This window comes from Lactuca saligna, chromosome 4, assembly GCF_052625555.1.
Source record: "Lactuca saligna cultivar CGN05327 chromosome 4, ASM5262555v1, whole genome shotgun sequence".
Classification (NCBI taxonomy): Eukaryota; Viridiplantae; Streptophyta; class Magnoliopsida; order Asterales; family Asteraceae; genus Lactuca; species Lactuca saligna.
In genome coordinates this window covers 230,364,871-230,436,959 of record NC_136420.1, presented here as the reverse complement: position 1 = coordinate 230,436,959, position 72,089 = coordinate 230,364,871, and the positions used below count along the sequence as shown (strand labels likewise).

Sequence of the window (72,089 nt, the reverse complement as noted above, 5' to 3'; positions counted from 1 at the left end):
GCCCAGTCAGATCCGCAACACTTTCCATGTCTCTCAGTTATGGAATTGTGTGTTGGACAATGAGACAGTGGTTCCTTTAGATGATATTCAGGTCGATGAGAACCTAAATTATATTGAGATACCAGTGAATATTTTGGAAAGAAAGATGAAGGTCCTATGCAACAAGGAGATATCTTTGGTAAAGTTTCAGTGAAAGCATCTGAGAGGCTCCGAGGGGACCTCCAAGCCAGAGATTGAGATATAGGAGCATTACTCTGAGTTATTCTCTACAACTAAACTCAAGTTAGGGAGAATTGTAACATCCCGATGATGAGATACTTCTAATTTTGACCCTTATATTAAGATTTATCACATATTAGTCCCTAAGTAAAAGAAAGAGTTCAAAAAGGAACCATAGTGGTATTTCGGTAATTTAAGGATTTTGGGAGTAAGCTGACCGTACGTGTGTATGCTAAGAATACTAGGGAGCGCCTTAGTACGTTGGGCATACACCTCATACTCAAGGCATACGTAAAGATCATGCACACCTTAATTTTTAGGGTTTTGGTCCTATATAATCGTCATTATAACCTCATGTCCCTTTCCTTCTTCAGCCACCCTCTATGAGAATGATCCCAAAGCAACCCTAAGTGAAAGAGTGCCTTTTTAGAGACATTAGAGTGTTTTTGAGGAGTCTTTGAAGGTGAAGAGTGATGTATGAAGAGCTTGGAGTTGGAAGCAGCTTGGATTTGTGATTTCTACCTTGATTGCAACCCCCATAAGGTATAGAGCTTGCAACATTACCACTCCATCTTGTATATCTAGTTTTTTGCTCTTTTAAGTCACTTTTTTGTCCCAAAATGATGATTCTTGAGAATGGCCTATTCTTGACCCATTATGTCGTCCTTTTAGACCTTAGGAAGGGTCTTGATTCATAAAATGGGGTCTTAATGGTTGGTTTTGCTTCATACATTGTTTAGAGTGTCTTAATGTATTAAGATGTTCAGTTAAGTAGTTTATGGACATGCAAACTCATAAAGTTGGAAACTTTATAACTCTTGATGATGATTCAGCCTTGGATCTGAAAGTTAGATGTAAGAGCTTAAGGCATTAAGTTGTTCATGAGTGTTTGGGAAGATTGAGCGGACGCCCTGCGTAACCTGAGTACGCAACGCATATGTGGTCAACCTCCCCGATGGTGCTCAATGATCAAGTACACCCTGTGTACATTTGGAATACGTCCTGTATATGCGTTCTGTGTCGACTTGGCTGCTTTGACTCAGCTGGGTTGACTCGGCAGGGTTGACTTAATTGAGTTGTTGATTTTGACCAGTTTAACTTTGACTTTGACCAAGGGCTATTCTGGGTATTATGAATAGTGTTTCAGAATTGGTCATTTGGATGAATAAGTGACAATTAGAGCTGAGATTCAGAGTCGGGACCTCATTAGCTATTTTTCAGACTGTGGGGTGAGTTTTTCTCACTGTACTTAAAGGTCAAAGGTACCAAGGCCGGCCCATTGGATTGATATCCTGCTATACGTTGATATGTTGACTATGGGATAGACCTGCATGATTATATGATAGTTACTGATATGTTTAGACTCGTAGATCTGTAGGACTACTTGTGATTTCTGTCTACATGATTATATGTCTATTGTTTGTGTATGTTATCAGTTATATATGGACATATTATGTTGGTTTGAGGTTGTAATTCTTTGTGTTGTATCTAATAAAGTCGGGAGCATTCCAGATATGAGCTAACGGCCGACTGGCATGCCAAACTTGTACTGAGGGCTCAGGAGCATTCCAAATACGAGTTGAGGGTCGGTTGGTATGTCAGACTCATATTGAGGGCTTGAGGGTATTCCAATCTGATGAATGAGTGAACAAGTTATATATTGGCATTCCAACCTAGGGTATTCCATCCTAAGGATGACTGGACTCGGAGGCTGACAGGGCCTAGGGTATTCCAACCCGATGGTTGATTGGACCCAACATTTTGTGGTATATGTTAATATGTTTTTGTGTTGGTACTTCGGGGGAAACTCACTAAGCGTTGACTTATAGTTTTTAGTTGTTGTTTTAGGTACTTCTAATGATCGCGGTAAGTCGAAGGCGTGACCGTACATATCCTCTATTTATGGCTTTATGGTTTTAGGATACTCTGATATGGATAAACAAATTGGAAAAAATGATTGTGTAAAAAATTTATGACTATTGGTTGTTTTTAAAAGGTTTAATTTGTTATTATTTTTGAGTCGATACCACTTGGTAGAGTTTGGATTCCTTATTCCTATAAATCCAAGTTTTTGTTTCATCTAACAATGAAAAAGGTGTACATGGATTTGATGCATGATAGACTTTCATGAAGCGAGAAACGTTTTGGCTTGTTAAGAGATGTTTGACCTATAGGGAGGTCAATATTGGGCATCAGAGACTCATGACAAGTTACAGCCTTTGGATATCCAACTATGGGAGTGGGACCATAATACAATTGAATTTATTACCAAGCTAACCAAGATTGCTTGTGGTTCGGATGTTGGTTGGGTCATTGTTGATTAACTGAACAAGAGTGCTCATCATCCTCAGTATTGTACATCATCCTTAGATTGATGGACAGAGTGAGAGGACGATTCAGACTCTAGAGGATATGTTTAGAGCTTCTGTTATTGATTTTGGTGGGAGTTGGGATTCTTGTCTTCCATTAGCAGAACTTTCCTACAACAATAGTTTCGACTCGATTATTGGAATTCCTCCCTTCGATTTTCTTTATGGGAGGAAGTGTCAAACCTTGATTTATTGGGGATAGGTTAGTCAAAGCATTATGGGGAGCAATGATGTTATGATTAAGACTACTGAGCTTATTCAACGAGCTCACAAGAGATTGCAGACATCACAGAGCCCATAGAAGAGCTATATGGATAGGTGACACTCCGAGTTAGAGTTTCAGGTGAGAGATATGGTCATGCTAAATGTGTTGCCTTAGAAGGGCGTCACTCCATTTTGAATGTGGGGTATGTTTGGCCCTAGGTTTAGTGGATCATTCAGGATTATTTTCCTTTGTGGGCAAGGTTACTTACCGTTTAGATCTTCCTAAGGGCCTTAGCTAGATTAATAGCTCCTTCTATGTCTCCCAATTGAGGTAGTGTATTACGGATGTGACATCAGTGGTACCTTTAAAGGACATTTAGATCGATAACGACTAAACTACATTGAGAAACTAGTTTTTGTTTTGGTAAAATGATGATGTCCTTATGCAACTAGGTTATTGGGTTGGTAAATGTGAAATGGTAGCACCATAAGGGTTCTAAGTGGACGTGGGAGCCTGAGGAGGAGATACACCAACAGTTTCTAGAGTTGTTTGGTTAGGAATATTTGAAGGATGAATCTAGTCCAAGTATGGGAGTGTTGTAGCACCGATGCCTAGTTATATGATACTTTGGTGTGGAATTAATTGAAGATTGAAGTCTTAGGGTTTTGGAAAACCATAATGCGAACAATAGTATGTACTGATGTAGTTAGGTGTGGACTAAAATGCGATGACGAATAGTTGAGTGTTGCGACATGGTTCATGACGACCAATCGCGACTGTTTTCAAATCTAGTGACCGCGGAGTGGTTTAGAAGTTGACCACGACGCGAACATCTTTGACCAATGATCATTAACTTTTTAACCAATTTGAATTTTGGTCAAATAGGAGGCTTTTAGCTGTAGATTGGGGTTTACCCTTTGATTGGTTTCGATTGTCCGTGTAGTTGATTCTAGTGGACTTTGAGTAGTTGGGTTTCAACTCTTTGATTCATGTGAATTTTCTCACTATACTATATAGGACACTAGGTGTCGATGTATGATAGATTATCTTTGGGGCTTTTACATTAGCGACTATGTTGGTACTATAACACATGTATGAAATAATATGGTGGTACAATAGCCCTTATAAAAAAGACTACGGTAGTACCATATCACATGTATGAAAGACTATGATGATATTATAGTGTTGCATGAAAGAGTATGGTGAGATCATAGTAGGAAAGATTGAAATGGCACAATAGCAACGAAAGTGAGTATAAGAAAATAATATTATCATAGCATTCATATGGGTATGTATTATTGTGGGGAAATCACTTAGATTTATGCTTACTAGTTTAAGTTAAAAATGTTTTAGGTTGTTCCAGTAGCAAATGAAAAGGTGCGACTTTGTAACACCCAAAGTTTTGAAAGCCAAGAAAAGAAAGAAAACCCCAATTTTAAGGGGAGACTCGGCGAGCCCAAGGAGGGACTCGGAAAATCCGAGCGGGATCCGGGTCGAGGTGTAAGCGACCGACTCGGCGAGTCGGCTAAGGTAACTTGGCAAGTCTGGTCTGAGAAAGGAAAACCCTAAATTCGGGACTTGGAGCTTATTTAAACGTCTCATTCTCTCCCCTAGGGTTCCTTTACTACCTCTCTAACACAGAACACTAAACCCTAGCTGCCATAATCATTTTGGAGTAAGATCTACCCTTGGTGAAGCTTTTTGGAGCTTGAGAGAGAAGATAGTCATTGTGGAGCAAGAAGGGGGCCTTGGATCCAGAGTGGGTGGAACATTTCTGAGCATTTAAAGGTAATAAATCGTTACCTTCCCTATTTTGTTTAATAGATCAACCTTGGCTATGAGAATTGGGGCTTTTATGCCATGCTTAAGAACTATTTCGAGTTAGAAGCCTAGACCTGAAGTTGCTACTTCAGATCTGAGTGTATCTTGGCCTAGAAAGTTATAAAGCATCTGTTTTTAGGTTGATAGTGAAGCCTCTTTGTCTTAAACCCTAGTTTGGATTGTTTTAAGCCTAGATCTCTTGATCTACATGTAAAGTTTGCCACTTTACGTGAGGGATAGGCCTTAGAAGTATGGATCTATGAGTTGGAAGCCCTGTTTGGCTCGAAAAGCCACTGCATTGATTAAGGACTGAATAGACTTGCCGAGTCCTTTGAGTGGACTCAGCGAGTAGTATGAAGAAGGGGGCAAACTTGACGAGTTAGATGAACAACTTGGCGAGTCTGTTGAAGATTGCCTTGGACTCGGCGAGTCTGTTCTTGGACTCGACAAGTCAAGTCGCGAAACCCCAAACCCTTCGAGTCAAGGCTCAAATTAGTGAGTTGTGTGGGGACTCAGTGAGTTGGACAGGACAGAACTCGGAAATCAGTGAACTCGGCGAGTCAGTAGACTGACTCAGCGAGTAGGGTCAACATGGAAGGTTGACTTTGGCCAGGACTTTGACTTTGATCGGAGTTGATTTAGTTGACTTTTAGAGGACTGTCAGGCTAAGTGTCGCTTTGTTATTGGTAGCTCGGAGAGTTAGAGGAGCAGCGTTTCAGACGGTGGTTGGTTAGCAGTCCGAGGGTTATTAGCAGAATTCAGCAGTTTAGGTGAGTTTCCTTCCAGTAGGAACGAGTCTAAGGCCACAATGTCGTCCCGTTCAGTTAGCAGTAGTTTCCGAACTTCGGTCCGGTGCAGTAGTTTCCGAACTTCGGTCCAGTGCAGTAGTTAGTATGTTTGATGCCTTTGTGGCTCAGATACGATTTATGTGTTATGAGTTATGTGTTATGTGTTCCGGGCTACGGCCCGATGCAGTATGCAGTATATGTGTTCATGCTAGTTGATATGTTATGATATGCTATGTTCAGTCAGTTTCCGGACTTCGGTCCGATGCAGGGGGCAAGGCCCCAGTTAGTCCAAACTTCAGTCTGATGCAGGGGACAAGGTCCCAGTCAGTTTCAAGACTTCGGTCCAATGCAGGGGGCAAGGCCCCAGTTAGTCCGGACTTCGGTCCGATGTAGGGGACAAGGTCCCAGTCAGTTTCCGGACTTCGGTCCAATGCAGGGGGCAAGGCCCCAGTTAGTCCGGACCTCGGTCCGATGCAGTGGGCAAGGCCCAGTATGTGCTTTATATGTTATTGTATGGTATGTGGTAGTTTGGGGGAGCTCACTAAGCTTTGTGCTTACAGTTTCAGTTTTTGGTTTCAGGTACTCATTTTTCAAAAGAGGAGCTCGGAAAGATTGCAGTGCACACACCATAGTCAGCTAGCCTGGGATGTTTTACTCTGATAATAAGTTTGTATTTCGAATTATTGCTACGAAATTATGTTATGATTTATGATACGGTTTTTATGAATATGGTATTAGTAATGTTTTAAAAACAAAATTTTAGTCGTGATTTTTGGGATTTTTCAAGTTGGTATCAGAGCCTTGGTTTGAGGGATTCAGATACACTTCAAGTGTGTCTGAACTCAAACTAAGGAAATGGTAAAAGGCTTTCAAAAGAAAGACATTTTCGAAAGAAATTTTGGAGGAAAGAAAGAGTTTTTGAAAAAGCGAAAAGAAATTTTAGAAAGGAAAGAACTTTAAAAAGAGAAAAGGGTGTGGTGCATGCAATCAGCCGAGCTCAAGTAAGTACTCCCAAATTACCCATGCAAGTTTATGTGATGATTATCAGTTTCAGTTTCAGTTTCAGTAGAACAGCATGCTAGATTAGGACTAAGGATCTAGGGAGGATGCCTTATGTGCCTGTTATATGTGCTTTTGATCTGCATGATAGTGTTGAATAGATAGTAGTAGGATAGCCTATTTAGGTTATACCTAAGTTTATGAGTTGTGTTGCATGCTAGTTCAGATTCTTGATATGTGAATATGATTGCTTGAGTATGTTATGGTTAGATTTTTCCCTTGTCTGAATGCTGCTTGCTTTGTGCATTGTGGGATTCTGAGTGATGGGAGTTAGCCATTAGGTGGATACGACATGTCACATGTGATTAGGGTTGAATAATCTCAAAGTGTTGGATTTGGTCCTATTTCGCAGCTCTCGTTTGAGTCTAACCGTTGTAGGAACGAGTCCTTTACTTCAAGGATTATCTGAGCCTCATTACATGTGATGGTATCCAGGTGATGGCTTATTGGCATCACAATGAGACCTTCAGCAGCTGAGGGCTGGTTTGAGTAGAGTCAGAGGTTTCCCTAGGGTAAGCCTAGGATGAGGTAGTGCTGGGAGCAGTAGTAGTAGAAAAGGGACCTGGTGGAGTCGAAGTAGTTCTTGAGGAAAGTACGGATAGATGTGGAAGGTAGTATAGGCCCGTACTACTGAAAGCAGAGGATCTGTACTCGATTCGGGAAAGGCCGAGACAAGACCGGGAACCTGGTAGTGAGTATGTTTGGTCTCGCAGCAGTGAGGAGTATTCGGATAGTGGTTATGTCATATGTTTCAGTATGGTGACATTGCGAGAGGGACCAGTGGGCGGATCAGGCGCCGGAGTGGGGATCAGGCTCGGGTTCAGGGGCCGAGCAGCTCGAGGAGCGGATGAGAGAGTTGATATCAACTGAGGTTACACGCAGTACTCTAGCTCAGACTCCTGTGATTTTTGGCATGGTCAAGGAGGGTATATTGGAGATTTTAGATGAGAGGATGGAAGCCTTCCGTACTGAGATGATGGCTTTGTTGGGAGCGCATACCTTGACATTTTGGAAGTTCAGGGCTTGCGGGGCACCAGATTATCATAGGGCTAGGGACCCCATCGCTAGCAGCAGATGGTTGGCTGATGTTGCCAACACATTCCGTACGATCCGGTGTCCTGAGGAGGACAAGGTCGGACTCGCTTCCTGTCTTCTGAAGGACAGAGTGAGGGATTGGTGGGAAGAGATTGGTCATGCCTTGGGTGATGATTCCGCGTTGGATGCGATGACTTAGAGTGATTTCTCAGCTAGGTTCAGGGCGGAGTTTTCGCCGATTATTGAGGTGTAGCAGTTGGCCCGGGAGCTTTAGGATTTGACGCAGACCGATGAGGCCGTGGCGGAGATCACCGCCAAATTCAGGGAGAGGGCTCTTCTTGTTTCTCAGTATGCAGCCAGTGAGGAAATGAAGAAGGCCTAATATCATGAGGTGCTAAGGGATGACATCAGGGAGTCCGTGAGCAGGTCCGGCTGTAAGACGCTGGAAGATATGATTTCTCGGGCCAGGGAAAGGGAAATTGATTTGGAGCGGATCCGGAAGAGGAAGCCGGATGAGGTTCAGGTAGCTGCGAGTTCGGGCAAAAGGCCCAAGGGATCGGATTCAAGATCGAGGGATTATCAGGACCGCAGTCGGTGCGGGAAGTGCGGCAGGGCGCACGGGGCGCATGCAGGAGTGGTAGCGGTGGTGAGTTTGGCTGTTTCAAGTGCGGTCGGACTGGTCATTTCAGCAGGGATTGCACTGTTACCACCGCGCAGGGATCAGACTTGATATTTTTTCACTGCAATCAGCGGGGCCACAAGAAGGCCCAGTGCCCCAGTTTGTTTTCAGCAAGACGGGTGATGACACCTGCCCCTGTAACCTTGAGGATCACGGACGGCCATCAGGGCCGTGCCGAGGCGCCTGCAGTAGGAGGAAGGGCTTTCCAGATGGCTACTTTGGAGACGAGAGCAGCGCCGGATGTTGCAGTTATGCGATTTCCGTCTTCAGTTCTTGTGGTTGTGCATGATGTTATATTGTTATGGTTCTGCATCATTATCGGTATGAGCATTACATTTTGAGCGATTTGATTGTGATCGAGTTATATGCCATCTGCATACCTTGGATTTTTGGTTAGTAGTCAAGGGATGGGTTTTATCGAAAAAGGTTACTTAGGGTGCAATAAGTGTAGCATGCCTTGGAGGGACTCGGTATGTCTCGCTAGTTCGGAGCCGTATAAGTTTTAGAAAAGGAATGGTTAGATCCCTCGCCATGGTAAGCGTGGGATTCCTCAGCAGATTAATTATGGAATGGTAGCAAGGATTGGGATTTCTATTCATTGATCAGCGAGGTGTGAGCAGGATCGAAGTGGGGGAGAATCCTCCAAGTATGCGAGGGCAAGAGCACGACCCAGAATGAGTATGCAATCCTTGAAAAGAAAGGATAGTAGCATAGCAATGGGTGGATCAAGGAGTTCAGAATTGGAAGTTTGAGGAACTTCAACAGTTAGTTCATGTAATCGATATGGTTAGTAGCTGATTAGGAATCCAGGTTGGAGGACCGCCGATAGGACTCTATTGAGTTGGAAGAACGATCTTGAGAAAGGCTAGCAAGAGATGTTCCCGTGTTAGTAGTCAGTGGTAGAGACAGCATGTAGGGTTGTGTGGATTCAGGAGTTGGAAGTTTGGAAACTTCCCAATGTTAGTTTCATGTTCTGGATTAGTAGACGGTTGTTTTGGGGATCAAGTCGAAGAATTCCTCGACGGAACGCTAATTTCATCAAGGGTGTAAGATGTCGAGGTAAATGTAGCATCCGATGATTGAGGACTGATGTTGAGAAGTCAGGATGAGGAATTGCTAGCAGAACTAGGGATAGTCAGGAAGTCCTCGGAATAATGATTGGTAAGCAGTAAGATAGTAGTAGTAGTGTTGTAAGTCTACGGGGGTAGCCGTAGCATTCACTAGCAGCCAGATAGTAGTAGTAGTGTTGTAAGTCTGCGGGGGTAGCCGTAGCATTCACTAGCAGCCAAATAGTAGTAGTAGTGTTGTAAGTTTGCGGGGGTAGCCATAGCATATACTAGCAGTCAGATAGTAGTAAAGTGATGTAAGCCTGCGGAGGTAGACGTAGCATTCACTAGCAGCTAGATAGTATTAGGGAGTTGTAGGTCTACGGGTGTAGCAATAGCATTCGCCAGGTTAGTAGACAGTATGAGCGCGTTATCTGGATGCAATGGGGGGGGGAAGCAGTAGTACCCACCAGTTCGTGTGCAGCAGCGAGCATATAGAAATCCACGGGTTGGGTTTCGAATTCTCCAGAGTTTAGTCATGGTTGAGCCAGCAATGCGACAGATGGATCGTTAACACAGTCATGAGATCAGGGAAGCAGTGAACCACTAGGATTCATGTATGTTAAGGGCTACCATTAGCCTGGGAGCCATCATTATAGTCTTGGATTTGTTGACGTTTGGACCCGGTCAGTTGGATCGGGAGGTCGTTAGGACCCCAGTAACAGGACGATTAGTGGAAACTAGTTCCAAAGAAAGGTTTCGTTCAGGCAGTTCAGTGTTTCAGGCAGTTCAGTGTTGCAGGCAGTCTAGTGTTTCAGGCAGTTCAGTGTTGCAGGCAGTCCAGTGTTTCAGGCAGTTCAGTGTTTCAGGCAGTTCAGTGTTGCAGGCAGTCCAGTGTTTCAGGCAGTTCAGTGTTTCAGGTAGTTCAGTGTTTCAGGCAGTTCAGTGTTGCAGGCAGTCTAGTGTTTCAGGCAGTTCAGTGTTTCAGGCAGTTCAGTGTTTCAGGCAGTTCAGTGTTCCAGGCAGTTCAGTGTTTCAGATAGTTGCAGTATTTTTGGGCAGTACTAATTTTATGTCAGACTGCAAGTTCAGCCTTATTAGTTGGACCTGGGTGGTCTCAGTTCATCCGGAAGCCAGATTTGGAATAGCAGAATTTTCAGTCAGTAGTTGTGCGAGTATGCAGCGTATGGTAGGATTCAGTCAGTTGTTCGTGGGGTGCGCGACACCAAATGGTAGTAGAAAGAATGCCCAGTGGATACTGGCGACGATGACCCGTACTGGGAGTAGCGAGAGTAATAGATTTGGTGGAGACAGGGTCTTCACAATGACGGAAGAGGTAGGTAGTTATGGAGCATCTCCTTGGGAAGGCAATGAAATCGTGCAAGGAAAGAAGGGGTGAACCCCTACGGGGTCAGTGTAGTATTTGGAGAGTATCAGAAAGATTGTCGGTTGAGTGTGTTGCGTTTCCAGAATGTTCATGGTCAGGATGGACCCGAGATTATTATCTGTAAGGATTGACATTGGTCTGAATGACTGAGCGGAAGGCTAGCAAAGGTAGGCGGTTGGTGTAGAATTAGCGGTGGGGTATTGGAAATAGATCTCAGTCGGTGGATCGTAGCAAACTTTGAGGATGAAGTTTACTTTAAGTGGGGGAGAGTTGTAACACCCAAAGTTTGGAAAGCCAAGAAAAGAAAGAAAACCCTAATTTTAAGGGGAGACTCGGCGAGCCCAAGGAGGGACTCGGAGAGTCCGAGCGAGATCCGGGTCGAGGTGTAAGCGACCGACTCGGTGAGTCGGCCAAGGTGACTCGGCGAGTCTGGTCTAAGCAAGGAAAACCCTAAATCCAGGACTTGGAGCTTATATAAACATCTCATTCTCTCCCCTAGGGTTCCTTTACTTCCTCTCTAACACAGAACACTAAACCCTAGCCGCCATAATCGTTTTGGAGCAAGATCTAACCTTGGTGAAGCTTTTTGGAGCTTGAGAGAGAAGATAGTCATTGTGGAGCAAGAAGGGGGCCTTGGATCCAGAGTGGGTGGAACATTTCTGAGAATTTAAAGGTAATAAATCGTTACCTTCCCTCTTTTGTTTAATAGATCAACCTTGGCTATGAGAATTGGGGATTTTATGCCATGCTTAAGAACTATTTCGAGTTAAAAGCCCAAATCTGAAGTTGCTACTTCAGATCTGAGTGTATCTTGGCCTAGAAAGTTATAAAGCATCTGTTTTTGGGTTGATAGTGAAGCCTCTTTGTCTTAAACCCTAGTTTGGATTGTTTTAAGCCTAGATCTCTTGATCTACACGTAAAGTTTTCCACTTTACGTGAGGGATAGGCCTTAGAAGTATGGATCTATGAGTTGGAAGCCCTGTTTGGCTCGAAAAGCCACTGCATGGATTAAGGACTGAATATAGTCGGCGAGTCCTTTGAGTGGACTCGGCGAGTAGTATGAAGATGGAGGCGAACTCGACGAGTTGGATGAACAACTCAGCGAGTCTGTTAAAGATTGCCTTGGACTCGGCGAGTCTGTTCTTGGACTCGGCGAGTCAAGTCGCGAAACCCCAAACCCTTCGAGTCAAGGCTCAGATTAGTGAGTTGTGTGGGGACACAGTGAGTTGGACAGGACAGAACTCAGAAATCAGTGAACTCAGCGAGTCAGTAGACTGACTCGGCGAGTAGGGTCAACATGGAAGGTTGACTTTAGCCAGGACTTTAACTTTGATTGGAGTTTAGTTAGTTGACTTTTAGAGGACTGTCAGGCTAAGTGTTGCTTTGTTATTGGTAGCTCGGAGAGTTAGAGGAGCAGCGTTTCAGACGGTGGTTGGTTAGCAGTCTGAGGTTTACCAGCAGAATTCAGCAGTTCAGGTGAGTTTCCTTCCAGTAGGAACGGGTCTAAGGCCACAATGCCAACCCGTTCAGTTAGCAGTAGTTTCCGGACTTCGGTCCGATGCAGTAGTTAGTATGTTTGATGCCTTCGTGGCTCAGACATGATTTATGTGTTATGTGTTTCGGGCTACGGCCCGATGCGGTATGCATTATATGTGTTCATGCTAGTTGATATGTTATGCTATGCTATGTTCAGTCAGTTTCCGGACTTCGATCCGATGCAGGGGGCAAGGCCCCAGTTAGTGCGGACTTCGGTCCGATGCAGGGGACAAGGTCCCAGTTAGTTTCCGTACTTCGGTCCGATGCAGGGGCAAGGCCCAGTTAGTCCAGACTTTGGTCCGATGTAGGGGACAAGGTCCCAGTCAGTTTCCGGACTTCGGTCCGATGCAGGGGCAAGGCCCCAGTTAGTCCGGACATCGGTCCGATGCATAGGACAAGGCCCAGTATGTGCTTTATATGTTATTGTATGGTATGTGGTAGTTTGAGGGATCTCACTAAGCTTCGTGCTTACAGTTTCAGTTTTTGGTTTCAAGTACTCAGTTTTCAAAATAGGAGCTCGTGAAGATTGCAGTGCACACACTGAAACATCCCAAAAATCACGACTAAAATTTTCTTTTAAAAAACATTACTAAAACCATATTCATAAAAACCGTATCATAAATCATAACATAATTTCGTAGCATTAATTCGAAATACAAACTTATTATCAGAGTAAAACATCCCACGCTAGCTGACTATGGTGTGTGCACTGCAATCTTCCCGAGCTCCTCCTTTGAAAACTGAGTACCTGAAACCAAAAACTGAAACCATAAGCACAAAGCTTAGTGAGCTCCCCCAAACTACCACATACCATACAATAACATATAAAGCACATACTAGGCCTTGCCCACTGCATCGGACCGACGTCCGGACTAACTAGGGCCTTGCCCCTGCATCGGACCAAAGTCCGGAAACTGACTGGGACCTTGTCCCCTACATCGGACCGAAGTCCGGACTGACTGGGACCTTGTCCCTTGCATCGGACTGAAGTCCGAACTAACTGGGGCCTTTCCCCCTGCATCGGACCTATGTCCGGAAACTGACCGGGACCATGTCCCCTGCATCGGACCGAAGTCCGGACTAACTGGGGCCTTGCCCCCTGCATCGGACCGAAGTCCGGAAACTGACTGGGACCTTGTCCCCTGCATCGGACCGAAGTCCGGACTAACTGGGGCCTTGCCCCCTGCATCAGACCGAAGTCCGGAAACTGACCGAACATAGCATGGCATAACATATCAACTAGCATGAACACATATACTGCATATTGCATCGGGGCGTAGCCCGGAACACATAACACATAACACATAACACATAATCTTGTCTGAGCCACGGAGGCATCAAACATACTAACTCCTACATCGGATCGAAGTCCGGAAACTACTGCTAACTGAACGGGCCGGCATTGTGGCCTTAGACCCGTTCTTACTGGAAGGAAACTCACCTCGTAAACTGGCTGCTGATTGCATGGATCTGGAAGCTACCTGCTGCTGCTCCGGTATCTCCTTGGCTACAATTCCACAAACACACTCAATCAAATACTAATAACTGCATTGGGGTAAAATGACTCTTTTACCCCTGGCTAAAGTCAACTCTCTCGGTCAAAGTCAACTTACAGTTGACCTGACTCGCCAAGTTGGGCCGCCAACTCGCCGAATCCCTACTCTCACTTCTCAACCCTGCTCGCTGCTACTCGTCGACTATGGCATCAACTCAACGAGTTCCCTTTGGATTCCAAAACTCAGGCCATCTACATCTGACTCGCCGAGTTATATGAACAACTCGACGAGTTGTTATTGAATCTATGAAGATTGCCTTAGACTCGCCGAGTTGTATGAACAACTCGTCGAGTCCCTCCATTACTGAGTCTAACCTCCGGCTCACTGAGTCCATTCTACTACTCACTGGTCCCCACTCGGAATCACTCAAAGGGGAAAAATCGGGGACTCGCGGCTCGACTCGCCGAGTCCGAAGAACGACTCGCCGAGTCGTAAGCATGCAAATACTAAAAACTTGATTCTGCTTGAATCCAGTGCATATAACTTGTAGATCTGGGCTTCTTATGCTCGATTAACACGTAAAGATTCTATCTTTACGTGTCCATAAACATCCTATGAGATTAAAAGGCTCAAAACACATAATAAAGGCTAGATCTAAGGTTCTCATGTAAGGCAACTTCGAAAAAGAGATAGATCAGGGCTATACATCTCTTAAATGAACAGATCTAGGGATATCTCGACCCAATAAGGCATCCAATCAACTATAAAGCTTGGAAAATACATTAAACTAGCCTTAGAGGTGTTCTAATGGAGATTTTGGGCACAAACAGGATAATTCCGGGACATACCTCAATGAACTCTGACTTTGGCCTTGGATCTTTGCTCTACACTTCCTCTTTTAGGTCCTTTCTTCTTCTTATTATTTAATCCTTCAAAAATCCACACCAAAACACTTTAATCATACAAGGAATGGTTTAGGGCTTCTCACAAGCTCTCTGAGGGTGAGGGAGGCGAGTTGGGGCACATATAATTGCTTAAACAGTGAGCAACCCGGGGATTTAGGGTTCTCTTTGCTCAGACCAGACTCATCGAGTCACCTTGGCCGACTCGCCGAGTCGGTCGCTTATACCTCGACCCGGATCCTGCTCGGACTCGCTGAGTCCCTCCTTGGAGTCGCCGAGTTTCCCCTAAAAATTGGGGTTTTCTTTCTTTTCTTGACTTTCCAAACTTTTGGTGTTACAACTCTCCCCCACTTAAACTAAACTTTGTCCTCCAAGTTTGCTACGATCCACCGACTGCGATCTGCCTACAATACCCCACCACTCATTCTAACAGCAGCTGCCTACCTTCGTTGGCCTTCCGCTTAGTCATTCAGACTAATGACAATCCTTACCGATAATAATCTCGGGTCCATCCTAACCCTGAACATTCTGGAACGCAACACACTCAACCGGCAATCTTTCTGATACTCTCCAAATACTGCACTGACCCCGTAGGGGTTCACCCCTTCTTTCCTTGCACGATTTCCTTACCTTCCCAAGGCGATGCTCCATAATTACCTACCTATCCGTCACTATGATGACCCTGTCTCCACCAAATCTATTACTCCCGCTACTCCCAGTACGGGTCATCGACGCCAGTATCCACTAGGCATTCTTTCTACTAGCATTTGGTGTCGCGCACCCCACGAACAACTGACTGAATCCTACCATACGCTGCATACTCGCACTGCTACTGACTGAAAATTATGCTATTCTAAATCTGGCTTCCGGATGAACTGAGACCACCCAGGTCCAACTAATAAGGCTGAACTTGCAGTCTGACATAAAATTAGTACTGCCCAAAAATACTGCAACTATCTGAAACACTGAACTGCCTGGAACACTGAACTGCCTGAAACACTGAACTGCCTGAAACACTGAACTGCCTGAAACACTGGACTGCCTGCAACACTGAACTGCATGAAACACTGAACTACCTGAAACACTGAACTACCTGCAACACTGAACTGTCTAAAACACTAAACTGCCCGCAACACTGAACTGCCTGAAACACTGGACTGCTTGAAACATTGAACTGCCTGAAACACTGAATTGCCCGCAACACTGAACTGCCTGAACGAAACCTTTCTTTAGAACTAGCTTCCACTAATCATCTTGTTACTGTGGTCCTAACGACCTCCCGATCCAACCGACCGGTTCCAATCGTCAACAAATCCAAGACTATAATAATGGCTCCCAGGCTAATGGTAGCCCTTAACATACATGAATCCCAATGGTTCACTGCTTCCCTGATCTCATGACTGTGTTGACGATCCATCTGTCACATGGCTGGCTCAACCATGACTAAACTCTGGAAAATTCGAAATCCAACCCATGGACTTCTATATGCTCGCTGCTGCACACGAACTGGTGGGTACTACTGCTTTCCCCCCCTTGCGTCCAGATAACGCGCTCATGCTGTCTACTAACCTGGCGAATGCTGCGACTACACCCGTAGACCTACAACTCCCTAATACTGTATTGCTGCTAGTGAACGCTACGACTACCTCCGCAGGCTTACATCACTCTACTACTATCTGACTGCTAGTGAATGCTACGGCTACCCCCGCAGGCTTACAACACTACTACTACTATCTGGCTGCTAAGGAATGCTACGGCTACCTCCGCAGGCTTACATCACTCTACTACTATCTGACTGCTAGTGAATGCTACGGCTACCCCCGCAGGCTTACAACACTACTACTACTATCTGGCTACTAGTGAATGCTACGGCTACCTCCGCAGGCTTACATCACTCTACTACTACTATCTTACTGCTTACTAGTCACTATTCCGAGGACTTCCTAACTATCCCTAGCTCTGCTAGCAAATCCTCATCCTGACTTCTCAACATCAGTCCTCAATCATCGGATTCTACATTTACCTCGACATCTTATATCCTTGGTGAAATTAGCGCTCCATCGAGGAATTCTTCGACTTGGTCCCCAAACCAACCGTCTACTAATCCAGAACATGAAACTAACATTGGGAAGTTTCCAAACTTCCAACTCCTGAATCCACACAACCCTATAGGCTGTCTCTACCACTGACTACTAACACGGGAACATCTCTTGCTAACCTTTCTCCAGATCCTTCTTCCGACTCGATAGAATCCTATCAGCGGTCCTCCAACCTGGATTCCTAATTAGCTACTAACCATATCAATTACATGAACTAACTGCTGGGAAGTTCCCCAAACTCCCAATTCTGAACTCCTTGATCCACCCATTGCTATGCTACTATCCTTTCTTTTCAAGGATTGCGTATTCATTCCGGGTTAGCGTGCTCTTGCCCTCGCATACTCGGAGGGTTCTCCCCCACTTTGATCCTGCCCACACCTTGCTGCTCAATGAATAGAAATCCAAATCCTTGCTACCATTCCATAATTAATCTGCTGAGGAATCCCACGCTTACCATAGCAAGGGATCTAACCATTCCATTTCTAAAACTTATACAACTCCAAACTAGCGAGACATACCGAGTCCCTCCAAGGCATGCTACACTTACTGCACCCTAAGTCACCTTCTACAATATAACCCATCCCCTAACTACTATGCAGATATCCAAGGTATGCAGATAGCATATAACTCGATCACAATCAAACCGTTGAAAATGAAATGCTCATACCGATAATGATGCAGAACCATAACAATATAATCATAACATAAGCTGATAGAAAGAGGAAGATTCATACCCACATCCTACTCTAAAGAACCCCCAAATCCTCCTTCCTTCCGAGGCCTCCGATGATACTGAAGCTGCTCCTCCCGCTGAGCGGGGCAGTTTTCCATGACATGACCAGGCTGATGACAACGATGGCATAACTCTACTCCTATTGTGCATTCTTAGCGTCTATGACCCTTCCATCCGCATCTGCCACACTTAGACTTGTTGCGCACGCCAGCCCATGCTCCTTTCTTCCTCGTGCAACCATCTCGACCCTGCGGGCCCCTGACACCAACTACGATAGTGTCCGACTGCCCATCCTGCCAAACTAGACCGGAAGACCGCATCCTCTTCCTTAGCTGACTATCCGAGTCAATCTCCCATTCACGGGTCATAGTGACCATTTCACCCACTGCCTGGATAGTTGAGGTCCGCCTTTCAATCCCGACGACCACTCTATCGGTGATACGCCCAGTGGTGTTTGGTAACTCTTCCTGGAGAGCCCGCAAAACCTCTTCAGCGATCCAATCCTGTAAATGACCCTCCTAAAAACATGATGCACCATTCACTTTTGATCCCAATCTACAAAACTAGTGGTAGGATCCTCCTTCCAGAAGGATCCCAGAGACCCACAAGCTTCGGGCTTCGGATGAGCCCCCACCTGCTCTGCTACAATCTCGGCCCGGAGGGCCCCGAGGCGGCTATCCAAAAGCTCCACAATAGCCTCCTTAACCGAATCAAAAATCACAGGAGTCTGATCAATGATGTTGCGCAGAATTTCTGTTGAAATAAACCTTCTCGTCCAATCATCAATCTGTCCGACTCCAGAGTCAGAGCTAGATCCCTTTCCGGCACTTGAACTGCCCACTGGTATCTCTCGCAACGTCACCATGCTGAAAAATTTAACACAAACACTATCAGAATACTTATCACTACTACGAGACCAAACACACGCACTACCAGGTTCCCAGTCTTGTCTCGGCCTTTCCCGAATCGAGTACGAATCCTCTGCTTTCAGTAGTACGGGCCCATACTACCTTCCACATCTATCCGTACTTTCCTAGAGAACCGCCTTGACTCCACCAGGTCCCTTTCTACTACTTCTGCTCCAACACTACCTCATCCTAGGCTGACCCTAGGGAAATATCTGACTCAACTCAAACCAGTCCTCAGCTACTGAAGGCCTCCTCTCGATGCCAATTAGCCATCACTAGGATACCAACACATGTGACGAGGGTCAGATAATCCTTCGAGTAACAGACTCGTCCCAACAACGGTTAGACTCAAACGAGAGCTGAGCAATAGGGCCAAATCCAGCACTCTGAGATTATTCAACCCTAATCGCATGTGACGTAACGTATCCACTTAATGGCTAACTCCCATCACTTAAAATCCCACAATGCACAAAGCAAGCAGCATTCGGATACAGGAAACTACTCAAGCAAATCTATTCTCATAATGAGATATTGTACTAGCATACAATGCTAAGCTCATATTATCAGGCATAACCCTAACAGGCCATCCTATTATTGTCTACTCAATACTAGCATGCAAATCTTGTAAAACTAAAGCACATATAGCAGGCACATAAGGCATCATCCTAGATCCTTAGTCCTATACTAGCATGCTGTTCTACTGAAACTGAAACTGAAACTGAAACTGATAATCACATAAACTTGCATGGGTAATTTGGGAGTACTTACTTGAGCTCGGCAGATTGCATGCACCACTGCTTTTTCTCTTTTTAAAGTTCTTTTCTTTCTAAAATTTCTTTTCGCTTTTTCCAAAAACTCTTTCCCTCCTAAAAATTTCTTTCGAAAATGTCTTTCTTTTGAAAACCTTTTACCATTTCCTTAGTTTGAGTTCAGACACATTCGAAGTGTATCCAAATCCCTCAAACCAAGGCTTTGATACCAACTTGAAACATCCCAAAAATCACGACTAAAATTTTTTTTTTAAAAAACATTACTAAAACGATATTCATAAAAACTGTATCATAAATCATAACATAATTTCGTAGCATTAATTCGAAATACAAACTTATTATCAGAGTAAAACATCCCAGGCTAACTGACTATGGTGTGTGCACTGCAATCTTCCCGAGCTCCTCCTTTGAAAACTGAGTACCTGAAACCAAAGAATGAAATTGTAAGCACGAAGCTTAGTGAGCTCCCCCAAACTACCACATACCATACAATAACATATAAAGCACATACTGGGCCTTGCCTACTGCATCGGACCGAGGTCCGGACTAACTGGGGCCTTGCCCCCTGCATCGGACCGAAGTCCGGAAACTGACTGGGACCTTGTCCCCTACATCAGACCGAAGTCCGGACTGAATGGGACCTTGTCCCCTGCATCGGACCAAAGTCCGGACTAACTGGGGCCCTTCCCCCTGCATCAGACCGAAGTCCGGAAACTGAGTGGGACCTTGTCCCCTGCATCGGACCGAAGTCCGGACTAACTGGGGCCTTGCCCCCTGCATCGAACCGAAGTCCGGAAACTGACTGAACATAGCATGGCATAACATATCAACTAGCATGAACACATATATACTGCATACTGCATCGGGCCGTAGCCCGGAACACATAACACATAATCCTGTCTGAGCCACGGAGGCATCAAACATACTAACTACTGCATCGGACCGAAGTTCGGAAACTACTGCTAACTGAACGGGCCGGCATTGTGGCCTTAGACCCGTTCCTACTGGAAGGAAACTCACCTCGTAAACTGCCTACTGAGTGTATGGATCTGGAAGCTACCTGTTGCTGCTCCGGTATCTCCTCGGCTACAATTCCACAAACACACTCAATCAAATACTAATAACTGCATTGGGGTAAAATGACTCTTTTACCCCTGGCTAAAGTCAACTTTCCCAGTCAAAGTCAACTTACAGTTGACCTGAGTCGCCGAGTTGGGCCGCCAACTCGCGGAGTCCCTACTCTCACTTCTCAACCCTGCTCGCTGCTACTCATCGAGTATGGCATCAACTCGACGAGTTCCCTTTCGATTCCAAAACTCAGGCTATCTGCATCTGACTCGCCGAGTTATATGAACAACTCGACGAGTTGTTCTTGAATCTATGAAGATTGCCTTAGACTCGCCGAGTTGTATGAACAACTCGTCGAGTCCATCCATTACTGAGTCTAACCTCCGACTCACTGAGTCCATTCTACTACTCACTGGTCCCCACTCGTAATCACTCAAAGGGGAAAAATCGGGGACTCGCAGCTCGACTCGCCGAGTCGCAAGCATGCAAATACTAAAAACTTGATTCTGCTTGAATCCAGTGCATATAACTTGTAGATCTGGGCTTCTTATGCTCGATTAACACGTAAAGATTCTATCTTTACGTGTCCATAAACATCCCGTGAGATTAAAAGGTTCAAAAGACATAATAAAGGCTAGATCTAAGGTTCTCATGTAAGGCAACTTCGAAAAAGAGATAGATCATGGCTCTACAACTCTTAAATGAACAGATCTAGGGATATCTCGACCCAATAAGGAATCCAATCAACTATAAAGCTTGGAAAATACATTAAACTAGCCTTAGAGGTGTTCTAATGGAGGTTTTAGGCACAAACAGGATAATTCCGGGACATACCTCAATGAACTCTGACTTTGGCCTTGGATCTTTGCTCTACACTTCCTCTTTTAGGTCCTTTCTTCTTCTTCTTCTTTAATCCTTCAAAAATCCACACCAAAACACTTTAATCATACAAGGAATGGTTTAGGGCTTCTCACAAGCTCTCTGAGGGTGAAGGAGGCGAGTTGGGGCACATATTATTGCTTAAATAGTGAGCAACCCGGGGATTTAGGGTTCTCTTTGCTCAGACCAGACTCATCGAGTCACCTTGGCCGACTCGCCGAGTCGGTCGCTTACACCTCGACCCGGATCCTGCTCGGACTCGCCGAGTCCCTTCTTGGACTCGCCGAGTTTCCCCTAAAAATTGGGGTTTTCTTTCTTTTCTTGACTTTCAAAACTTTGGGTGTTACACACACCATAGTCAGCTAGCCTGGGATGTTTTACTCTGATAATAAGTTTGTATTTCGAATTATTGCTACGAAATTATGTTATGATTTATGATACGGTTTTTATGAATATGGTTTTAGTAATGTTTTAAAAAGAAAATTTTAGTCATGATTTTTGAGATGTTTCAGACTTAATTAGAGACTTCCACACATTTGATATTAGTATATGAATTTGTTTTTTATATTATGGTTGTCAAACTTGAACAAGTGCTTATCTATATATTTTGAGAATGAAGTTGGATGATTACTCTTAAATTAAAAACGGTGTTGCAGAAATCGACCTTGGCGGCCTTAAACCGCTTACGATTAGGGTGCTTGATGAAAATTGGTCAAAATCGATCAAAATCATCCTTGGCGGCTCTTGGCGGTCATAGGCGGGAATTCTTAAAAAAATTCAAAAAAAAAAATTAATTTTCAAATATTAAACCAAAATTTTAAAATTTCAAAATTTTAAGCTTTCAAATTTAAAAATATTAAACTAAAATTTTCAAAATTTTAAATTTTCAAATACTTAGTTTTTTCGGGAATATTAATTTTTTAAATAATTTTATTAACAATTAAGGGTTCCCGATTAATCTCCGATTAATCCCCTCCTAGTCCGGTTAATCACTTATCGTTAGTCGATCGCCGAGCTACAACCGAACGATTTTTACACTCTTGATTAAAAATGAAAATTTGGTTTGAAATTTAGAACGTTACGAAAAACATACGACTATAATTTTGCACACATCCAAACACCATTGCTTATATATCAATGTATTGTTTTTATGCATATTCTTAATGTATTCAACAATTATTTTGATTTCAGTTGATGCAAAATTTGTAAATATAAATGTTTGTATCTTTTTGGACTATCATAACTTAATTTTTGAAATCACACAACTAATAGAGTTGAAAGTCTGCATTCCAAGTTAAAGAAATACTTGGATACATCAAAGAAATTTATAGATGTGTGTAACTTTTATTCATAATGTTATCGAGTCACAATTTACGACAATAAAAGCAAGCTTTCCAAAAAGCAAAACCCGCATCAAACATAGATTCTACATACCGCACTTCAAATAGTTATGGAGATTTGTTCGGTACATGCTTTGGAAAATTTTGATAATGAACTCCAGCGAAGCAATGTTAATGGCTTAAATTATGGTTGTCAACTGCATACAAATTATGAATGACCCTATGTGCATAGACAAATGAATTATATATATATATATATATATATATATATATATATATATATATATATATATATATATATATATATATATATATATATATATATATATATATATATATATATATAGCTCTACCACTTTAATCGACTCATAGGTTTCGAAGAAAGTTTGATTACCGGCGTCTGAATCTGATGGCAATCTTAGTTGTGATGGTGAACTGTAAATGTTCACTCAAAACTTCAAGGATATATTCATAACGTCAATAACTTTGCTTCGTGATCCTGTCGTTCAAATAAACTTCAAGGATATGTTCACTCAATACCCCTATATATCTTATATGGTGTCTAATATTTATGTAGTACTTGATATGATATAATTATTATTTTTACATGTGAATTGTTAGCATTTGAAAATTATATTTTGGATACGAATTACAAGGGTTTACTATTGTAATGTACGGATGATTTCTACTATATATGATTTCTACTATATAGTTTTGTTAATATTTATCAACATCATCATCATTTATGAACAAAGATGCAAAATGCATTAATTTTCTTGTTTTCCCCCAAATTTTATAAACCCAAACTCAATTTCGGTTGAAATGAGGTTATAGTTTATGAAATGGTAAACGTTTACCAAAGGCCGATAGGAAGGGAGGATTTAGCAGAAATTGGTCAAAACTCAAAATTGACCTATAGAGATTTTAATATAAACATAAATGTTGTATCGATTTATATATATATATATATATATATATATATATATATATATATATATATATATATATATATATATATATATATATATATATATATATATATAGAGAGAGAGAGAGAGAGTAATATAAGAATAGCACGTGCCTATTGATAATTTTTAGTGGACGATGAATCATTCCAAAGGCTTGGTTTCATTTTTCAAATATTTGTCGGTGCTTTTTCTTGCCATAATGCTTCTTCGCGATAAAGTGATTATGATTCGTCATCTTTAAGTAAAGCCATAAACATAAAATAGAGAATATATATATATATATATATATATATATATATATATATATATATATATATATATATATATATATATATATATATATATATACTACTTATAAAAGAAATCTAACTATTTCTATAAATAGATTGAATATAATAATATTATTTTTTTAAGACGTACAAACGATTAAGCTAATATTACAAACAACCATTAATAAAATAATATTAAATTTGAAATCGTCTAAATTTTTAAACTTAGTGTACAATCACCTATGCATGAATTTTGACTAAGCTATTTAATCCCCAAGTTAAAATCCTTATTTATCTCAAGGAAGCCGATCTGGCCTTCTTTCAGCCAGTTTAATCGGTCAACAACCATAACCGGCTTTTCAATCTCTTTATACATTATCTCCTTCATTCAATGGAAAAACCCTAGCTGTTGGTTTTCTTTAATAGTTTCCGATTTTAGTTTTCATTTAGAACTGATTCTTAATTAAACCCAAAAAATTGCAGATGGGTTAATCTGAATCTGTGTTTGAAGGTAAGATATTGTTTGTTTTTTCTTGGGGATTGGGTTTGGGGTTTTTACTCCATCATTTGAATATCGGATATTGGTGTGGGATTTGCAGGTCAGATGTTAGTTTTGTAGATTTTGATCTCATTGTAGCTGATCATGAAATGTTGGTTTCAAGTTCTCTCATTTAAGTCCTTCCGGTAGATGAAATTGCATTAGAACTAGAAAATTAACACAAATGTCAGATAGTTGTTACTCTCTTTATGACTATATCATCGTTTTTTTATATTGTATTCTTTGCAATTGATAATAGAGGTTCTTATTATATTTGAAAATTTCATAGTTAGTTTGATGTTCTTAAAGAAATAAGCAACTAGAGAGCTTGTTAATTTGTTTAGTTCAAGGTATTACTTTCTTTCCTTATCGTTTCTCAATTTGGTTGTGTGTGTTTGTATGAGTCTATGTTTATCTTGCAAATCACCAAGAGTCAATTAGTTGTTTATAAAAATTCCTAGATCATTGTTGTTGCGAGACACTACCTTTTTTCTCCTTCCATGGCTATCTTTGCTTGCTAAACCCACCACCTTTGTTATCGTTCTTTGCACTTCCCCTTTCTGTCTCTCTATCAAAAAGCTACCTCATAGCTTCCACATATTAGTTTCCTCTATGCATCCTTCTAAAATTCCGGTGCTGCTGACCATCGTCCTGTATCTATGCGTATGTCTAACTTTGTGTTTATGTGTGTTTTACAGGACTTGAAAATGGATTGATATAAACCAACATCTCAAAGAAATCGTGGGTAAGCTTCTTAAGATCTGAATATGATCTTCTTGTTGGGTTTTTAGAGCTCTTGTAGTTGAATGTTTAGTTTTTTCTTTAAAGTTGCAATATGTAAGTTTTTGTTATTGTTTGGGGTAAACCCATTTGTAAGTTTTGTTTTTGAAAATTGCAATGCATAAGTTTTTGGTTTCATTTATTGTCAGACAACAAAAAAAATTTAACTGACAAAATTTTGTGAATTTGGATTGATTTGTTTCAAATTTTATCATATACATATTTGACTATTGTATCATTCTTATATTTGAAGGTACCATATGAATAATAGTTTCTTCTTTGTTTTGTATGTATCATGTACAAGAACATGGGAGTGTTTTGTTCTTAATATTTTCTGTGTAAATGAAAAAAATAAGCTTTATTTATGCATTATACCATTTGTGAATGAAAGTTTTTTTTTTTTTTTTTTTGTTAATTCTCATGTGTCTTTCTTTGACATTTGTAATTGGTTTGGTGGGTTCACGTTATGTGGTTATATTTTGGTTTTCGATTTTGTTTTCGGGTTAAGTATTTTGTTAATTAATTTATTAGGAAACTATGATTTCATTTAAGATTAAAAACTTTCTTCCGTCTTTGAGTTCATTCGCATTTATACATTAAAAACTTCGCATTTTCATTCAAATTCTTCGCATCTTGCATCCATCCGTCTTTGAGTTCATTCGCATTTCATCGCATTAACTGAGAAATTAATCAGTTGTCTCATATTCGCATTTCAGTTGTTTGAGAAACCCAGATACGAACCCAAATGCGAAACCCATTGATTTCAAATGCGAACCAACCAAAAATCATCAACCACGTACTTGTGTCACCAAATGCGAACTGAATATCACCATTAAATTCTCCTCGCATTCTATAGATGCGAACACAATCCAGATCTCCGACTCCAAGCTTGCGAAATCAAAATCAATTAACCTCAAACAAATCGTGAACTTCTTATGCGAACTGTTTTGACCCACAAAACCAAATGCGAACTCAATTGATGTCATATGTGAACTGATTTCATATATGCGAACACAATTGATTTCATATGCGAATCCACATCCATCGATATGAAACCAATACCAGTTACAAGCAATTAGTAGCAACCATCGATCCTCTAATTTTCAATTACTCAGCCTTCGCTTTTCATACAACCCATCGACCCTGAAAAATCGATAAACACCAAATGTCTCATTTTTAGATCGATTTTCTGATTAAATGTCATATTTGAAGAATGATCGATTTTCTGATTAAATGTCATATGTGTGACATTTAATCAGATTACAAAACATGTTTGTTATTAATGGATGAGATAGATTTAATGTATATCATCATTTTTTTTTTAAATGACAATTTAAAAAATCCTAATCAGTTTGGATAGAATTTGAAGTGCTTATCTAATAAGCACTATGATAATTTCGAAGTTAGTGTTATCTTTTTCTAATTAATAATGATATAAACTGTAAAGATAATTTCGAAATTAATATGTTGACTAACATTGATCCTTAAAATTTGGGATATGAATGGTTTTGAGCGGGAAAATATTGACACCTGGGTAACCCTCTACAATAAATACCTATGGATTATGTGACATTGGTTGCCTTTTAAAAGACATAAAAACAAGGCATGCATTTATACCCCAGAAAATAATAATGTAATAGCAAAGGAAAAACAACACCATAAAAACATGTTACTTATTTGAAACAATCCAAAAAAAAGACAACCATAAAAATTCCAACATCAAATAAATCTACTAAAAAAACTTAGGTGTTAACAACTGCATCTTCATCATCCTGAGATGGCTGGTTTTCAGCTGCAACAGTAATCAAACCACTCCTGACAAAAAAATAAAATTTAAGGCATTCATAAGTTTCTTGATCCTTGAAATATATAAAAAAAACAGTTTTTCATGATCGTTTGTAAAACAAAGTACAAATGATCTTACCCGACATCAACAGGAAATTCACCATCTTCTTCATCACGAAGCCTATAACATCTGTTTCGGCTTTGAACTTTGACACGGGGTCTCTTCAGTGGTGGTGACAAAGTTTTTGGTTTTGTTGAATCTAATGTGTCAGACTTTTCCACAGCTTCATCATCCAGCTTTTCATCTTCAGAACTTAGAATATCAATAACCTCATCCCAATTCCAATTTAGCAATGCCCATTCCCTTTTCTTTTCTTTCTCATGTTTCTCATGCATACAAAGTTGAAGGATGATTTGATCACATTCCTGCTTATTTACAATGCTACTTGAGTTCGACATTATGGCCGTTTTTCTATGTCAAAAGTAGTATTAGTTACAACGTAACAATTAAATCAAAAGAGAAAACAAAAAATATGTGAACATACCTTCTTCCCAGGTGGAAGAATCAAGTCATTATCGAATTTCAGAGAAGCAAACATAGGTATTTATTGTAGAGGGTTACCCAGGTGTCAATATTTTCCCGCTCAAAACCATTCATATCCCAAATTTTAAGGATCAATGTTAGTCAACATATTAATTTCGAAATTATCTTTACAGTTTATATCATTATTAATTAGAAAAAGATAACACTAACTTCGAAATTATCATAGTGCTTATCAGATAAGCACTTCAAATTCTATCCAAACTGATTAGGATTTTTTAAATTGTCATTTAAAAAAAAAACTGATGATATACATTAAATCTATCTCATCCATTAATAACAAACATGTTTTGTAATCTGTACATATATACGTATTTAAGATTACGAATCTTGCTTCCATACTTTACCATCAAACCATTTGTTCCATTGATTTCATAAAACCATCTGTTCTATATGCTATATCAGAATCAAACAGGTATTGAACTTTTACTTTATTTCATAGTACAAGCAATATGTATTAGAAAAACCATCAAGTATAGCAATTATTAACTGAAGTGTTTTTCAGTTGAAATGGATATTTATCATACTACTGTTAATGAATTTTCTGCTTTGGGGCAAATATATGAATGGTGGAACATTACAAGTGTTAGAGTATTGTATGTTTGGGAGGACTTGGAAAACAACAGGATGCTCTTGTGGATGATAGATCGCCAGGTAAGGTTTTTTTCCAATTAAAATATTCAACTTCTATTAAAAGTTTAATTTTGTAAATAATACCATTACCATTTTGTTACTTACACCAGAGAGAAAAAATATTAGCAATCATACCTCGCCATTTAGTGCCTGGATATCGAAACATGAATCTGAAAGGAAATGTATTCTCTGTGCAACATTTCCAAGTTGATGAATACCATTTGGACAATCCAATGTACCAACAGTACAAAATCTGCACCAGTGATAAGGCGATAATGATAAACCATGCCACAACTTTTACTCGGTTAGCAAGCGATTTTGCCAGTGGATATCCACTTTATCCAATTGTGTCTACTGTCACAACTGTTGCACAAGATCATACAAATAAAAGAAGGCTTGTTGGTATATTTATATCTTTTCTTTAATCATTTTTATATCATCTACTATAAATTTAACAAGAAAATATGTTTTTTAGATGTGGTTGGAAGAATAGTATGGGGAAATCGAATCAGACAGCTGCGATCATTTGAGTTAATTCTCCAAGATGAGACGTAAGTATATATGTATTCAAAAAACACTTAAAACAACATAGTTTTTTATTAAATTTATTATCATTCATTATAAGAGTTTAAACAGCATTACCTTTTAATAGGGGGAACGTAACAAAGTTATTGTTGTATAACGTACCAGCAAACCTTATGATTAAGGTTATTGTTGCAACATACAACAAATCCATACTCTATGTTTCTTGCATGAAGCTGGTCCACAACAATTTGGGTCAGTTAAAAAATATGATCAGTATATAATTTATATTAATATCAACATATTCCAAATTGTAAATACATATTATTAAATTTTATGCCACATGTTTCATGTTTTTGCAGGTAATTTATTGGTTTCTACTGTTTTAACCGACTTTGATGTTGAACCACAAATGTATGAAGCTGATAGGATTAGAGCTAGATATTGATGAGAGTATTAGAAAAAGATTTTCTTGAAAACTTTTTTAATTCCCGTGTTTTCAATTCAGTTGTGGAACTTTTAACACATATGGTTTTACCACATTATATCTTTTATCAGTTTTAAGTTTTATTATTGGTTTTGTTAATTTGTTAACTTTTCATTCGTGAATGTGGTGTTTTTATTTTCTTTTTGACTTACTATATATATATATATATAATTGCTTGTAACTGGTATTGGTTTCATATCGATGGATGTGGATTCGCATATGAAATCAATTGTGTTCGCATATATGAAATCAGTTCGCATATGACATCAATTGAGTTCGCATTTGGTTTTGTGGGTCAAAACAGTTCGCATAAGAAGTTCACGATTTGTTTGAGGTTAATTGATTTTGATTTCGCAAGCTTGGAGTCGGAGATCTGGATTGTGTTCGCATCTATGGAATGCGAGGAGAATTTAATGGTGATATTCAGTTCGCATTTGGTGACACAAGTACGTGGTTGATGATTTTTGGTTGGTTCGCATTTGAAATCAGTGGGTTTCGCATTTGGGTTCGTATCTGGGTTTCTCAAACAACTGAAATGCGAATATGAGACAACTGATTAATTTCTCAGTTAATGCGATGAAATGCGAATGAACTCAAAGACGGATGGATGCAAGATGCGAAGAATTTGAATGAAAATGCGAAGTTTTTAATGTATAAATGCGAATTGGGGAAGAAAGTTAGAGTTTCGCATTTGGCACCTGATCTTTTCAAGAAATAATATAAGTGGTCCAACTTCGCAAAATGGGGTCATAAAAAGACAAGTGCAGAATTTTCATTTCGCATCCCTGTAGTTGGACCACTTATATTATTTCTTGAAAAGATCAGGGGCCAAATGCGAAACTCTTAGCTTTCTTCCCCAATTCGCATTTATACATTAAAAACTTCGCATTTTCATTCAAGTTCTTCGCATCTTGCATCCATCCGTCTTTGAGTTCATTCGCATTTCATCGCATTAACTGAGAAATTAATCAGTTGTCTCATATTCGCATTTCAGTTGTTTGAGAAACCCAGATACGAACCCAAATGCGAAACCCACTGATTTCAAATGCGAACCAACCAAAAATCATCAACCACGTACTTGTGTCACCAAATGCGAACTGAATATCACCATTAAATTCTCCTCGCATTCCATAGATGCGAACACAATCCAGATCTCCGACTCCAAGCTTGCGAAATCAAAATCAATTAACCTCAAACAAATCGTGAACTTCTTATGCGAACTGTTTTGACCCACAAAACCAAATGCGAACTCAATTCATGCAATTCCTATTTTTTTTTTTTAAGAATCTACAAAAATAATAATTAAAATTGAATTACATGTAAAACCAATTCAAAACAAAAAATCTTATTTTGTTTCCCGGTATAATTTTGAATACTTTTCAACTAATAAGATAAAAGTAAATCAAAATGGATTACGAATTTTCAAATTTTATTATAAATATACACATAAGTATGAACTATTTGTAATCCTTTCATAACAAACTTTTAACCTATATATATATATATATATATATATATATATATATATATATATATAGAGAGAGAGAGAGAGAGAGAGAGAGATTTGCGTAGTAGATGAACCATAGGCGCCAATTGCAAACATATTCTATAATTATAATTTAACATATAAGAAGGCTTCATCGGTTCTACAGTCTGCTACTGCGTATGTTTACTATTTACGATTTTTACTTTCTCGATTATACACCATTCACACTCACTTTGTGTTCCTTTGTACATGCATAAACTACATATATTCTATCGGCTTCACAAAAACCATCTGCTCTATCGGATTCATCAAAATCAAATAGGTATGTGTATTTAACTTTAAATTATCTCTTATTCAAGTACTATATGATGAAAAAGTCTACTATTTATAGTATTTTTTTAGTTAGATGCAACGTGTTTCAAAGTAACTAGCTTCACCTAAGAAAAGAAGTATCATCAAACCAATATATGTCGGCAACTCAAGCATCATCTCCTTATAGACCATTCACATTACCAGAAACACATAAATAAAATCTGGTTTTGATCTAAACTATTATAACAAAAACAAATGGTAATAAATTTCGTATTTGAATAATCATACTTTTTGATTTGTTATGTATAAAATAAAGTATACATTTTTTTGTGTGTTTTACAGTTTGCAATGAGGTTTGACGGTAAAGAAAATAAACATAATAATGTTATCCAAATTGATGCAGAAAATACAAAAGGTATATCACATATTTACAATCATTATTAGTATATCATCGTTATACATTATTCATTTAAAAAAATATTGCAGAAAAACGAAAAGCATATAATAAGGCATGTTACGAACGACGAAAGGAGAAAAACAAAATGAGACGAATAGCTAATGGGGAAGGAAATAGTCAAAACGCAACATTTTTGTCAAATGTGCCAACAGTAAATAGGAATCTGGTGGATATTACCAATGCATCTCCTACATGTGTAATGGATTTTGGTCAAAAAAAGTTGATTTATAATAGAAACCCTTATCAACGTCAGACGGAACCAACCATAACAAAACCAGGTAACTATGTCTGAAGTTATCATATTACAATCTAAGTAGTACAACATTACATTTAACCATAATCTTTCATAATTTACATTCTTAATGAGAAATTTTTGTTTATACGTAGGTATTCAAAGTCAGCCTGACGTAATACTACCTCCACGCGATGAATTGATAACTCAAATTTCAACATCAATAGGTCAGTATTTGATTTTTACCGAAAAATATCATATATATTGGCTAATAATTATGTGTAATTATTTTAATTTTATTTATATTACATTTAACTAATGAATAAAATGTCTACAGATCCACAAGGTTGTATCCATGGCAATGTCACTCCATCAGTACAAAATGGTAGCATCTCGGATGATCCATATAGTTTTGTTTTCGCCGGTATCCGTAAAAAACATCGTGTGGTGAAGTTCAATGATATATGTAGTTATTGTGGGGCAAAACGACTACAATTTGAATCTGCTGGCTTTTGTTGCATGAGTGGAAAGACAAAGTTGGCAGACTCATCTATTCCTGACGAATTACACAATCTTTTCACCTCAAAAACAAAATTAGGCAAATTGTTTAGAAAGAATATACGTGCATACAACACCAACTATTCATTTGCATCAATGGGCGTAGAAGTGGATGAATCGATGGCCAATATGACATCTGGAGTATACACTTTTTGTGTGAATGGAGGGATATACCATAGAATCGATCAGTTAGTTCCAAGGAAAAAGGATGAACCTAAGTTCTTACAATTGTATTTTTACGATGTTGAAGCTGAGATGTCAAATAGACTCGAATGGAAGAATCTTGCTAAACCAATTGTTGAAATTTTGACTCGCGTTCTTGCTACAAACCCATACGTTGCAATATTTCGTAGCCTTGCTGATCTAGGACCGCTCGACAATTACAGAGTCACTTTAAATGCATCAGTAGAACTAGACCAAAGGGTGTACAACCGGCCAACCACATCCGAGGTTTGAAATTAATTATGTACATATGTTTTTGAGAAAAAAGATGTTTCATGTATTAAATATAACTATGCAAATTACGTACCAGTTTTAATCATATTTTTTCTATTGTATAATTTCACAGGTTGCTGGTATTTGGATTGAAGGCAATGACAACATAACCGCATATAAAAGAAGTATTATAGTATATGGAAGGTCCGACAAACCAAAAACAATTCAATCTTATTGGGGATGTTATGACCCATTATGTTATCCTTTATTCTTTCCAAATGGTGAGCCTGGATGGCATTCTAACATACTAAGGCAAGGGGTTTCATTCAATGAGATGGTTAATGACGACCAAATCTTCGATGAAGATCTAGAAGGTACGCATAGCCACAATTTTAATATTGTTAAATTTTACAAATGTAAAAATTGATATAATTTATTCAATTTAATCATTATGTAGAGACTGATATAAGAACGGGTAGGAAAACTGTAACTATGAGGGAGTACTACTGTTACAAGTTGCAGATTCGATCAAACTTGAACGTAATTATGTTAGGAGGGAGATTATTACAACAATTTGTGGTAGATATCTACATCAAGATTGAGACTTCGCGTTTGGAATTTTGTAGAAAAAACCAATCTACAATAAGAGCGGAGTTATACCAAGGTGTTGTGGATTGTGTCAATGCCGGTGAGGTACAAGCAAGTATGATTGGGCAACGTGTTGTTTTGCCAGCAAGTTTCATCGGAGGTCCTCGTGACATGCGACGACGATTTCTCGATGCTATGGCTTTAGTTTAAGATGGAGGGAAACCTGATATATTCCTTACAATAACGTGCAATCCGAATTGGCCTGAAATCCAAAATGAGTTACTTCATTTTCAAACAGCACAAGATAGACCAGATCTGGTTGCAAGAGTTTTTCGTGCTAAGTTACATGACCTTAAGGAACAACTCTTGAAGAGGCACGTCCTTGGTGTGGTGAGTGCATATGTTTATGTAATAGAGTTCCAGAAACGTGGTTTACCACATGCTCATTTTCTCTTAATAATGAAACCTGAATGGAAGCTCACCAATACAGACCATTATGACAAGTATGTGTGTGCCGAAATTCCAAACCCGACAAAGTATCCTATACTACACGATCTGGTCAAATCACACATGATACATGGTCCTTGTGGTACATTAAACAAAAAATGTTCTTGTATGCAAGGTGATCCACCAACCTGTCGTTTTAGATACCCTCGACAATTCAACGAAGCCACAACACAAGGAAAGGACACATATCCTGTTTATCGAAGGAGAGATAATGGAATTGCTGTGAATAAACAAGGTATTATGATGGATAATAGATGGGTTGTCCCATATAACCCAAAGTTGTTGATGATGTTCAACTGCCATCTAAATGTTGAGGTTTGATCGAGTATAACATCAGTGAAATACATCTTTAAGTATATTTACAAGGGTCATGACAAGCAAGTTATCCATATTGATCCAGATGCACAACCTGTTGTTATCAATGAGATAAAACGTTTTCAGGATGCACAATACGTCTCCGCTCCAGAAGCAGTATGGCGAATTTTTAGCTTTTCTCTTAATCAAATCCACCCTAATGTGATCACTTTGCAATTGCATCTTCCAAACCAACAGTTGGTTAGGTTCACTGATGATGATGCAATGAAATCAGTTGTTGAGAGGGAGAAAGATAAGAGATCAATGTTGACTGCATTTTTCAAGATGAATAAAGATAACGTTAATGCAAGAGAATATTTATACAAAGATTTTCCCAAACACTTCACATGGAATAAAGAATCGCGTCTATGGAATCCTCGAAAAGTATCACGAGCAGTTGGTCGTTTGGTTTCTGCAAATCCTGCTGAAGGTGAGCGATACTATCTACGTGTGTTATTATGTCATGTTAGGGGTCCTACATGTTTTGAAGATCTGTACACAGTCAATAACGTAAGACATCCCACATTTCGAAAAGCGGCTCTTGAAAGAGGGTTAATAGAGACAGATGATAGTTTATCGCAGTGTCTTGTAGAGGCCTCCTTGTTTCAGTTTCCAAATGCTCTCAGAAGGTTGTTTGCAACGATATTAGTTTTTTGTGATCCTGGAGATGTTCGCAAGATATGGAATTCCCACTACAATTCTCTCTCCGAAGATTATAGTAGACAATACGATAATGTCAATCGAGTACAAAATATGGTCCTTACAGACATAAGCGTATTCCTACAGTCTATGGGTAACAAGCTTGATAACTTTGATCTCCCGACTGTAAACACCGATTTGAATTTTCAGTCTGGAGTTTTTCGAGAGGTACAAGAAGAATGCTCTATAATTGTGGAAGATGACCATTTGCGTGCCAAAGAGTTTCTCAATCCTGAACAAAAATATGCATATGATGAGATCATGAGGCATGTGTGTACTGATTGTACAGGAGTGTTCTTCATAGATGGTCCTAGCGGAACAGGAAAAACATATCTGTACAAAGCTTTACTTGCTAATATACGCAAACTTGGTCATATTGCACTCGCCACAGCTTCATCGGGTGTTGCGGCTAATAACATGCCTGGGGGGAGAACAGCTCACTCGCGTTTCAAACTTCCTCTAACTCCAGATAATAACTCATTCTGTAGAATCCAAAAACAAAGCGGTACCGCTCAACTACTTCGGCTTGCAAAAATAATCATATGGGATGAGGCATCGATGGCAAAGCGACAGGTGGTGGAGGCGTTTGATCGGACAATGCAAGATATCACTGGGGTGGCACTCCCTTTTGGTGGAAAGATAATGGTTCTGGGAGGCGATTTTAGACAAGTATTGCCAGTCGTAAGACGTGGGACACGAGCACAAATTGTAGACTCTAGCCTACGAATGTCGCCTCTTTGGTCTTCGATTATAAAGTTGCGGTTAACAATAAATATGAGAGCACTTACTGATCCATGGTTCTCAAACTTTCTATTACGGGTTGGTGATGGAGTTGAAGAAACAGTGGACGGAAGTTTTATTCGCATCCCTGATGATATGGTCATTCCATACACTGATAAAGAAAAATCATTAGATTCTTTGATTGATGCAGTGTTTCCCTCATTGGAATTTAATAGGTCTGAATCAGATTATATCATATCGCGGGCAATATTATCTACAAAAAATGATAGTGTCGATGCGATTAACGATTACATGATCGATCGATTTCAAGGAGAAGAGAGAATTTACTATAGTGTCGATGAAGCCATAGATGATAAAAATGGCTTCTATCCGTTGGAATTCTTAAACTCGATCAGTGTTAGTGGTTTACCTCCGCATTACCTTCGATTAAAAGTTGGATGTCCGATAATACTGTTACGGAATATTGACCCAGCAAATGGGTTGTGTAATGGCACCCGATTGATATGTAGAAGCTTTCAGCAAAATGTTATTGATGCAGAAATAGCTGTTGGTCAACATGCAGGAACAAGGATATTTTTGCCTAAGATTCCTTTATGTCCATCTGATGATGATATGTTCCCATTCAAGCTAAAGAGGAAACAGTTTCCTATTCGATTGTGCTTTGCAATGACAATCAATAAAGCTCAGGGACAAACAATTCCATATGTAGGTATCTATCTTCCAGAACCAGTATTCTCGCATGGACAACTTTATGTTGCATTGTCCAGAGGGGTTTCACGTTGCAATACAAAAGTATTAGTACAGCCTAACGAAAATTCAAAAGGTGATGGGGTTTATACAGCAAATGTGGTGTATAAAGAAGTATTGCACGATTAATATTTTGTATTGTCTTGACTGGTTGCTTTTTATTGGTTATTTGATGCATGATGTAACAAATAACACCATAGTTTGATTATATTGTCTTCAACATGTACTTTTTTTTAACATAACAATTTTGTAATGGAAACATATCACCGAAAGAACTCACGTGCCCCGCCGCTTTGCGCGGCTAGACGGCTAGTATATATATATATATATATATATATATATATATATATATATATATATATATATATATATATATATATATATATATATATATATTCTTATTTTTTTTGAGACCATACTAATTTTGGAAAACCTCGAAATGTAATCTAAAATTAATTTTAAAATACAAAACAAAAGAAAAAATTCGAAAATTCTTTTTTTAATTATTATTTTCGTCATTTTATTTACCTAAAAAAATTTTAAAAAATAAAAAATAATAAAAAAATTTATCATTTTTTTAAAAATACGTGAAATATTCTAATAAAATATTAAACTGTAAATAATTTAATTTAATTTTTAGAATTTTAGAATATTCTACTAGATTTGTAATATATGTAAAATATTGTAATATTATATTAGAATATGTAAAAAAAAACGGTAAGTTTTTTTAATTTTTTATTTTTGGAAAATATAAATGACAAAATTAATATTTAAAAAAATCAAAATTTTTTAATTATTTTGAATTTTAAAAATATTTTTTTATCTATAAATAAATGTATAAGAGTGCATCTCGCGGTCTTACAAAATTAGGCAATCTCACATAAACGTAACTATATATATATATATATATATATATATATATATATATATATATATATATATATATATATATGCAAATTGAATGTACCCTTAAAAGTATACAAACTTAGGTATCTTAACTCACCATATTACGTCGTTTTGTATCATATAATAAATTGTAATCGTCCAAGCTTCCTAAAATACAACTTTTAACTTGATTTACTATAAAAATTTTATAAATTTAACAATTATATTTCTTTTACATAATTTTAATTTTCAATATATATATATATATATATATATATATATATATATATATATATATATAGGTATAAGGTGTTCGCTACAATGATGTAATGTAAAAGAAAGATAATAGTGAAAATTGAAAAATCTTTAAAATAAATCAAGTTAGGGGTTGATATTTAAGAACATTATAATACATTTATATAATATAAAACCCACAAATTATGATGTGTTTGTATAGTTAAGCTTATATACTTTTAAGGTTACATTCACTTTTACATGTAGAATATAAAACGACAAATATTCTAATATTGTATTAGAATATGTAAAAAATGGTAGCTTTTTAGAATATGCTAAAAAGGCACCTCAATTTGCCATATAGACACACCAATTATTTTTTGGAATATTTTTATTTGATGAAATTGTATTGTTTTTCCAAAAAAACTGATTATAAATAGTTAATTATTGTTTGACTTTTTATAAATGTGTTAATAGGGTGTCTAAGGGATATCTTATTAGACACCCTAATTAGTCATATAGATATCATAATTAAATTTTAAAAATATTTTTATTTGTTGAAATTCTATTGTTTTTCAAAAAAACTGATTATAAATAGTTATTATTGGTTGACTTTTTATAAATGTGTTAACAGGGTATTTACGGGGTTGTCTTATTAACAACATCCAGGGATTGGCTAAAAAGACACCCCAATTTGTCATATAGACACATTAATTAATTTTTGAAATATTTTTATTTGTTGAAATTGTATTTTTTCCAAAAAAAAAACTGATTATAAATAGTTAGTTATTGGTTGATTTTTTATAAATATGCCAATAGGGTGTTTAAGGAGTGTGTTATTAGTAATACCCGGAGATTGGCTAAAAAGACACAATTCAATTTGTCATATAAACACCCTAATTAATTTTTAAAATATTTTTATTTGTTGAAATTGTATTGTTTTTAAAAAAAAAATTATTATAAATAGTTAATTATTCGTTGATTTTTTTATAAATGTGTAAATAGGATATATAAGAGGTGTCTTATTATAATATATATATATATATATATATATATATATATATATATATATATATATATATATATATATATATATATATATATATATATATATATATATATATATATACACTAATGTACCTTCACTGTGTTTATGTATCATCCGACAAATTAAATCACTCTATCGAACAATTAACATCGTGTTAAACATTTTCTTAGGTGAGGTTGGGTTGTATTGGGATAACACTCGCCACTACCAGTAGCCACAGATGACAAATAAGATCCTTTTGTAGAGACATTTATGAAAAGGCAACAGCAGACTCGTTCGGTGGGTGGGTCCTCTCATTTCAAATCCTTGATAATTACAATATACTCATGCATATATGCTACCAGTTAGCATCTTCTTAACAGCTAATTATACGACCACTTACGTACTGTTTTGACAATTGATTACATACCCTCATACCTCAGTACTTGTTTTCTACCACAAGTTGCGAGTAGATGAACCGCAGGAACGTCCTCCTGATGTTGGTGGTAATTGTGGTCTTTTTCCACCGTTATGTGGTGGCAGACCCAAAACACCATCTGAAAACGTATATCGTTCATATGGACAAGTTGGTTATGCCATCTTCGTTTTCTGATCATCTACAGTGGTATGCAACGTCTATGAGATCTGTGTCTGACTCCATGGATATGTTATATACGTATGATTACGTCATCAATGGCTTCTCGACCAGGCTCACTATTCAGGAAGCAAAGCTACTTGAACAGCAGCATGGGGTCATATCGGTTCAAGAGGAGGTGATATACAAGCTTCATACCACTCGGTCACCCGAGTTTCTTGGACTAGAAAAGAGTACTCACATGATGCCTCCCGAGTCCAAACCAGGTGGTGATGTGATTGTTGGAGTGGTGGACACCGGTGTGTGGCCAGGAAGTAAGAGCCTAGACGACGCAGGGTTTGGCCCAATTCCCGTATCCTGGAAAGGCGAATGTGAGAGTGGTACAGGTTTCAATGTATCAAGGTGTAACAAGAAACTAATCGGAGCAAGGTACTTCTCGAAAGCATACGAAGCTACGTATGGCCCAATTGATGAAACATTGGAATCCAAGTCTCCTATGGATGATGATGGACATGGAACACATACGGCAACTACAGCAGTTGGGTCCAAAGTCACCGGAGCTAGTTTCTTTGGTATTGCAAAAGGAACGGCACGTGGGATGGCTCCTCATGCGAGACTGGCAGTTTATAAAGCTTGCTGGGCTGGGGGATGTTTTGGAAGTGACATACTAGCTTCGATAGAAAAAGCAATCGCAGATGGAGTTCATGTACTATCCCTGTCGATGGGAACAGGTACACTATTTGATTACACCCATGATGTCGTCGCTTACGCAGCATTCAAGGCAGTATCCCATGGTATATTTGTAGCATGTTCTGCTGGTAACACTGGGCCCGATCCTCTAAGCTTATGGAATGTCGCGCCGTGGATAGCTACAGTAGGAGCAGGAACTTTGGATCGTGATTTTCCGGCTTATGTTACCCTTGGGAACGGAAAGAAATTTAGAGGAGTATCACTTTACGGTGGAAAACCATTATCAGGTTCATTCGTTCCACTAGTTTTTGGTGGTGATGTCGGTAGCAATCTATGTGTGCCGGGTTTGTTGCTAGAGGGAAGAGTTACCGGAAAAATTGTGACGTGTGAACGTGGCCAGAATCCTACGGCGGAGAAGGGCATGGCGGTGAAGGCAGCTGGTGGTGTAGGAATGATTTTGGTCAACACGGATGGATATGGGGAGGACGTGGAGGTGGCTGATGCCCATGTCATACCAAGCGCCGCCATAGGTCAGAGAGAAGGTGATGCGATAAAGAAATACATAGTGTTGGATGATAATCCAACGGCTATGATTGCATCTGGAGGAACACAATTAGGCATCCACCCATCACCACTAGTGGCAGCATTTAGTTCCCGGGGTCCGAATCCCGTAACACCGGAAATACTCAAACCTGATTTTATAGCACCAGGGGTCAATATACTAGCTGGTTGGACCAATACAGGAAGTCCTACCGGCTTAAATGAAGATCCTCGGCGTGTTGAATTTAACGTCGTTTCTGGAACATCGGTGTCGTGTCCACATGTAAGTGGTTTAGCTGTACTACTCAAGGAAGCCCACCCTGAATGGAGTCCAGCAGCTATAAGATCAGCTCTTATGACCACCGCATACAGCACTTACAAAAATGGCGAAGAGCTGCAGGATCATGCTACTGGAAGCCCGTCAACTGCATTTTATCATGGTTCAGGACATGTGGACCCTGTTCGGGCCCTTGATCCGGGTCTTGTCTATGATGCCTCGGCTGACGACTATCTGAGCTTCCTATGCGCTTTGAATTATAGTTCTACTTCCATTAAGATGTTTGCAGGTGGAAACTTCACGTGCATATTGGGAAAGAAATACCGAGTAGAAGATCTTAATTACCCATCTTTTGCAGTTCCTTTACTCATGGCTTCAGGGAATCGTAATGGAAGCAGTTCTCCAACCATCGTCAAGTACAGAAGGAGTCTGAGTAATGTGGGCACTTCAGGAACGTACAAGGTTTCAGTGTCATCAAAGATTCGTGGTGTGAAGATCACGGTTGAGCCCGATCAGCTAACGTTCGTGAAGCAAGGTGAGAAGAAGGGGTTTACTGTGACATTTATTGCTACTTCCATGCTATCAGGGACTACCAGCTTTGCTCGTTTAACATGGTCCTGTGGAAAATATGTTGTGAATAGTCCGATAGCTTTATTAGCGTAAAGAATGATGTTAAATATGTTACTCTGGCTAAATTAAACCAATGTACATAATTTCGCTCCAAAAGCTAAAAGATTACTGCCTCTCATTGCATAAATGTGTAGGGGTGTTCATGGATGGTTAACCGAACCGAAATCATATTTCGGAAGGTTAACCGAAACCGATCGATTTGCTTTCATAAACCTAAACTTAAACCGAAAAACTCAGTTAACCGGCTGGTTATTTTTCCGGTTAACATATTAACTATCACATGTAAATAATCATACTAGTCATATATACATAATTCTTTACATGTGTTTAAACAAAAGGTTATATATAAAACAAACATTTTGTAGAACCTCTTTTTAAAATAGAGCTTTTAAAGTAGGATAAGTTTTTTTTTTTGTCCCCAACAAAAAAAATAATAATAAACAAAATAAAAATAAAAAAACTTAGTTTTAAGGGGTTTTTTTTTCATTTTAAATCTATAAAATTACAGTTTTTAGGGTTGTTTGATTTTGTGTTGATCGGGTCTGGTCATACGTTTTTGCCTGATTCAGTCACATTATTGAAACATCCCAAAAATACAAATCAAAAAAATTTGTTTTTAAAATCATTTGACAAATATAGTCTCATCATCATAAAATAAAATCATCAAACATGTATCTTAAATCACATAAACTCTTACAACAAATAATTGTCTCATAAAATCTCAGAGTAAGCTTCCAGTCTAAACAACTGTAGTGTGTGTCATGCCATCAGTTCGAGCCCTTCCTTTTACTACCTGAAGTACCTGAAATCAAAACTGAAACTGTAAGCACGAAGCTTAGTGAGTTCCCCCAAACTACCACATACAATAAAAAGTACATATAACAACTACTGGGCCTCGTCCACTGCATCGGGCCCCGCCCGACATCGGATCGAAATCTGGAATAACTTGGGCCCACCCACTGCATTAGGCCCGGCCCGGCATTGGACTTAGTCCGGAATAACTTGAGCCCCGCCCGGCATCGGACCGAAGTCCATAATAAACTAAATCATGACATAAACTCAACATATAACATACTCACATAAACTGCATCGGGCTTACCCAACATTGGACTGGAGTCCGGAACACATAACATATAACATACACATGCATGAATCACTAAGACATCAAGCATACTAACTACTTCTCCGGACCACCCCGGTATCGAATCGAAGTCCGGAATAAACCGAACATATAAACTGCACATATAAACTGCATCGGGCTAACCATGACATACTGTGACTAAATAAACGGCCCGGCCTTGGTGCCTTAGACCCGTTCCTACTGAAGGGAAACTCACCTCATATGTCTGACTGCTAAAACTATGGGTGAGAAGTCTCTGTTTGCTGCTTCGGCGACTCTCCGGCTATAATTTCCATAAAGACACTTAGTCAAAAAACCAATAACTAATCTTAGGGTAAAATGACCATTTTACCCCTAGCTAAAATCAACATTCTGGATAAAGTCAACTTCCAGTTGACTCGACTCGCCGAGTGGGCCCACCAACTCACTGAGTCCCTATTCTCTCATCTGTCCCCAACCAAACTCTACTACTTGAGTCTAGCAAGAACTCGATGAGTTCTCCTTCAATCATATCATCGGGACAATCTTCAACTGACTTGCTGAGTCCCTCCTTGAACTCGTCGAGTTCATCTTCATCATATGAGCGTGTATAGTCTGTGACTCACCGAGTTGTATGAACAACTCATCAAGTCCATCTTCATGGGTTGGGAGATTACCTTGGACTCGCCGAGTGCGTTCATACACTCACTGATTCCCATGGTTTTAAGGTCCAAAACTATGTTTATTTCGTTGAGTCCTTTATCTGGACTCATCTAAATCCCCTCTAAAATCAACTGGATTCCTTTGAAATATAAAAGGTTGGGAACCAAACCCCCGACTCGCAGAGTCCCAAGAATGACTCGTTGAGTCTACTAATGTCCAAGTCTATAAATCGATTTCTGAAGTGCAAATCTCATCCAAAAGGTAGATATGGGCTCCTAAAGTCGATATAACACGTAAAGTCATGAACTTTACGTGCATGCATGGGACATTTGTGCTCAAAGGCCAAAAATAGGGGTTTATTACATGCATGGGGTTCTCATAGCCATGAAGTGCATCAACTTGGGACATCAAAGTCCCATTAATCAAGCTTCTTGGCCCAAAACTCCATAAAATATCCATAAGGATATCTAAGAAACCACAAGTCAAGTGTGAAGCTTTATTACCAGAAAGTGAGTAGAAGATGACTTTGTTCCTAGATCTACAACCTTCTCTTGAAGCCTTCCTTCTTCCTCTTCTTCACACAAGCTCCAAATTACACAAGATTACTCAAAATGACACAAAATAGCTCAAAAATGCTTAGGGTTTCGAGAACAGGGCTTGTGGTGATGGAGGTTGGGGTGGAAGCCTCATAAGTTGTTTAAATAGGGTGCAAACCCTCCCATTTAGGGTTTCACCCAGATAGCTCCTACTCATCGAGTCGGCCTTCCGACTCGTTGAGTAGGTCACTTAATCCCTCAACCCAGGGTTGATCCTACTCGACGAGTTGAGCCCCCAACTCACCGAGTCCAAAAGTAAAATATGAAGTTTGACTTAAATTTAAATGCGTACCTGAGACTGGGTGTTACAATTCTCCCCCACTTGTCTTAGACTTCGTCCTCGAAGTCTGCTGTCTCGGGAAACAACTTTGGGTAGTGTTCCCTCATTTCATCCTCGGGCTCCCACATCCACTCTGAACCCTTGCAGTGTTGCCCACCTGAAACTCTAACTCTGAACGCTGCTTATCAGCGTAACTTTTCTGTCGGCTCTAAGCAGTCTGGAGCCTGCTCCGGACTTACTGAATTCACTCCATGGTCTTTAGTACTACATCTGTACTCCCCATGACTCTCTGGCCAACCTCACCTTAACAAACTAGGGTCCTACACTTCCTCCCGTAGAGCATCTCGAAGGGAGGCCAGTCTATATTAGAGTGGTAGTTGTTGTTATATGAAAATTCCGCTAGCGGAAGATACGTATCCCAACTGCCACCGAAATCTAACATACATGCCTGAAGCATGTCCTCGAGAGTCTGAATCATCCTCTCGCTCTGCCCGTCCATATGAGGGTGGAAAGCGGTGCTAAAATGGAGACAAGTACCCATCTCGTCATGAAACCACTTCCAAAACTTGGAAGTAAACCAGGCATCTCGGTCTGACACCACCGAGACAAGCACTCCATGCCGTGCCACTACCTCTTGCACATAAATCTCAGCTAACTTCTCAGCCGAGATGCTCTCCTGGATCGGTATGAAATGGAAGCTCTTGGTCAACCGATCTACGATGACCCATATCGAATCGACCCCACGTGCAGTCCTTGGAAGCTTAGTAATGAAATCCACAGTGATATCTTTTCATTTCCACATGGAAATGTCTAACGGTTTCATCTTTCCGTGAGGCCTCTGGTGCTCTGCCTTGATGTTCCTACAGGTCAGGCATCTCTCCACATACGAAGCTAAGTCCTGCTTCATGCAGGGCCACCAGTAATCGGGTCGAAGATCTCTGTACATCTTCGTCGCCCCTGGATGGATGGAGAACCAAGACTTGTGAGCCTCATCCATCAACACTTGCCGTACTCCACCCCCAATACGGTACCCAGACCCTCCCATGCAGGGTTAACAATCCTCGGTTGTCATAATCAAACAAAGCCACTCGACCCACTATCTTTTCACACTTCTAGCACTCCTCTTTCATGCCCTCACCCTGCGCCTCTTTAATCTGTTCCTGCAGTGGAGTAATCACTGTCATCCTCAAACATATATCCCAAATCGGAGCCACTACCGCCTTGCAGCTCAGGGCGTCAGCCACTACGTTGGCCTTGCCCGGGTGGTAAAGGATCTCATAATCATAGTCCTTTACCACATCTAACCACTGATGGTGCCTCATGTTCAAGTTCGGCTGATCCATGAGGTACCTCAAACTCTTGTGGTCCGTGTATATGGTATACCGGACCCCATAGAGGTGATGTTGCCAAATCTTGAGGGTGAACATCACCGCCCCCAGCTCTAAATCATGTGTCGTGTAGTTAGCCTCGTAAGGCTTCAACTGTCTCGAGGCATAAGCTCTCAGATGCCCCCACTACATCAACTGTACTCCCATACTTGTGATCGAAGCGTCACAGTAGACAACAAAGTCATCTACTCCCTCCGGCAAGGTGAGAATCGGTGCCTCGTACAGTCGCTGCCTGAGCGTCTCAAAGGCTATCTGTTGCTCAGAGCCCCAACGAAACATCACCGACTTCTTGGTCAGTCGGGTTGTAACATCCCAAAATTCAAGACCAAAATTTTAATTTTTATTAATTAAAATCCGCTTAATAAATTTTTCTCAATCATTCAATAACATTCTTAATATAACAATTATCAAAGTTTAAATCCCAAAGATCATCTAGTGCGGAAAACATGGTGTGATGCGCTGCACTCGCCCCGAGCTCCTTCCTTGGAAAAACATTAGTACCTGAAACAAATAGCTGAAAACCGTAAGCAGGAAGCTTAGTGAGTTCCCCAGATACCACATACCATACATATCAACCGATCCATACATGCCATACGTAACCATGAGCCATACATAACAAACATATCCATAATCAAGTAAGGTGCTATGTGCCAAACATAGTCTTGCTGTTATGCCACGGGTCGCACGTAGTCTTCCTTACCATGCCTGGGGCCACTCCCTAGGTCTTACAGACAAGTGCCAAGGGCCACCCCTTGGTCTTCCATGCAAGCATCACAAAGACAACTATACATACAACTCTACTAGGCTACTCAGCATATAGTGTGCCAGGAGCCACCCCCTGGTCTTTCATACATAATAGCATATAGTGTGCTAGGAGCCTCCTCTTGGTCCTTCATACATATTGCCTAGGGCTAACCCCCAGGTCTTCCTACCATACATAATAACATATTGGGCCGGCATTGTGCATGTAGACCCATACAAACAGTGAGGAGACTCACCTGACACTACCGAAGATTCGCTGAACACTTCTGACTGCTAACCGACACTTCTGAACTGCTGACCCATCGTCTTCCTGGACTATCAATACCCAAACCAACATTTAGACCACAATAAATCAAAATTCAACCCTAGTTAAACTTGGTCAAAGTCAACATCCAGTTGACCTGACTCGTCGAGTTGGTTTACCAACTCGTCGAATCCATACGCCTCCAACCCCATACAACCCCGAATCCACTCGTCGAGTCTAGTAATAACTCGACGGGTTCTCCTTCAACCACACAATCGGGACCAACTCCATCCGACTCGCCGAGTTCATCATCACATATGAATGTGTCTAGTCTGTGACTCGCCGAGTTGTATGAACAACTCGTCGAGTCCATCTTCATAACTAAGGAGATTGCCTTAGACTCGACGAGTTCTTCCTTGAACTCGTCTAGTACGATGAACTTCATGACCATTATGGACTCGGGTCAACTGAGTCCCTTTCCAAGCTCACTCATACCCTTAACAGAAGGGTTTTGGGGTAGGAATTGGCCTGACTCATCGAGTCCCACAACTGACTCGCCATGTCTCTCTATGTCCAACACTATTAAGATGATTTCCAACTAGCTTAAGCATCCAAGACCCAAATCTGGCCTCCTAGGGTCGTGATATCACACAAAGCCACTACATTTGCACCCATGCATGGCCCGTTTTGCTCAAAAGGCCAAAACAATTCCTTCAACTTTGCATGGAGAGGTATAATGGCATAAAGCTTCCACCTTTATGCCTCTACTACTCTGAGCACTTCTAAATCTGGAAGGATCTAGCTTAGGGATGTCTAAATCCCACAAGACATCCTTCTTGGACCATAAACTCCATAAAAAGGGACATAAAGAGATCTATCAAACTAGAAGTCAAGGTGAGAACTTGATTACCAGAAAATGAAGATGATGAAGAAAACTTCCTAGATTTACAACCTTTTCCTTGGACCTTCAACCTCCTTCTTCTTCTTGTAGACTTCAAGAACACTTTAAATCCTTCAATAAGGCTCGCACACTCAATGAGAACACTAGGGTTTGGTGGGACATGTTTTGGACAATGGAGGCTACAAATGTGGCTGATAGAATGAGAATAAGATTCTTAAATAGGGCACCAACTCTCGATTTAGGGTTTTCCAAAACCTGGCCAACTCGCCAAGTCAGTCCTCTGACTCATCGAGTAGGTCACTTAACCCGCAACCAAAATCACGCTCCTACTTGTAGAGTCACCCATATACTCAACGAATCACTCCCTTATCTTGAGGTCTTCTGAATTCAGGGTGTTACAACTCTCCCCCATTTAAATTAGACTTTGTCCTTGAAGTCCGCCACGGTCAACTACCTTACCATCCGGTTTCCAATTTACCACTAGCTATGCACTCTGCCCATCCGATCCAAACCTTGAAGATGTCATCTTCAGAATAACCCGATCATTACTACCCTCAAGTACAACACTTTTACCCAACCGACAACCTTACCGATACTCCTGTGACACTTACCCTTGATACACATGGGGTTTACCCTTTTACGTTGCACTATCACTGGCCATTCCAAGGCACTTTCCACAAGCAACAAACCTTTCCAATCTCCTTCGAGGACCAATGGACCAATCCTTTGCTGAAACCGCAATCCCGACCACTCCCAGTGCTGGCCATCATACCAATACTCACGGAATAAACCCACATACAATGCTCCAATATTGAAAACTCCACCCAACATGAGAATTCAAACAGTCCTTCGAGCAGCATATCCCTCTCTGCTACGTTTAAGGCTCAGACGAGGAAAGCATTACCGAGCCAAATCATTTACTCTGAGATCGTTTGATTCCACAATGAGCAACTCAGCACCACTCGATCAGCTCATGGCTTCTTACAAAAAATTCCTTACCATCGTTCCTGCCTAAAGTCCTGTTGACTCCCATCCGCCTACCAGATGAATCGAGACCGCCCTGGTCCAAACTGATCTACCATTACCCAAAATATCGATCCCCCACTGGTTACTGAACGCAAGAAAATTCCCTTAGTCGCTCTCAGTGACTTAAGAGATACAACGACTACCTGAATTTCTCCACCAGCCCAGCAACTCTGGCTCTAGATGATCTAGTATCCTCGATCTCCTACCTTACCTTAAGGTCTCTACCAGGTCTCACCTACTGCTAAAAGAACACGGGCCTCGCCCATGGGTCTCACCCATCTATACTTCGGTGCAGCCTCTCCCACAAGTCTTACCTATCCAAGGCTATGCAGACCCACTCCTCCTCTAATCTCAACTAGCTAAACTTTCCTGATTCTTATCAAGCTAACTTGGAGATACGATCCCCCCGCCCACATTCCGTGAACTAGGAGATACGAGCCCCCCGCCCACACTCCACGAACTAAGCTGCTAATGAATGCTATGGCTTACCCACAATCTTGCATCACTCCTGGTCTCCAATGACCTACCGCCTTCGGAATCCAATCATATTGTGGCCCACTCACATCCGAGCGGCTGCACTGCCCTATCTTAAACTATCTGAAAAACCATGCCAATGAATCACGCATCTGATATATTCGTACTGTAGAATAGGGACCAACGAATGCTACGGGCCACCCCATAGTCTTACTATACTCGTTCTGCCAACTAGTGAATGCTACGAGGCACCCCTATAGTCTTACAACACTTCTGCTGTAACACCCCATGTTCAGAAGTGCAAGTTTAGGGTTCTTAGTGTAGATAAGGAAGGTCGACTCGGTGAGTCAATGGGTAGACTCATCGAGTCGATTCACGGTTCTAGTTGCATGTTAAAGTGACCAACTCGGCGAGTTGGCGGCTGGACTCGGCGAGTTGGTGTTGGATTGAGAAAAACCCTAATATTTGGGGTTGCCCCCTATTTAAAGGACTTTATGTCCTTCACCCAGACCCCTAGTCCCCCAGAGAGTTCCACAAGCCCTAATATCCGAGAGTGTGAGCTTGGAGAACTTTTTGGAGCTTTGAGGAATGAACTTTGTGAAGGGGACTTATAGATCAAGAGGCTAGCACCAAGGATTTCATGTGAATCAAGAACCCACTCCAGTTTGGGCACGTTTTGGGAGGTAATAAGTTGTTATCTTAACCTTTTCTTCTAGAATCATTCATATGTGGAGGCTAGGGCTTTCCTTGGTTAAGGAATTCTATTATGGAAGCTAGATCTGAAGCTGAAACTTCAGATATGAACCTCTTTTGAGTCCTAAGCCCATAAAGTTTCCAGTTCTTCCAAGGATGATACTCTCCTAAGGTGTAAAGCTCCATTGGAAGCTTAGTTTGGTCATTTAGATCCCCTTTGCATACACGTAAAGTTTGCAACTTTACGTGATAATCATGCCCTAGAAGTTTGGATCTACAATATGGAGTTGTTGCATGGCTTAGAAAGCCACTATATGGATTAAGAACTGAAGTGACTCGGAGAGTCACATGGATGGACTCGGCAAGTTGTATGAATATGTGCATGGACTCGATGAGTTGGAAGAACAACTCGGCGAGTCTGTTGAAGATTCCCTTAGACTCGGCGAGTCTGTTCTTGGACTCGGCAAGTCTAGTCAAGAAGTCCTAACCTTTTTGGTTGAGTTGTGAACCGGTGAGTCGAGGGACGACTCGGTGAGTTGAGCAGGAAAGGACTCGGAGCTTGTTGGACTCGACGAGTCTTGGGGAGACTCGGTGAGTTGAGTCGTGGCATGGGAGTTTCTGAGCATAGGAACTCGACGAGTCAGCGGGTTGACTCGGCGAGTAGGGTCAACCAGGAAGGTTGACTTTGATTGAGGACTTTGACTTTGACCAAGGGTTGACTAGTTGACTTCCAAGGGTATTTTGGTAATTATGGTGTTAATTGGTTTTGGTTATTTGGTAATGATCAGTAGAGGAGTTCGTGCTGGTGGTCGGAGCAGCGTGGCCTTATTTCTTCAAGTCGGCAGTTGCAGGTGAGTTATCCTCGCTATATCGACAGGGTCTAAGGCACCAAGGTTAGCCCTTTATTGGATGGGAATTAGGGTAGTTGTTTGTTATGATTGCTTGGCTATGTCTGTATCCGGGTAGTTAGGATGGTATATGTTAGAGACCTAGTTAAGGTCGGTATCCTAGTATATAGGATGATGATATGCTAGTGACCATTTATGTCGGTATCCTGGTTAGGATGTTGCTATGTTATGTGATCTGCTAGATCGGTTGATTAGTTGTGAATTGCTATATGATTATATGTTATGTGCACATGGTTGTTGGACTGGGGTTGGGTTGAGGCGGGTCCTGCTTCGTGCTGTAGGCCAACATACCCAGGGTGGACCGGTTAGACCTAAGGCCCAGCGAGCGGTCCGGATAAGCTGAAGGCCCCAAGAGGGCGGACCAGACATGTCGAGGCACGGAGAGTGGACCAGACAGACTGAAGGCCCGGTGCAGGCGGACCAGTCACACTATGGACTTGATATGAATGGTTGTTCTGTTTATGTTATGATATTATATGATATGATACGTGGATGGTATTGTGGTTGGTATTTTGAGGGTAACTCATTAAGCTTTCGGGCTTATAGTTTCAGTGTATTGTTTCAGGTACTTCAGGAGACCGTGGCAAGGCGAAGGCGTGATCGTACCGCTCCTCATGTTTTCTGATTCATGTGATATGGTTCTGGGGGATAATCTAATGTTTAAAGTATTTTGAAAATAATATGTATGAACTTAATGGTTTTTGAATGAAATAAAATGTTTTAAATTGGCTTAAATTTTTATGGGTGTTACAAGTTGGTATCAGAGCCTTGGTTTGAGTGAATTAGAGGAACATTCGTGTGAATCCAGTCTCAAATCAAGGAGAGTTTTTAAAGTGAAATTGAAATGGTTTTCAAAAAAAAAGTAGAGGAGGATGCATAGGTACGATCAGCCAGAGCCAGTAAGTAGACCCTAAAATACCATACAAGTTGTTTGATTATGTGATATGTTAGAACAACATGCTAGTACTAGGCTAGGGATTTTCAGGAATTGAACGATAGAATTGCCTGATTATATGATGCCTGTTAGCCTAGGGTTTCCTTTGTATGAAATTGACATCATTACTATAGTTATTTAGTGTATGCATCATGGTTATACATAATTAAGATCTTATAGCCTGAGAATGTTTGATTTGGCCTTATGTTCAATTCTTGTATGATTGGGAGCTTAGGATAGGATGGGATATTCGAAAGTCTATAGGGTCCAGCGTTATGTATGACTAGCATACACTAGTGCTACAGGGTTGGTGGAAGTTTCATGGATGGGAGGGTTGCGCAAGACCGGTAGGTCGGTTATGGGATAGCGATGCTCCTCTAGGAGAGGGGATCGAGTGTTCGTTATGTATATGATATTGTTAGGGTGTTGTAGTGATACTTGATACAAATATGGGTAAGTGTGGAAGGTAGTATAGGCCCATACTACTGAAAGCACATGACCCATACACGTATCAAGGAAGTCACAACCCTTAGGGTTTTGTTAGGAGCTAGTTCTCGGGGTTATCATGAGCAATGCCTAATGTCTTGTGGTGTATTTTATGTATGGCAATTATGAGATGTCTCGGGGCAGGATCCGGATCGGGATCGAAATCAGGAGAGGGTGATTAGGGTGGATCAGTACCACCTAGGGTCATTGGTCAGATAAGTACGGATGAGTTGGATACCAGGATTCGTGAGATCCTGCATGATGAGATTATTGCTATGTTCCGGGTTGAGTTTCCGGAGATGTTGGGTCGATCAAGACCGCCATGGTTGAGTACCTTGATGAGCGCTATGCAGCTCTTTCGGAGGCGGCTGTCGCGGCAGCTACAGCGGCAGGGGGAGGAACCGGTCTAGGTTTTCAGTATCAAGACTTCGATAATACGAAGCCCCCTACTTTCGATGGAGTTCAGGATCCGATTGTTGCTATGAGGTGGTTGTCAGACGTGGAGGTTTGTTTCTTCACGTGTTCATGCCCTGCTGATCAGAGGGTGAGGTGTGCTCTGAACCTTTTGAGGCTTAGGGCGAAGGATTGGTGGAGGTTGACTACGGGATCTTATTCGGATGCGCAGTGGGCCACGGTTACTTGGGATCAATTTTGCGAGATGTTCAGCACTCGATATGTTCTGAGGGTTAAGGTAGAAAGGTTGAATCAAGAGTTCTTGGAACTGAAGTAGGATTCAGAGTCAGTGATGGAGATCACCAGGATGTTCATTGAGAGGGCGATGTTTTGCCTTGAGTTTACTTCAGTGAAGGCTCAGATGTCCCGATATCTGAGTATGCTCAAGAGGGATATCAGGTAGTTTGTATCTACACAGAGGTGCAAGACCTTGTTGGAGTTGCAGAAGGCCGCTCGTCGGCGTGAGTTGGAGATTGAGTTACAGTTGCGAGAGCAGAGGTAGGCCCCGTTGCAGTCGCAGCCGGTGCCGAAATGGTCCAATACCGTTGATTCCAAGTTGGGAAGTCAGAGCAACCGCACTTGTGAAAAGTTCGGGAAGGGTCATACCGGATTTTGTAGGTCCGGTGGTGCGTGCCGCAAGTGTGGGAAAGAGGGGAATTATGCAAGGGATTGTTGTCAGTCAGCCCCGATTCAGGATTTGAGGATCTATTATCACTGTAATCAGATTGGACACTTGATGGTCAACTGTCCACAACTCGTTGCAAGACCGGTGCAGGCTCCTGCACCAGCCACTTTGAGGACTACGAGAGGAGGTCAGGGTAGAGTGGAACCTCCAAGGGCTCAGGGACACTGGAAATGAGTGACGACTATGTTCAGTTGTGGTTTTGCAGCTAGAAGTGAAATGGCTAATTGATGAATTGGATTGACGTTTGGTAGGGAAAGGATTGTTCCCTATTAGTTTCTCGAGCTTGAAGGAGTGAGCAGACTTGTGACCCAGGGGCAGGTTGTTCTCCAGCATTGGGGTCAGTTGGTTGCAGAGGTTTGCAACATTATTCGAGTGTCGATAAGTGCAGGTGGGTCGACTTGGCATAAGTAAATGTGGAGTCCGATTTGCCTTGGATATCTTGCATCAGACGGTAAGGATTAATTGTGCAATCTATTGCACATTGGGAGTGTAGATTATGTCTTGAGAGTAGTTGTATCCCAGTTTAGGGAAGAGGTTGTTTCAGCTACTGCAGTTCAGCTATGGATGTTTGAGCTGATAATTCAGTTAGAGTGCGAACCATGAAGAGACTGATTCTAGTGCCTGGGAGCGGGAAGTTTTTTGGAAAACCTTTGGAAAAAGGGGTATTATGGGGGAAGTTCGCGGGTAGGGTTTCTCAGAATGGTCATTCAACATTGTCGGGACTCAGGGGTTCCTTGTCGAGGTATTAGTTGGAGCCTTTATCTCTTGATCTTCAGGTCATGAGTGTGGGGTCGCTCAAGCATTAGTGGGTGATGGGTTCTCTGGAGTTCAGCAAGTTCTCATTTGGTTCTTGGAGGTGTATGATCATTCGAGATGGGCTAGTAATGGAAAACTAGTGGGAAAGAGTTGGTCGGCCTCAGATCGGTCGTCGGGAAGTGAGAAGGATTGAGAATCCTCCAGTTTCCATGTATTATGAAGGCTCAGTCGAATCTAAGTGGGGAAGTGTTACCCCGCAATGCAGAAGTGGGAAGGGTTTTGAAACGGGGATAAGTTTCGTAACCCGAGAGGGAGAATGGAGGCCCTAGTGGCTGCTTGGTTCAAGGTTGTGTGAGTCAGGGGTTCGGTAAAACTCCCCATTATGTGTATCACGCCTTCTCGGTAATTGAAAACAGAATTTGGGGATTCAGGTTGGAAGTTTGGTTATGATTGAGTTAAGTTTGAGTATTCGCTCAAGGGTGTGCTCAACTCTGAGGGTTTTGGATTGATAGATTGAAGGTTTTGTTAGTTTCCAGGGCTCGGCAGCATTGTAGCACGGGTATGCGGGTTATTTAGCGTATGTGATAGATGCATAGGGCAGGGAGCAGACCATGGGATTCAGATGAGATAGTTGATCGATCTGAGGCCTGGGTTCAGGCCGGGGAAAAATTCAAGGGACGGATTCGGAGTTCGGAACCCCTAAAGGGCTAGAACAGACTGCATGGGAAAGATTCCCGAAAAGAATGATTAAGGGTGGTGTACGATAGTTTTGAGCGGTCCGGATATACTGAAGGTCGGAAGGCGTACCAGTCAGTCCAAAGGCTTAGGGAACGGTCCAGACAGGCTGAAGGCCCAGGAGGGCGGTCCAGACATGCTGATGGTTCCGAGAGTGGTCCAGATAGGCTGAAGGCCTGGAAAGGCGGTCTAGTCATGCTGAAGACTCTGTATATGTTATTGGATCGGTATGAGGAGTATAAGTGAATAGGTCTCTATGAGATGGTAATCGATATGGTTTGGCCCCGAGTATTGATCATGATGATGGAGTTGGTTGGAGGTCGTGCGTGGGCCTAGTTAGTATGTGATCGGATTTGGAGTATATGGGAGTTCGAGAATAGCAGTTGCTCTACATGGATAGTGTAGAGTGGAGTTTAGCATAGTAGCACTTGCAAGTGTGGCAAGGATTGTTGAGTAGATTCCCTGGAAGGGGAAGGTATATAGCTCTAGAAGGAGTGTGGGTCCTTTGAAAGGAAAACAGTAGTGTGAATGGGTGATCAAAAGTACTTCAGTTATTGATAGTAAGCACTAGGGTTGTACCAAATATATGGGAGCACTTACGGGTTGGATGCCCATTGAGGTTGTAGCAATGTTGGATAATACGCAGACATGTTTTCAGTCTCCTTGGGAGAGGAGGAGGATAGTGGTTACATATTGAAGGTTTGGACAAAGGAAGGTGAGACAACAAGTTAACATACTCGGGGGTAGTCTGGACCGGTGTTGAGGACTGTATGAGGATATTACAGTCAGATGTCAAGGACCTAGAAGTCGTGATAGGGAAGTGTGAGTGGGTTGCACTCCGTTGAGTAGAACCGAGGAGTTCGGAAGGGATGCAAGGATGAAGCCTTCTATTTTCAGTATGGTTGTGATCAGGAGGTTATGTATGTAGCGGTAATTCATCTTGGGGATGTCTGGAGGTATCGTCAGTGTGTCAGGTTTTCCAGCCCGAGGATGTTAGAGCAGGTTCAGCATGCGTATGTGATTGCAGGGGAGAGCTCATGGGAGTTGCTCAGGAGCTGAAGGATGTGCCATCCAGTTAGCTCAGAAAGAAACGAGTTGGATTCGGGAAGGAAAGTGGGATAAGTCCCAGAAGTGAATTTGATAAAGGATATGCCAGTCGAGGAAAGGGGTAGCAGCTTGGTACCGGGTCAGGACCCGGTGGTTCAGGGTGATATCTAGCTTTGTAAGAGTCAAGTGATTGTTGCGATCTGGAGTGATGAAGTTATCATCGGGGGATCATTAGTTAATAAGGGATTGTTATTAGAGAAAGAAACCGGTGGCCAGCTTGAATTAGTTGTTGTAACTCTGGGAAGGAAGAGTTGGACTGTATAGAGGTTTAATAAGCAGTGTTCGGGGGAACCTGGGTCGATTGATACTAGGAGGAACATTGTGGGAGTATTATCTGGAATGGTGTGCTGCAGCAGGCTTCGAGGACGAAGCCTAATTTAAATGGGGGAGAATTGTAACACCCCGAGGTCAAAAGTGCAAGTTCAGGGTTCTTAGTGTAGATAAGGAAGGTCAACTCGGCGACTCGATGGGTAGACTCGGCGAGTCGAGTCGCGGTTCTGGTCGCATGTTAAAGTGACCAACTCGGCGAGTTGACAGCTGGACTCGACGAGTTGGTGCTGGAATGAGAAAAACCCTAATCTTCGGGGTTGCCCCCTATTTAAAAGACTTTATGTCCTTCACACAGACCCCTAATCCACCAGAGAGTTCCAGAAGCCCTAATATCCAAGAGTGTGAGCTTGGGTAAGTTGATGGGTTTTGGTCCTAAGAACATCCTATGTGCTCATACGAACCCTAATGCTTGGATCTAGGTATCTCTATTGTATATGCAAGTTATCCAAGACTATAAACCCTAATTCTAGCATACAAGTAATCATATTAACATAAGAATGGGTTTAAGATATTACCTTGATTGTTATGTAGTAATAATAATCCCAAATATCATTGTATTGACTTTAGAAAGCTTAGAGTCACAAATGTCACTCCTCTAATGGTTCACAAACACCATAAGCAAGAGGATGAAGAGGAGAGAGGATGGAGTCTGCCCAAAACCGTCTACAAACCCTAAAGAAGTCTTAGCCACGTTTTTTGGGTCATAAGGGTCTTATATATAGTAATGCTATTACAGTTATCTAACAAGGAAACCCTAAATTGGATGCTTAAGCCCTAAGCAACCCATGGAGCCCTTTCCTCAAGGCCTTGGACGATTTCATATGGGCTTCCCCATAGAATTCATCCACCTTATAATATAAGGCAATCCATGGCCCAATTGCAATTATCTTATAATTACAATTCTAGTCCCTTAAGTTTAATTAATGTCTTTTAGTCACAAAACTAATTACCAATTAATTATTGACTAATATTAATTAAACAATATGATTTCTCCTTTAATATATTATTCTCATAATAGATTAATAAATCATATTTAATCCTTTCTCTCCATAATTCAACCAATCAAGTTGATTTGGTGAAGGCAACCCAAAAGGACCATGCACCATCGGTTCAAGTACATACCAAAATAGTTATGGACTTAGACACTAATTCAACAGTCTCCCACTTGGATAAGTCTAATAACTATTTTGCATATGACTTCAGATCCTTATCTGCAATCGTAGCTTTCCAAAGCTGTTGTCAACTCTGATCCTATCAGATACGTGTGTCCTTAGATAAGGGATCATATATTCCTCCATTCTAGATATCGTATGACATGATTTCTAATCATTCTCTTTGTACTATTTTCTCGATTTCCGATTTATGACGACTGACTAATTGAACAAATCAAATTAGCCCTAGCCCGACCGAGCATTTACGTTTGTCATCACTAAACCATCGAGGGGCCCAAAGATATCGCTTTTATCCTACTTTGGATAAAAGGAACGGATAAACTTTGATACAATGCTTGCTTGCACTCACTCATCGAATCACACACAACAATATGTTTTATAACACCAAGTTACTAGTGTGTTTTCATATTATCAATGTGCAACTGATTAGCAAGATACAACTCACACATCTCGGTTTCAAGAATATAAGATGTTATCGTCTCACCAATCACTCGTGATACAATTCATGGAGTGATCCAAGTGAGTGCGGGTTTAATCCAATGCTCAAATCTTATTCATAAGCACTCATGAACGTTGCAACAAATATTTACTTATGTCTAATACTCTTTTAGACAATCCGCACACCAATTCACGACAATCTTCATTCATATCTACTTCCAAAATATGAACGACTGTGGCCCGTTCGAATAATTTGAATATTCTAAACCAATTAAATTATTCAGGAAGTTAAAACATGCAAAGTGAAACACAAGAATAATACTAATCCCATATGGCCTCAAACCTTTGAGTATAAATAAAACTCCTTTTATTTATCACCATATCGATTACTCATTATTTGTCGTTTCGGGTAATCAACTTCTTACTTGAATTATTACACTTTTGTCATGCTCCTAGAATGCACACAATGTTTACCTATGGTTCTTTCTTTGTGAAATAAATCAAATTTAGCACATTTCCAATCATTCTCATTTCACAACTCCAAATCCTTTTTTTCATAAGTGAAAGAATATCAAGTTCTTGCTACTTATAGAATATGCTAGATTCTAACATTTTATGCAATGATCCTTTCGTAATATCACTACACCAAAGTCACAAAGACTATTGCCAATGAAATTACAAAGTCTTTTATCGGAGATTGTTACAAGCCAACTCCTTAGATATTATGTCTCTCATTCAAAATACATTCCTTTGAACATCCTTTTGCATAAAAGTTTCTAATCTAGACATAGATTTTCAATATTCAATTCCCAATATGGACACGTTTCCATATTTTCCATATGACAACTTATTCTTAATAGAATCTTATCTATTCGTAATGATGTCGATATGGTCCATCCAATGTGGAAACATTTCCATAATTTCCATATGACAACTCATTCTTAGTAGAATCTTTTCTATTCATAATAACGTCGATATGGTCCATTCAATACCATGCTTCCAACTACTCATAAGCAACCAATCCTCGTTGAACTTTGGATTGTCCTTTGATAGTTGTTTAATTATTTTAGTGAAAACCGATTCTAGTCCCTTTTCCCTGTAAATGCGCTAGACATTTTGAAAATTTTAGAATGGTCAAACTTTAAAGCATTTGCAATCAATCCTATACCCGAAGCATATGGGACACGATGCATAATGTTTTATTCACTATGTTCTCAAAATTCGAATTGTGAAAAGGAATGCCGTAATCATAATCGATGTTTTAAGAACACATTATGTACCTTTGACTAAATTTATCAACATTTCTCAACCTAAGCCTTTAGATTTGAAATGAAGCATAATATTCTCTCCCTTAATTATAGCAAAACAACTATTCCATCCTTACAACTTTGCAAAGAATGACTCTTGTTTTCTATAATTAATACTGCCAACTTGCAATACTTTCCTTAATAATCATACAATCATAACATTTATGCTCCCACTATCATGATGATTATTATAAACATAACACTTATGCTCCTACTAGCTTTGACATGTATTCATAAACATCTTAACTTTCAGAAAAACAATACTTATTGAATAATCTTTTATCAATGCTTCTTGAACTTATACACCTTTACCTTAGATAGTTCATATGTGTGTCTAAACAATTAAGACTAATTGCCAAACCTCACAATTCAAATTATGGAAAGGGATACCGTAACCATAATCGAATTCGAGAATGCAATTTTGCAATCACTATTTTCTTAAAATCTTTCTTAGTGAAAGCATTTCCTCACAATCATTTTCATGAAGGAGGAAATCTTATGACATTTAGATTTAAACGGTGTATGTGTTCCTATCCATGTGAATTTTTCAAAACCAAAGTTTACGACAAATTCAGACTCATATGGACCGAACTTTCTTAATCTTGATTTCTTGCCTTATGGTAGCACAGCTGCCCACCATGTCTTCCAAGTAGTTAAGTAGCTCACCTTTTCCTATCAATGTACCTTTCATTGATCAAGCTGCCTTGCCTTTTATGCGTTCGAAATGGGAACTCATAGGACTCACATGCATAATTAACTCAATTGGAAACAGCACAGAAACAAAATAATGTTAACATGATAGGTTGTAAACCTCAACTCATGTGCTAGTGATGATCGATAAGGTTTATTTGATTTGTTCTTGAAACCTTTCAAGACCATTAAGACTCCCACTGACTCCTTGACATATAAGATTCTCTTGTTAATAACCATTTCTTGACAAAACAAATATTCAAGAGTTAGTGTAGCTTTTATCAAAACACTTCATAAATTGGTCCTAGTTGGCCTTTGTCTTATCCAAGACATCACAACTTTCCATATTTGATGAATGTTGTAAACCTTCTTAATACTTCTCACTCATTGTAACAATCTTAACTTTAAGACTTGTTATTGGAACGAATTATGATTGACCTTTTGATTTAACCATTTCTTCAATTCTTGATTCCTCTTCTTAAACATACAATTGTACTAAGACTCACTTAGGATCAATGGAGATATGGTTCTTAATCATTAAGATCTATCATAAAGCATAAAAGGTACTCTCCCTTCTTCTTAGAATGGAGAAACTTTTATCTTTCTGCCTACTTGATTCTTTTTATTCGTTCTGCCATTGATTTAAACCTTTTTAATCAATTCCGAATTACACTTAATCTTATAAGTATAATCATATTTACTAAACCTTTAGTAAATCATGACAAATATCTTTGTTACTCTTATGGTGACCTTGATCAACACACAACTTTGTGTGTTCGATCTCCTATTCCTTCACTTGACACTTTGTCAATGAATTAGTGTAATTTCCAAACATGAAATTTCTCATTCATCATGCAACGAAGTTGCGTGATTCCAAATTTCTGTCCAATTGAAATTTGGGCGATGAGAAACTCTCCCTATTTGGTAAATTCTCGACATTTCCATAATTAACATAAATAAGAATCATATCCATTTGTTGTAGAAATATTCAAACATCAATTTTCATAACGATTTCATTGCAAGGAAGTAAACAAATAAATAAATAAGTCAAACCAAAAATTTATTTTATTTAAAAAAAAAAAAAACAGCGGAAAGCATTTGTCCTTACAATGCAAAATCCATTGAAAACTATGTATTTCAAAAGAAAATTTCTAACAACTTTATCAAAACTATCTAAGCTCAAAATCTAATCTTCAAGTCCATGCGATGAAGACCCATTTCTTGTGATTAGATTCATCTTGCTCTTTCACCAAACTTCCTTTCTTTTCACCGATCCTACAAAACATTCAAATGCAATCTTATCACATCATGTATTAAGAATCAACGAATAGGAACTTAATGGAGTTAGATAGTGGAGTTTTACCTGAAGCGCAATCATACTCTTTGACTCTCCCATCTTTGGAATTTTCAGGCTCTTGGGGCAGACTTCTATCCAAGGCCCTTTCTCTTGGCAGCAAATGTAGGTCGGTTCTCCTAGAACGTCCTCGAAAGCATGGTCGGTTGAATCTCCCAACAAATACGCTCCATTGCTTCGCCAAATAATTTCTGATTCAGCAACAATGAGAATGTAAGTTAGGTCAATGAGGTTATCGTCATGATCCATCATATAATACTTTCTTTTGAACTCATTATATGATTCAGGGAGTGACTGCAGAACCCAGTTCACAACCAACTCATCGGGGAATGACACACCCAACATTATCAACCTATCAATGTGTGATTTCATTCCTAGAATGTGGGCACACACGGGTTCACCATCTTCATGTTTCATTTCCAATAGGGCTTTAGTGATGTTGAACCTTTCAATTCTTCGATCTTGTGGGTTAGGGAGAACAATTGGAGGAGGTGGAGGAAGTGAAGCATGATTTCTTGTTCCTCGATCGAATCGTGGAATACCATCTTCATGTGGAATGCTTGTTCCACGGGATTTGGGAAGACCATAGTTGTCGAACTTTGACATCTACAAAATGGGAGAAAACAAATTCAAGTTAATTGATTGATTGAATCCTTAGTAAATCACCCAAATGATATACTAAGGCTAGGACCCAACACAATATGCTACAACCTAGAAAAGGGATGCCGTAATCTAGTTGCAGAATATTTGAAGGTAAATGAATGACGATTCACCAATTTCCACCATGAAAAACGAAAAATAAATTTAAGTTTTAAATCTATGAAAACTCCCAGAACCTTTGAGATTCATTGAACATTTCAATGGCATGTTTAAATCTCGATATGCCCCTCTTGTTTGTGACTGGGATGCCGAGGATCACAAAGCGGGTGTGAATAACCATGCAAACTTACATGGTGCCCTCAAATGTTACAATCACCTATTCAATGTGCCGGTAAACCACACACGCTCCACCGAACTATGAAAAACATTAAGTCACCCTTTGTTACCTTTGCTTAGAACCATTTAGTGTGTCGGTAAACCACACACGCTCCACTAACGTCTTCGCAAGGGCACAAAGTGTAATTTCATGGAATTGCATCAATTCACTTTTGCCTAAGTAACTAAGATTGGGAATTTGAAAAACATTTAGTTACTTTGTATTTCATTATACTTATAATGGAAGGTTTCGTCATATCCTACCCGTTCGGCTAACGACCCTCCACTAGTCAAGAGTGTGGTGGGTAAGAGTGGATACCTATTCAATCGCCATATTATAGGCAATTTCCTTAAACACCCCTTATAGACCAGCTTTGTGAATGAGGCCTACTAACGGTAAGACTGACTTTTACTCATACATATATATAATGTTAGACTTTTAATGTTATATATAGTATAGGGTGTATTTTTTGTACTTTTAAAATACTAGGTGGTCAAATTTAACAATTATACTTTTAATTCAATTAAATTGTAAACCTAAACTTTTATGGATTTATTAAACCTCTTTTAATTACACACCTTAATTAATTAATAAAACGACAAGGGTGTGATTTGAACTTTTCAAAACATTACTAGGGTTTTAGAATTTAACATTCCGAATTAAACTTTTAATCAACTTTTAAATTCGAAAACTTGAGGGCAAGTTTTGAAACATTTCAAAACGTTAGGGTTTAGAATTTAAATATGCATCAAAATTAAACTATTTAATCAAAATTTAAATTCTAAAACCTGAGGGCAAGTTTTGAAACCTTTTTTCAAAATATTAGGGTTTCAACTATTTAAATTTCAAAACAACAAAACTTTTGGGTTCAAATTTAAACTATAAAACCTAAGGGGAAAATATGAAACTTTTCATAACAACAAGGATCAAATAACAAATAATCTAAAATTAACATTTAATCACATAATTATCCATATTTGATTTATTTAATGATTTCTTGCAAAACAATTTATCAATTTAATCAAAATAATCAATCAATTATCACATAAGGAAACAATTATCTTATTAATTGATAAATATCTTCAATTAGATCAAGAATATAGTGAAATATATCATAAATCGGATTTATATTGATCTAATATGATAAGGTAACTATCCCAAAGCAAAAACAGCAAGAAATCCCGAGATATGCTCCATCTGATGAGTTGACTCGTCGAGTCAAGCTTGGACTCGTCGAGTCTGCATGGACTCAGCGAGTTCAGCTATGGACTCGGCGAGTCTAGCCTCCAAAACACCAAAAATTGAATTTTTTTCAAACATATAATGCATAAATACAAAAGAAACCAGTCTAGGCTCTGATACCACTGATGGGTTTTGGTCCTAAGAACGTCCTATGTGCTCATACAAACCCTAATGCTTAGATCTAGGTTTCTCTATTGTACATGCAAGTTATCCAAGACTATAAACCCTAATTCTAGCATACAAGTAATCATATTAATATAAGAATGGGTTTAAGATATTACCTTGATTGTTATGTAGTAATAACAATCCCAAATCTCCTTGTATTGACTTTAGAAAGCTTAGAGTCACAAATGTCACTCCTCTAATGGTTCACAAACACCATAAGCAAGAGGATGAAGAGGAGAAATGATGGAGGCTACCCAAAACCATCTACAAACCCTAAAGAAGTCTTAGCCACGTTTTTGGTCATAAGGGTCTTATATATAGTAAGGCTATTAGGGTTATCTAACAAGGAAACCCTAAATTGGATGCTTAAGCCCTAACCAACCCATGGAGCCCTTTCCTCAAGGCCTTGGACGATTTCATATGGGCTTCCCCATAGAATTCATCCACCTTATAATATAAGGCAATCCATGGCGCAATTGCAGTTATCTTATAATTACAATTCGAGTCCCTTAAGTTTAACTAATCTCTTTTAGTCACAAAACTAATTACCAATTAATTATTGACTAATATTAATTAAACAATATGATTTCTCCTTTAATATATTATTCTCATAATACATTAATAAATCATATTTAATCCTTTCTCTCCATAATTCAACCTATCAAGTTGCTTTGGTGAAGGCAACCCAAAAGGACCATGCACCACCGGGTCAAGTACATACCAAAATAGTTATGGACTTAGACACTAATCCAACAGAAGTGTTTGGAGCTTTGAGGAGTGAACTTTGTGAAGGTACTTGTAGATCAAGAGGATAGCACCAAGGATTTCTTGTGAATCAAGAACCCACTGCAGTTTGGGCACGTTTTGGGAGGTAATAAGTTGTTATCTTAACCTTTTCTTCTAGGATCATTCATATATGGAGGCTAGGGCTTTCCTTGGTTAAGGAATTTTATTATGGAAGCTAGATGTGAAGCTGAAACTTCATATTTGAACCTCTTTTCAGTCCTAAGCCCATAAAGTTTCCAGTTCTTGCAAGGATGAGACTCTCCTAAGGTGTAAAGCTCCATTGGAAGCTTAGTTTGGTCATTTAGAGCCCCTAGAGCCTTGCATACACGTAAAGTTTGCAACTTTACGTGATAATCATGCCCTAGAAGTTTGGATCTACAATATGGAGTTGTTGCATGGCTTAGAAAGCCACTGTATGGATTAAGAACTGAAGCGACTCGACGAGTCACATGGGTGGACTCGGTGAGTTGTATGAATATGCGCATGGACTCGACGAGTTGGAAGAACAACTCGGCGAGTCTGTTGAAGATTACCTTGGACTCTGTGAGTCTGTTCTTGGACTCGGCGAGTCTGGTCGAGAAGTCCTACCCTTTTTGGTTAAGCTGTGAATCGGTGAGTCGAGGGACGACTCAGTGAGTTGAGCAGGAAGGGACTCGGAGCTTGTTGGACTCGACGAGTCTTGGGGCGACTCGACGAGTTGAGTCGTGGCATGGGAGTTTCTAAGCATAGGAACTCGATGAGTCAACACGTTGACTCGGCGAGTAGGGTCAACCAGGAAGGTTGACCTTGATTGAGGACTTTGACTTTGACCAAGGGTTGGCTAGTTGACTTCCAAGGGTATTTTGGTAATTATTGGTGTTAATTGGTTTTGGTTATTTGGTAATGATCAGTGGAGGAGTTCGTGCTGGTGGTCGGAGCAGCATGGCCTTATTTCTTCAAGTCGACAGTTGCAGGTGAGTTATCCTCGCTATATCGACAGGGTCTAAGGCACCAAGGTCGGCCCTTTATTGGATGGGAATCAGGGTAGTTGTTTGTTATGATTGCTTGGCTATGTCTGTATCCGGGTAGTTAGGATGGTATATGTTAGAGACCTAGTTAAGGTTGGTATCCTGGTATATAGGATGATGATATGCTAGTGACCGTTTATGTCGGTATCCTGGTTAGGATGTTGCTATGTTATGTGATCTGCTAGATCGGTTGATTAGTTGTGAATTGCTATATGATTATATGTTATGTGCACATGGTTGTTGGACTGGGGTTGGGTTGAGGCGGGTCCTGCTTCGTGATGTAGGCCAATATACCCAGGACGGACCGGTTAGACCGAAGGCCCGGTGAGTGGTCCGGATAGGCTGAAGGCCCCAATAGGGCAGATCAGTCGTGCCGAGGCTCGGAGAGTGGACCAGACAGAAGGCCCGGTGCGGGCGGACCAGTCACACTATAGACTTGATATGCATGGTTGTTGTTTATGGTATGATATTATATGATGTGATACATGTATGGTATTGTGGTTGGTATTTTGGGGGTAACTCATTAAGCTTTCGGGCTTACAGTTTCAGTGTATTGTTTCAGGTACTTCAGGAGACCATAGCAAGGCGAAGGCATGATCGTACCGCTCCTCATGTTTTATGATTCATGTGATATGGTTCTAGGGGATACTCTGATGTTTAAACTATTTTGGAAACAATATGTATGAGCTTAATGGTTTTTGAATGAAATAAAATGTTTTAAATTGGCTTAAATTTTTATGGGTGTTACATCTGCGCTACCAGCCAACGAACGCTACAGGCCACCCCGTAGTCTCACCACACTTCTACGCTATCTGCCGACTATTTCTATAGCCCACCCCGCAGCCTTGCTATACTATTGCTACTGGCACACCGCAGTCTAACTATACTCATATACGATAGCTACGGGCACAGTCTTACAACTCCCTTACTATATCTGCTAACTAGCGAATGCTACAGACCACCCCATAGTCTTACAACACTCCTACACTATCTGCTAACCATTGCTATGGATCACCTTGCAGTCTTACCACACTTCTCATACTATTTGACCACTGGTGAATGGTACGACTATCTGGTAATCTGATAACACCTTCCACACTGACTGGCTGCTAGTGGATGCTTTGGCTAACCCATAGTCGAGCATACAAACACAATCTAGTACCTCCAAGTTGTACTCATGTCCTAACTTAAACTCCCAACCGATTCTTCTGCAATTTGCTATCAGACATCCCGAGAATGCGATCTAACAATTGGCAAGTTTTCCGAACTTCCAATTCACATTATCGTCAATTCCTACAGTCGTCTGGGCCATCTTTCTCCCTGAAAGGAGAGAGAAACTTATCCCAGTTTCAAAATCACTTATGTTCCCATAACATGATTGGTTCTCCCCCACTTAGCTTCGGCTAAGTCTTTACAGCACGTGAAAATCCGAGGATTTCTATTCCTTCCTCCCTTGCACAAAAGGTATGATAACTACCATCACCTTAATATTGCTAGCAATTCATCACTAGCCCACTCCAAATACCGTACAATTACAAAATACTAGATGAACACCTTCTGCATCCCCGATCCTGATAATCCCCTGAGCTTAAAATGACGTCCTTAAGGTCCGAATAACTAATACTCATAGCAACCTTTCCAGTGATAGACCAGTTCTATTGATGCTTCCAAGAGTTATACCAAAACACCAAGACTAGAACCACCGAACCCTAATGATGGTGTATGACTACTCCATCGACCCTACCTACTGACCTCCACGTAACGCACCTGAACCGTTTTCAGCCGTAACCGAGATAATATCGGATACTTTGAACCCGAAGTAAGAGATGACCTTACACTAGCTATTAATAGTTCCTGGTATGCAATTACCATACGACAATTCTGAAAATACAATCCGAATACAAGCAGAGAGACAACTCATACATACTATCACCCGACACCAGGGTAAGAACAATCCTAATACATATAGAATCGAAAATAACCATTAATACATACCTGCAACATTCCCTGTTGTAATCCAGATCTCTCTCATCTATCACTGCAAGGCCCTACCCTCTCACCCATCCGTAATCCTCAAAGTTTTCAGGGCAGGCGCACCCCCAACTCCTCCCTTCATCGTTGGGCAGTTGACCTTCTTGTGGCCCACTTGATTGTAGTGAAAACATAATGGGCTTGCCCCCTATGGGCAGTCCCTATTGATGTGACCATCACTGCCACACTTGTAGCAGCCTAAACCCCTAATACGAAAAACTCCCTCGTGCAATTTCCCGCACGTGTTGCACTGACTTCGGCCCTACCGACCTACTAATCGCTGATTTGAAGTCTTTGGTCTCTTCCCGGGACCCTCCAAATTATAAATCTTATTCGACCTCCTCTTCGTAATGTGCTCCAAATAAATCTCCCTTTCCTACGCCCTAGAAATCATAGAGTCCAAGGTCGGGCATGCCAAGAAGCTGACATGCTCTCAACATGTCATGATAGTGCGTCCTCTGCATCTCATCATCCCCTACATACTGAGGCACCAATAAGGCCCTTTTCCGAAACTTGGCGGTAATCTCCACCACCGACTCCATCGTCTGTCTTATGTCTAGGAACTCCCTGGCTAACTGTTGAAGCTCCACATCCGGTGCAAAATCCGCCCTAAACATGGTCACAAAGTCGGACCAGGTCATTGCCTCAATGGCTGAGGCTCCCAAGGAATCACCAACTGACTCCCACCAATCTCTAGCTCTGTCCCTCAAGAATCCTGCAGCAAATCGAACCTTCGACACCTTGGGACAGAAGCTCATCAACTGTTCAGACTCAATGTTTTCAATCCATATCCTGGCAACAATGGGGTCCTTCACCCCATGGAAGTCTGGCGCACCACTCCCCCTGAAGTCCTTGAAGGACTATGTGAGAGATTCGGACTGGTTGGATGCCATATCACTTCGGAACGCTCTGAGGTGATCCTCCATCAGCTCAATAATCCCTTCCTTGATCAACCCAAAAATCACCAAGGTCGACTCAAGGATACCTCTCGTGATCTTAGACGCAATGAACTCGTATAGTCCCTCATTCACTGGCTCGGAACCTACACCCGAACCCGATCTTGAATCGGATTCTGATCCTCCTACTCCGTGTCGCATAATAATCACCATTCTGATACGAAACACATAATTTCAGGGTCTTATGCCACCTCAAAAGCTCTCACATACTACAAGTTTCCTAGTTCTATCTCGGCCCTCCTTGACTCGAGTATGAATCCTCTACTTTCAGTAGTACGAGCCCATACTACCTTCCACATATATTTGTACTTTCCTCAAGGACTACTTCGACTTTACCTAGTCCCCTCTACTACTACTGCTTTCTGTTACTCTCTTCCTAGGCTTACCCTTGGAAAATCTCCAATCCCAAACCCAGTCCTCAGCTGCTGAAAGACTCTTCAAAATGCCTATTAACCACTACATGAATATCATCACATGTGACGAGGATCGGATAATCCTTCGAGTAAAAGACTCATTCGTACAACGGTTAGACTCAGAAAAGTGTTGCGTAATAGGGTTAAGTCCAGCACTCTAAGATTATTCAACCCTGATCACATGTAACTTAACGCATTCATCTAGTAGCTAACTCCCATTACTTAAAGTCCCACAAAGCACAAAGCAAGCAGCATTCAGACAAGCAGAAAATCTAACCAAACAAGTCGTTCTATCCTCTTATTAGGAATCTACACTAGCATGCAATTCTAGGGCTCATACAATCAGGCATAACCTATAAAGGCCATCCTACTACTGGATGATCAGTTCTAGCATTCAATTCTACAAGTTCACATAAGCATTCAAGGCATGTCTCTTATATCCTTAGCCATAATCTAGCATGCAATTAATATAATCATATCATGTCACATACAAACATGTATTGGTATTTTTGGAACCACTTACCTGAGCTCAGTTGAATGCACGTATCACACACCTCGTTCTTTTCAAAGTTCATTTCTCTTTTCAAATACTTTTAAAGTTCCTTTTGAAAATTTTCATATCAAGCCCTCAGCTTGAGTCCAGACACACCCGAGAATGTGCACAAATCCCTCAAACCAAGGCTCTGATACCAACTTTTAACCTCCCAAAATTCAATACCAAAAAATTCGTTTTGATTAATTAAAAACCGCTTAAGAAATTTTGCTCAACCATTCAATAACATTCTTAATATAACAATAATCAGAGTTTAAATCCCAAAGATCATCTAGTGCGGAAAACATGGTGTGATGCGCTGCAATCGCCCCAAGCTCCTTCCTTGGAAAAACATTAGTACCTGAAACAAATAGCTGAAAACCGTAAGCACGAAGCTTAGTGAGTTCCCCAGATACCACAAACCATACATATCAACCGATCCATACATGCCATATGTAACCATGAGCCAAACACAACAAACATATCCATAATCAAGTAAGGTGCTATGTGCCAAACATAGTCTTGTTGTTATGCCACGGGCCACACGTGGTCTTCTTTGCCAAGCCTAGGGCCACTCCATGGGTCTTACAGACAAGTGCCAATGGCTACCCCCTAGTCTTCCATGCAAGCATCACAAAGACAACTATACATACTGCTCTACTAGGCTACTCAGCATTTAGTGTGCCAAGAGCCACCCCTAGTCTTTCATACATAATAGCATACAGTGCGCCAGGAGCCTCCTCCTGGTCTTTCATACATATTGCCTAGGGTAACCCCCGAATCTTCCTACCATACATAAATTCTTGGTTTTGAGCATTCTAACACTCCTAAGTGTACATGCAACCCTAAATACATTGGATCTACGTTTTCTCTGTTATACATGCAAATATGAATATTCAAAGGTATTTCCCTATCTAGCATACAATCTCTGATACTTGGGTAATATAACAAGTTAGAATACATACCTTGTGGATGTAGCTTGACTCCATGCAGGGCCGGTCCAGACGGTGGGCAACCCGAGCGACCGCCCAGGGCCCACGACTCCTGGGGGCCCAAAACATATATATATATATATATATATATATATATATATATATATATATATATATATATATATATATTACCAAAATAATTTTTAGGGTCTAAAGTTGGTTCAAACTCAAACTAGCTCAAAAGATAAACAATTTGGCTTACTTCTTATTGTTAATTGAATATGTTTATAGTCAATAATAAATGATATTTTTTTTTGAATCTTTATTATATTTATCTTTAAGCGGCCTTTTTTTCTTTTCGCCCCGGGCCCCATATACATTTGGACCGGCCCTGACTCCATGTAGCTCGAGAGCCTAGTTCCTCAAGTGTGATACCTCAAATGGTTCACACAACATCATCAACACTTGGAATAACCATGAGAAGAAGACATAAGACTTAGGAATTGGCTTGCCCTCCATATTATGCACTAGTGGGAATTTCTTGAACTAAAGGGATCTTTATATGGTGTGCACATTAGGGTTACACCATGTAACCCATGACTTTACCCATTCCTTATGCTCCATGGGTTTTAACCTCCATGAGTATCCATGTGTCACCACATGGGTTAAACCCAACATAAGGAATCATGGATCATAAGCCCACATATATAAGAATGAATGATTACACAATCAATCCCCATATATTTAATTAGTCTCTTTTGATCACTAAATTAAGTCCAAATTAATTCTTGATCAATACTAATTAAAAAACATGATCTCATATTAATATATTAGAACTTATAATATATTTGTCACAAATGTATTCTTTTCATAAACGGTCTATCCAAATGTTCTAATGTCATGCAACCCAAATGGACCATACCAAGTCGGGTCAAGTACATACCAATTATAGTTATGGACTTAGAAACTAATCCAACAGTCTCCCACTTGGATAAGTCTAAAACTATTATTGAGTATGACTTTAAGAACCAACTGGAAATCGTAGCTCTCAAAAGCTGGTGTCGAAGTCTTACCTTGTTGATGAACTCTGAAATTTATCAGTGACTTGTCCATTAGATAAGGGATCATATATTCCTCCATTCTAGATATCATATAGACTAAGACATGGATTATAAATCATTCTATCTGTCCAATTGTTGTTTCCCAATTTCCGATTCATGATGACTGACTGATTGAACAAATCAAATCAATCCTGGATTGGCCAAGAACTCACATGTGTCATCATTAAATCATCGAGGGGCCCACAAATATCGCTTTTACCCCGAAGGTAAAAGGAATGGATAAACTTCGACTCACATGGCTTTTTCTACTACTTGTTGAATCATACAAAAAGGCACATTTTATAACATCGAGTTACCAATGCTTTTTTGTGAAATCAATGTACAACCAACTCATAGTAACAACTCTTATCTCTAGGTTTGAAAAATATAAGATATTATCATCTCATGATCACTCGTGATAAAATCCATGAAGTGACTCAAATGAGCATGGGTTGAATCCAATACTCAGAATTTATGAGCACTCATAAGTGTTGTAGCACCACCTTGTCCAACATCTTAGACCTCTACAAGCCAATCCATGACAGTGTTGATTCATATGTACTTCCAACATATGACCGACTGTGGATGGTTTGAATAACTTAGTCATTCGGGAAGAATGACCTAGTTTATTTTGTAAGTCAAAACATGCAAAATGAAACACAAGAATAATTGAATCTAATATGGTATCAAAACCTATGAATATAAATAAAACACTTTTTATTTATCACCATACTGATTACTCATTATTCATTGTTTTGGTTTTATCAACTTTATTCTTGAATTAAAAACACTAGTTGTCCCATGCTTCAAGCATGTTCACTATGTTTTTCTAAAAATAGTCATTCCATACACCAAGTATCCATACTAAGTTTTTCTATGATCTTTACTTTGTGGAATAGATTGATTGAACATAATTCCAATGATTCTCATTTCACAGTCCTGAATCCTTATCGTAAACGTAATAATTCCAAATTCTTATCATTTGTCGAAATCTATTAGATTTTAAGCTTATATGCATCGATCCACTTGTAATGATTATGCACAAAGTCACAAAGACTTGTCAACAGACATTACAGAGTATTCCAATGGAGATCAACTCCATGGAAACATCCTTCTTGCATTAAAATTTTTGAATCTTACACAAATTGAATAACTTCCACCTATGGAAACATTTCCATATTCCCATTTTGACTATCACTTCTGAACAAGAGTTGCCACTTTTCAGAATATATCAATATGGTCCTTCCAAAAATTAACACTATACTTCCAACTGTCCCTGAGAAACCAATCTTAGGTAAACCTTAGATTGTCCTCAACAATTGCTTAATCATTTTAGTCATATCCAATACTAGAATTTTCCCCTCTTAATGCCCTGAGCATTTGGAAAATTTAAAAAGGATGAATATTATAGTACATGCAATCGATCCTGTATCTGAAACATATGGGATAAAGACATGATACTAGACCAGTCTTTTGCTACAATATTTCTATTTGCCAAGTTCTCATAATTCAGATTATGAAAAGGGATGTTGTAATCATAATCGAATTTTAG

The 72,089-nt window shown here is 40.0% G+C and overlaps 4 protein-coding genes and 1 pseudogene across 5 annotated transcripts; 4 read left to right on the top strand and 1 right to left on the bottom strand.

Annotated features, from left to right (window-relative positions):
- Positions 1–26,502: 26,502 nt before the first annotated feature.
- Positions 26,503–27,873, bottom strand: LOC145039044 (uncharacterized). 2 transcript variants are annotated; one of them, XM_078987190.1, is made up of 3 exons: positions 27,225–27,873; positions 26,819–27,105; positions 26,503–26,709 (listed from the first exon to the last, which is right to left on the bottom strand). In XM_078987190.1, exons 1-3 carry the CDS (start codon positions 27,276–27,278, stop codon positions 26,637–26,639), a joined length of 414 nt encoding a protein of 137 aa, XP_078843316.1. In that variant the 5' UTR covers positions 27,279–27,873; the 3' UTR covers positions 26,503–26,636. The 2 variants fall into 2 exon arrangements, with proteins under 2 accessions (XP_078843316.1, XP_078843317.1); XM_078987191.1 differs by having other exon boundaries at positions 26,819–27,151; positions 27,225–27,871.
- Positions 27,874–28,084: 211 nt separating this feature from the next.
- On the top strand, positions 28,085–28,986 carry LOC145039042 (uncharacterized). The gene is made up of 4 exons (XM_078987189.1): positions 28,085–28,315; positions 28,389–28,464; positions 28,566–28,690; positions 28,798–28,986. The coding sequence occupies exons 1-4, from the start codon at positions 28,147–28,149 to the stop codon at positions 28,881–28,883; spliced, it is 456 nt and encodes a 151-aa protein (XP_078843315.1). The 5' UTR covers positions 28,085–28,146; the 3' UTR covers positions 28,884–28,986.
- A 1,989-nt stretch (positions 28,987–30,975) lies between these two features.
- LOC145040525 (uncharacterized) lies at positions 30,976–33,200 on the top strand. The gene is made up of 7 exons (XM_078988439.1): positions 30,976–30,990; positions 31,063–31,135; positions 31,207–31,455; positions 31,565–31,636; positions 31,747–32,417; positions 32,536–32,776; positions 32,860–33,200. Exons 1-7 carry the CDS (start codon positions 30,976–30,978, stop codon positions 33,198–33,200), a joined length of 1,662 nt encoding a protein of 553 aa, XP_078844565.1.
- Positions 33,201–33,486: 286 nt separating this feature from the next.
- LOC145040524 (uncharacterized) lies at positions 33,487–37,521 on the top strand. The gene is made up of 4 exons (XM_078988438.1): positions 33,487–33,493; positions 33,613–33,812; positions 33,864–35,932; positions 37,479–37,521. The coding sequence occupies exons 1-4, from the start codon at positions 33,487–33,489 to the stop codon at positions 37,519–37,521; spliced, it is 2,319 nt and encodes a 772-aa protein (XP_078844564.1).
- Positions 37,522–38,359: 838 nt separating this feature from the next.
- LOC145043382 (subtilisin-like protease SBT1.7 pseudogene) lies at positions 38,360–41,029 on the top strand (annotated as a pseudogene).
- Positions 41,030–72,089: the final 31,060 nt, after the last annotated feature.

Excerpts from the sequence above, each read along its gene's own strand:
- LOC145039044 (XM_078987190.1), bottom strand. The coding sequence starts at position 27,278 with ATGTTTGCTTCTCTGAAATTCGATAATGACTTGATTCTTCCACCTGGG. Across the intron at positions 27,106-27,224 it reads TTCTTCCACCTGGGAAGAAG|GAATGTGATCAAATCATCCT; the intron begins GTATGTTCACAT and ends GTAAATAAGCAG. Across the intron at positions 26,710-26,818 it reads GAATTTCCTGTTGATGTCGG|GAGTGGTTTGATTACTGTTG; the intron begins GTAAGATCATTT and ends TTTTTTTGTCAG.
- LOC145039042 (XM_078987189.1), top strand. The coding sequence starts at position 28,147 with ATGTACCAACAGTACAAAATCTGCACCAGTGATAAGGCGATAATGATA. Across the intron at positions 28,316-28,388 it reads AAATAAAAGAAGGCTTGTTG|ATGTGGTTGGAAGAATAGTA; the intron begins GTATATTTATAT and ends TATGTTTTTTAG. Across the intron at positions 28,465-28,565 it reads TTAATTCTCCAAGATGAGAC|GGGGAACGTAACAAAGTTAT; the intron begins GTAAGTATATAT and ends ACCTTTTAATAG.
- LOC145040525 (XM_078988439.1), top strand. Across the intron at positions 31,456-31,564 it reads ACCAACCATAACAAAACCAG|GTATTCAAAGTCAGCCTGAC; the intron begins GTAACTATGTCT and ends GTTTATACGTAG. Across the intron at positions 31,637-31,746 it reads TCAAATTTCAACATCAATAG|ATCCACAAGGTTGTATCCAT; the intron begins GTCAGTATTTGA and ends AAATGTCTACAG.
- LOC145040524 (XM_078988438.1), top strand. Across the intron at positions 33,813-33,863 it reads ACTGCCATCTAAATGTTGAG|GGTCATGACAAGCAAGTTAT; the intron begins GTTTGATCGAGT and ends TATATTTACAAG. Across the intron at positions 35,933-37,478 it reads TTCAAGCTAAAGAGGAAACA|CTTTTTAGAATATGCTAAAA; the intron begins GTTTCCTATTCG and ends AAAAAATGGTAG.